The sequence below is a fragment of the Coregonus lavaretus genome (assembly GCF_964263955.1).
Source record: "Coregonus lavaretus genome assembly, chromosome: 22".
In the NCBI taxonomy this organism is placed as follows: domain Eukaryota; kingdom Metazoa; phylum Chordata; class Actinopteri; order Salmoniformes; family Salmonidae; genus Coregonus; species Coregonus lavaretus.
The window spans coordinates 12,589,865-12,661,953 of record NC_140009.1 but is presented as its reverse complement, the minus strand read 5'-3'; the positions used below and the strand labels follow the sequence as shown (position 1 = coordinate 12,661,953).

General features: G+C 46.8%; 1 protein-coding gene across 1 annotated transcript; it reads left to right on the top strand.

Moving 5' to 3' along the window:
* Positions 1 to 52,477: 52,477 nt before the first annotated feature.
* On the top strand, positions 52,478 to 53,884 carry LOC311149515 (amphoterin-induced protein 3; the record flags this gene model as incomplete). Its single annotated transcript, XM_084186700.1, has 1 exon — positions 52,478 to 53,884. One exon carries the CDS (start codon positions 52,478 to 52,480, stop codon positions 53,882 to 53,884), a length of 1,407 nt encoding a protein of 468 aa, XP_084042826.1.
* Between the last annotated feature and the right edge of the window lie 18,205 nt (positions 53,885 to 72,089).

Sequence of the window (72,089 nt, the reverse complement as noted above, 5' to 3'; positions counted from 1 at the left end):
AACTAGCTAGCAATAAGCTGGTAGAGCACGGCGCTTGTAACGCCAAGGTAGTGGGTTCGATCCCCGGGACCACCCATACACAAAAAAAAATGTATGCACGCATGACTGTAAGTCGCTTTGGATAAAAGCGTCTGCTAAATGGCATATTATTATTATTATATTATAATAACTAGCTAGCTAAATGTCCATGAATGTTTCATGTGTGCTTCGACCTGCACCCAAATAATATGGTTGGTTAACAGTTGGTTTTGATATTTTAATCTGTATGTCATGATCACGTCTGGTGTGGATGGGGGATTGCCATGAGGCAGAAAGAAAAATGTGCAGTTTTATAGCTAATATCATGCTATTTTACACATTTAGCCATGAGGCTGAGAGAAAATGTTGCTGTTTTAGAGCTCAAGGACTCTTGAAAGACAGGACAATCAACTTTTTTCCACAAATATTTGTCTCAATATTAACAACATTTGAAATATATATTTTGATGGACCAAAGTACTTTATCAGGTATCACACCATGTAAAGGAACAACCTCCTATTTTCATTTTGTATATATATAAAATGCAACTAACTGGATTTATGTCAACTCTGTCAGACACAATAAAAGGCATTTCATTTTTACAATTATTGTCCAACAGGTGTTTAAAGGCCTTAAATGTTTAATTATAACATTAGATTATTCAAATATGTTATACAAATCTCCAAACCTCTTTTTGTTTTGTTTTATAGCACTATTAAATGCTCCAGGACTAATTTATTTAGCATTTTGGAATGTTTTTCTAGATTTAGAACATAAAACAACAGTTATAAAGCAAATGTTACCCCTTAGGTCTAGCACAGCAAATTCTTCAATTGTTTAAGCATATTTTGCAGAACAGTGATACATTTTAAAAATATATATTGACCAAAAAATCGATCTTAAGGGGGTTAGCCATCAGTGACAGAGTTGACAAGCCAAGAGGGAGGCGTGCGGAGGGAACCCTTGAATGAGGGAGGCGTGCGGAGGGAACCCTTGGATAGAGGGAGGCGTGCGGGCAGCAGGAGCTGTTCTTTCAGCACCACCAGGGAAACGCAACAGCCCACTCAAACTGTTTCTCAACCTTTTCTCATTCTCCTTAATGTAACTGAGGGAGCATCTGAGAAATAGGCTAACCGAGGATTTGGGTGGCATTGTAGAGGCGAGGATTCTCTCGGGTTCTTCTCTTTGAGAGAAAATAGCGTATTAAAAGACAAGTGCAATGAGGCCAACAATAGGCTGTAAAATAAAACAGATAATAAGACACATAATAAAATAGGACTAGCTTACACATGTTGTTTTAAACACATTTTAGTTCAACTAAAACTAAATGTCATCCACATATAGCCATACAGTATGGGGGAATTTCCAGAGGTTAACTCACCTGAAAGAGGCGCAAAATGTTGGCGACCATAATCGATACAGAACTTGCCGAGGCGCCAATGACTCCAACCACTTTTTCGGGCTTGACGAACAACGGCGGTTCTCCATTGGTGCACCTCACATCCGAAGTGTCCTTCTGTATCAAAGCCTGAACGAAGGTTAATGATTGTTCCAGCGCATATGTATCCCTCGAACAAGTGTCTAGCACCCGGGCGCCTAGGGTGATGTTGGGTAAAAGTTGATCGTCGAGGTTGATTTGATCCAGAGCATACAGCATGGCCTCCAGCCGATGGATCCCGTTCTCCTTTTTGATATCTCCACAAGGCACGCCGTCGGCCCCTCTGGTGTGCACGGGGAAGAGGCCACCCAGGGTCAAATGTCCCTCAATCCTGATAGAATGGGGTGCGTAAACTTCCTGCGACAGCGCGAAATCTAACAAAGTTCTTATCAAACAAAACACTCTCCATAGAAAGCGAGGGTTCTGTTTCAGTCCGAGACCGTAACGAGCCATGATGCTCCGACGGCTGAGTTAGTTTTAGGGAAAGGGAGGCTGTAAACCACCGATGTTACCACCCAAATGGCTGTAAAGTTTGTCAATACGAGCCCATTCCTATTACCCAGGAGGAGATTCAACAAACTGGATCTAAAAAATTGAGACGCATTCGGTTCCTACTCAGGCAAACTGCGCCCATCGCTTGACTAACAGGAGTGCTCGCTTAGCTTGTTGAATACAAAATAACACTTTGACAGGGAATCAAATCGTTTAGGGAAACGAGGTAATTGACATCCATTTGTCTGAGAAAACATCAATAAAATATAGTTTACTCATGTCCCACTGCCACAAAAATATGTATAACTGTAGGCTGTCACTGAAAGCAACACCTAGATTAGTCAGTTCACAATAAAAGTAAAAGGGATCCGATCAAAACTGAGAAAAAGCCTAATATATCTTTCACAGAATTAAAATACCGAACAGATCAAACAGCCTTTAAAAATGCTCTTTGATTTTAGATCCAGCAGAACTGGGTGACATCCTTTTCGCAGAGCCAAACTTCACATGAGCGCAGTGACGGATCTGGCGTGTCCGCTACGAACTGCCTGCTGCGTCTCGGTCGACCCGGAGTCCATATCATCACTAAATATGTCCCCGAATGAAACGCCAACCGTTGGAGTGCATTCAGACCCTTCGAACTGGACGAAAATGCAAACAAGCTCTACTTCTTTATCCCTTTCTCCTCCGCAAAAAAAAAAAAAAACAGATAGCCTACACTTAAGACTAATTAATGACTCACAGAAGAACTCACCATGCACGATTAGTTTTCACCCGCTTTCCTTGAGACGTCATTCAAGCTGCTTGAAAACCCCCGAGGTGAATCACTTCTCAAGAAGGATTCCAGGGATTACGATTACTTGTAGAAAATCATATTTTCGAGGTTTGGGCAAGTGTGTCAACTCTTTCACTGTCAGTGCTTCGTCTTTACATTTCTCAGTCAAGGCTAACATTGTAAACCACAGTTTTTATTATATTCCTCTGATTGCGTGTAAGCTCCTTCGTTATTTTTCCTTCTTCACATTATCGTCATCGGCGCGCACTGAGCAAAGGAGCAGCCTTTTGCAGCATCACGCAGTCGTTCCGGGGTCCGTTGAAATCCCAAATATCTTTCTCTTTTTCTCCCTCCCCTCCCCTCTCTCTCCCTTTCTCCCCTCTCCATTCACTCGCTCTCATTACACACACACACGCACACACGCACTCACTCACTCCACCCACCTAATTATACATTTGTTGAAAAAACATCTCAAATGGACACGATCATATTCAGCTCATCTGGGAGATTTTTTAAGTCATTTGACAGTGCTGATTCTGTAGACGTTTCGCGAATAGGCTACAGTACACGAAAGGAAGTCGATCCAACCGCGTGATTAGCCTACAATGTCAACTATTCTAAGAGATAGGCTTATTTTACAATAAGGGGCCTATTTGTACAATTTTACAACAAGAACTCAGATATTTTGATGTATCCAACATTTCTTGCTCAGAGCACACTAAATGTTAGCCTACCAAACATGAAGGCCTACCCCCCTGCAAAGGAAATGTCAGAGAGACAGAGCATTGAACACAGACATTTTGAATGGTGCCAACTGGTCGCCCTGGCAACCCCTTCTCCACAAGACACTTTCTAATTCTTCTTTGCCATCCCCCATGCTGTGACAACGGTGGTGAGGCATAACTACACCCCGGGCTAGATCATCCTCTAGCCTACCACCCAAAAGCTATCAGCACCGAAACAATTTAAACTCTAGGGGCCGGTTTCACGGATATAGATTAAGCCTATACCCTTGGACTAAATTCAGAGTGCGAATTACACCATTACATTCGGGGGGTCTCTATTGGGTGGCACGAAACGTTTTTATAGGCCTAATAGTAAAGATGTCATTTAACGGTAAAAATGAATTACCTTTTATTATCTGACTGTCAAACAAATAACTTCAAAAGGTAGGCTACCTGTGCATGTTCGTCCACTCAAAAATAATTCCAGCATCCAAACAGTGCACTCACTGCATGTGCACTTGCTCATTTGGCGATTGCGTCTTGCTGACAAATGTACCTTTTATGTAGCCTGGAAAGTCGGGACACATGAAATGGGGCTGAAACTGTCTCAGAAAAAACGGCATGGTCACCCTAACACACAATCAATTTACTAGACTAGGCTACAATGTGTATTACCATGAACTTCAAATAGGCCTACCGGTAGCCAGTGATATAGTGTGGAAGCCTAATGTGGTAATAAAATAAATAGGTGGGTAAACTCCGATTGCCGGTCGCGGTGAAAAAGTAATGCTCTCTATACTTTCAATGGATTTTGAGAGGGGAGGCCTATACACCACTGCCGGTAGCCTACCCTCTCAGTAGAGGCAATTTTACACACATGAACACACTCAGGCTTTAGATAAAGCTGCTTATGCCACGTTCAAAACAACTGGGAACTCGGAAATCTCTAACTTCCGACTTCAGTGCGTTCAAGACAACTGGGAACTCGGAAAAAAATGTGCTCCGACTGGAAATATCGTTTTGAATGGTCATCCAACCCGGATTTCCAAGTCGGAAACTCTGGCATCTTTCTTTCCGAACTGAAGATCACTGAAATGATTTGACTTTGTTTATTCCCCGAGTTCCCAGTTGTCTTGAAAGCGCCATTAAGATATCAAGTTTAGCAGTTATATCCTGTCATCACACAAATACCATTTATATAAACAGCCAATTAATTGATAAAGGCATTGTAAACAATAAAATATGCTTGGAGTCTTCACAGATCCTGTGTCATAAAACACTACCTTTCTTTCCTTTCATGAATTACATTTATGGCCGTGGTATTTGTCATTATTAAGCATTTAACAATTGAATTAGAACATTGAACTTAAACCCTGTAGGAATCCTGGATCTTGGAGATCTCAGAAAATGCACTGTAAGTGTAATTATGCCTAGGTAACATTTCATTATGTTTCGCCTTGAAAACTGTTTTCATGGGCACACAAATTCAAAATAATGTAGGCCTATGCAATTGCACAATCGAATGCTTCTAACTGAAAGAGTCAACTTGTTGGATGGATTGGATGCGCACTAGTGTCTAGCTGTAGGCTAGTGGTCTAGTGATATTGTCGACGTCATCAGCTGATCCAGGAAATAAAATAAATATTGATAGAAAATAATAAAACTAAATAAATGGTCTACTTCTTGTGTCCCTGCGTGCACCTGAAAAACAAAGCAATGAGAGCTCTAAACAGCTGACTGACAAAAGCAAACAATGATAAGGTTGTATGGCAAACAAATTGCAAAAATGAGAAAGTACAAAGGAAAATCTATGAGTTTAAGGGAGCTCAGCTGAGGCCGATATTCAGCACTACTGAGTGGACAGCGCCACTCCATAGACTGTATACCATTCATAGACAGGGAGACGGTTTGTGTAGCCATGTAGAAATAAATGGTTTAAACCATTATAGAGGTGGGGGTGTTCGTTTCATTTGGAAGCTTTTATTTTCATATTTACCACTGCATTTGAAAGAAATAGGAGAATGGTTAAATTAGCATGATTTAGTTTAAACAACTAAAGCAGAACTGGACCAACTTTTAGCTTTACCATTCCTTAGAAATCAACCCTATATTTAGGAAGCTTGACACTCAACGGGTATTGAGTTAGTACTGTACTGTAGCATTCTCATCTTAATCTGCCTTCATTCGCAAGTTAGCATCAAGATACCTACTGGAAATAATTGATGTGTTTTTCTGTAATCTCACTAGCAAATGAGGCACTGTGCTCATCAACAATGGTGACACTGGCAATATTATATGCTCTCAAACTACAAATAGAATTTACCCTTTAACTATCAATGCATTATGGCTCTCAGAGTTGCTGAATGTAATGGTTAGGTTCAGAGTTCCATATTCTGTCAATTTTGGCCACATCTCAATTCTGGCAATTAAGAGCTTAAAGGGTAGCATCATGTAGCTGTAATTGAAACATGGCCTATTGACGTTACAGGCATGAAGGGACACATTTCCAATTAATTTATCTCCAATAGAGATTAATTCAAGCCCAACTGTGCCATGTTTAGTATTTATCTCAGTTAGCTGCTTTGGTGGCAGAAGCAGAATTCAATAGAAAAAAATCAGGGTCAACTCTAAACAGCAGAATATACAGTTGAAGTCGGAAGTTTACATACACTTAGGTTGGAGTCATTAAAACTCGTTTTTCAACCCCTCCACAAATGTCTTGTTAACAAACTATAGTTTTGGCAAGTCAGTTAGGACATCTACTTTGTGCATGACACAAGTAAATTTTCCAACAATTGTTTACAGGCAGATTATTTCACTTATAATTCACTGTATCACAATTCCAGTGGCTCAGAAGTTTACATACACTAAGTTGACTGTGCCTTTAAACAGCTTGGAAAATTCCAGAAAATGATGTCATGGCTTTAGAAGCTTCTGATAGGCTAACTGACATCATTTGAGTCAATTGGAGGTGTACCTGTGGATGTATTTCAAGGCCAACCTTCACACTCAGTGCCTCTTTGCCTGACATCATGGGAAAATCAAAAGAAATCAGCCAAGACCTCCAAAAAAAAATGGTAGACCACCACAAGTCTGGTTCATCCTTGGGAGCAATTTCCAAACGCCTGAAGGTACCACCTTCATCTGTACAAACAATAGCACGCAAGTATAAACACCATGGGACCACACAGCCGTCATACCGCACAGGAAGGAGACGCGTTCTGTCTCCTAGAGATGAATGTACTTTGGTGCGCAAAGTGCAAATCAATCCCAGAACAACAGCAAATGACCTTGTGAAGATGCTGGAGGAAACAGGTACAAAAGTATCTATATCCACAGTAACACAAGTCTTATATCGACATAACCTGAAAGGCCGCTCAGCAAGGAAGAAGCCACTGCTCCAAAACCACCATAAAAAAGCCAGACTACGGTTTGCAACTGCACATGGGGACAAAGATCGTACTTTTTGGAGAAATGTCCTCTGGTCTGATGAAACAAAAATAGAACTGTTGGGCCATAATGACCATCGTTATGTTTGGAGAAAAAGGGGATGGCTTGCAAGCCGAAGAACACCATCCCAACCGTGAAGCATGGGGGTGGCAGCATCATGCTGTGGGGGTGCTTTGCTGCAGGAGGTGCACTTCACAAAATAGATGGCATCATGAGGAAGGAAAATTATGTGGATATATTGAAGCAACATCTCAAGACATCAGTCAGGAAGTTAAAGCTTGGTTGCAAATGGGTCTTCCAAATGAACAATGACCCCAAGCATACTTCCAAAGTTGTGGCAAAATGGCTTAAGGACAACAAAGTCAAGGTATTGGAGTGGCCATCACAAAGCCCTGACCTCAATCCTATAGAACATTTGTGGGCAGAACTGAAAAAGCGTGTCCGAGCAAGGAGGCCTACAAACCTGACTCAGTTACACCAGCTCTGTCAGGAGGAATGGGCCAAAATTCACCCAACTTATTGCGGGAAGCTTGTGGAAGGCTACCCGAAACGTTTGACCCAAGTTAAACAATTTAAAGGCAATGCTACCAAATACTAATTGAGTGTATGTAAACTTCTGACCCACTGGGAATGTGATGAAATAAATAAAATATGAAAAATAAATCATTCTCTCTACTATTATTCTGACATTTCACATTCTTAAAATACAGTGGTGATCCTAACTGACCTAAGACAGGTAATTTTATACTAGGATTAAATGTCAGGAATTGTGAAAAACTGAGTTTAAATGTATTTGGCTAAGGTGTATGTAAACTTCCGACTTCAACTGTAGCTGTGGTCCAGGAGTAATCCAACTTTATCTGCCATTACCCAATGGTTTAAATGCATCCTCGTGACTGCTGTTATGGAATAAAATACAAGATCACCCGCAAAATGTTTTACTTTCATATCCAGCACCTGCTCATAGCTATTGGATGTGTCTATGGTATCCTTCCAATAAAGCAAGAGATTGTCTACTGTAGTTGAGAGAGAACGCTATCTGTATTAATCTAAGCAACACCATTCAGCCCAGACCAGAGTTAAGGACAGCCTGCTGGGGAGATCTGAAGCAGGGAAGAGAGGGAGGAGACTAGAGAGAAGAGAGGAGAGAGGCAGATGGTCTCTTCCAGTATGAACACACAGACAGGCAGGGCTGTGAGAAATGCAGCAACAGCAAATGATAACCTGGGAGACTGCAGTCTACGCACAACACTAATTCCACTGCTCGGACCGAGTGGATGGAGTCGGACTCGCACTTTCACTGTCAACGGAAAGGTTACTTTTGAAAAATGGGGCCCGCACAGTGATTTAATTCACTGACTAACCCCAGGAAGAGGGCCCCTTCCCCTGGGAACCCTCTGTGATTTAGACTGAGATTGCACTTCAGTTTGGAGCTTCTCTCCTTCCCTCTCTCTCCCTCTCTCACACACACCAATGCACGCACGCACACACACACACATGCACTCAGGCTTAATTTCTATTTCACCAGGAGTAGGGGGCGAAGCACAAGTTGCCAAGTGATGAGCATTGTATCTGCCATGGGAAAAGGCTATGTATAATGTATACATATTTACACACACACAGACAGCACACACACACGCACACACACATGGGTGTCTCCTGTTCCCCAATGGCTTCCTAAAAGAGGCCTGAGCTGTCAATAACCAACGGTCAGGGTGTTTTGAATTTCAACAACCACTGTTACTTCCAACATTTGCAGTTTTATTGCTAATCTCATGCTATTTTACACATTTTGCCATGAGGCTGAGAGAAAATGTTGTTTTAGAGCTCAGAGATTCTTGAAAGATGGGACAATCTCAACTTTATTTCCCGCAAACATTATCCCATAGGTCTAGCATAGCAACTGCTTTAATTGTTTAAGCATAGAACAGTGATTAAAACATATTTTCAGAATACTGACCAAAAAAAGGGGGTTAGATCTTTCAGCACTCCGACATACTTGACATTAGACAAAAATCTGATGGAGTTGATGTTTTACGGAGTTGACAAAAATAAAAATGTTCTTCTTAATTCAAGTGGTATACACAGTAGCAATTTAGTTTCTCCTCAGTTGCTTTATGACTCTAAAACCTAATTAAATGTAACATATTTGAACCAAAATTCATATTCTATCTTAATGTATCAGCCAGATGGAGTTGACAGTTTATGGTTGTTTATTTAAATCTGTAAACTTTACAGATGATGAGTGGTCTTGTTGCACTACATGTAATGAGGACATGAATAAGGGATCCTTACGGTACAGCTGACTCTGTTCATTCCTGATTCATTGAGGATGTACATTTTAAGCTCAAATAATGCAATAAATTCATTTTTTTTCCAACTATATAAATAAAGTTTCCCTGTCCCAACTTTCAAGAATCCCTGAGCTAATTTCCTGCTATTTGACACATTATGCCATGAGGCTTGCAGACCTGTGTGGCCCTTTGAACAAGCAGGAATCAAAGAACAATAAAAAGTCACCCTTCAGGACAGCAGCCAATACGGTTGGCTTTTTGGCTGACAGTGAGCACAATGGGGTCTGTCTGTCAAATTAATTAACCTGGAAAGCTTCTAATTCTCAGGCACAAATGAAAGGGCCTGGGTTTCCTTCCAGACCTCCCAGAGAAATCAACCCACAGCCAGAGGTAATTGAATGTCTGAGTGATTTGTACGAAGCACACACCATCATGTGTTTCGAGTCATACATATTCAAGCCTGGGTTAGATGTTAATGTTGCCTCAATGTTAGGGCAGTGTTAGATTAACTGACTCCTGAGTGGCGCAGTGGTCTAAGGCACTGCATCGCAGTGCTAACTGTGCCACTAGAGATCCTGGTTCGAATCCAGGCTCTGTCGCAGCCGGCCGCGACCGGGAGACTCATGGGCGGCGCACAATTCGTCCAGGGTAGGGGAGGGAATGGCCGGCAGGGATGTAGCTCAGTTGATAGAGCATGGCGTTTGCAACGCCAAGGTTGTGGGTTCGTTTCCCACGGGGGGCCAGTATAAAAAAAAAATGTATTCACTAACTGTAAGTCGCTCTGGAAAAGAGCGTCTGCTAAATGACTAAAATGTAAATGTAATTAAGGCTGTGAAGGTCACTGGGCCTTGTGGCTAATTATGCACCATCTGTTTTGAGGAACAAAATCGGGTTATTACAGCTTGTCATGCTTTGTTATTGTGTGCTTTATTTCGGTCTACTTACCGATAAGGGATACACACAGGTGGATGACACACACTTGTGGTGTAAAGGGTTAGTTACCTACCCTTACAGAAAAACCACATTATTTCACATGTGGAAAATCCCTGTCACTTTATTCCTAGTTAAATGTACATACTGTATCTACCTCAATTACCTCGTACCCCTGCACATCGACTCAGTACTGGTACCCCATGTATATAGCCAAGTTATCCTTACTCATTGTGTATCTATTATTACTTTTATTATTACGTGTTTTACTTTTCTATTATTTCTCTATTTTCTTTCTCTCTGCATTGTTGGGAAGGGCCCGTAAGTAAGCATTTCACTGTTAGTCTACACCTGTTGTTTACGAAGCACGTGACAAATACAATTTGATTTGATTTTTGATTTTAATCACATGATTTCACATGGTCACAGATCTAGTTGGGCTTTAGCCACTATCTGTACCTTGTTCATTTGTCATATCATACCATATGTACTTTGCATGTACATATGTATGAAAGAGGAGTTATGACAAATCAGCTACTTTGAGTTTGAAACCTGTTGTTTAATATTGCATTTCCGTCACAGTGAGGTGTGTCTGTAAGCACAGTTTGTGAAGACAGATTCCTAGCTCTTCTCATTGTTTACACCTGGAGTATAGCAGGTGCTCTCCAGGAATGATAATTGAGACTCTCTACACTCTCAATTATCCTAGTGATCCATTTGTCATACCTGCTCCTCTCCAATTATGTCTTTGTAGTCTGCTGGCATGTGCCCAGTGCCCAGCCAAAGCCTCACAATGTGACAGAGAGGTACAGGTGTAGGATCTTAATTTGACCAGTTTCTCACAAGTCTGACATTTTTTTATGGAAATTACAAACTTTAGAAGCCTTTTTAAACCTAGAATACACTACAAGTTTGCAGTTCGCTGTACAGGAAATTTCCTGCCACAACAGTGTGATCAAATTAAGATCCTTCATCTGTATTGGATTCAACACTTTAGACCATTGGAAGGTAGGGGTACAACAGTGGCTTAGTGATAAGCGTCTTTACTTCACTTGTCACTACTGTAGGTATCAGAACCTGTTACTTTATGAAGGGTAACTTCCACCAATAGCCACATCCACCAATGTGATGCACCAACCTGGGTGATGGACAGCAGCCATTTTGTGCTTGAACATTACCCACAAATCAGCCATTATGACAGAGAGGTGAGGAGTGGCAGTCTGCAGCCAAGGGTTATTAGATGGCAGTAAGTGTTTGGAGCTGGGTTTGGAACTCAGCCAAGACACTGAGGTTAACACCCCAGATCTGGCAATAAGTGTGATGGGATGTTTAGTGACCACAGACCAGTCAGGAGGACATTGGGTTAATGTCTCAGCAGTCTCATTTGTCGCACCAGTCAAAAGATTTCTCTGTCCATAACAACCCATTTAGGATCAGCACCCTCTCATCCAAGTCCTGTCCATAACGACAAAAAAACAGCTGATTGGTACATTATGTACCTACAGTACAGCATGCCAGTGAAAATACCTAGAAGCAAAAATATCTGCTGTTTACCTTTTATTGTTGCCATGGCAATAACAGTCTCTCCTGATTGGAGAAAAGGAGGGTGATGCGGTAAAGCAGTCAATGGAACGCAGACATTCCGCTGACCAGATTGGCGCATATTCAACAAATCAGATCTAACAAAGTGGAAATTTGTCAAATCTGTCATGATTTATGTAGTGTAACAGGCCTACAATGTGCTTACTTAAGTCTGCTTTGGATGTACAGTATTTGGCTGTTTTTGCTGCATAACATGTAGAAGCTGTCCCTTTTCAGGTTTAGAAGTGACTGCAAAATGCTAACTCCTGTTCTTAGAAGCTGGTTAGCATAGCTAGCATACAGAAATCGTTGATGGTAGTCAAAGTCGTTTTTAACTGTAATGCAGTTGATTGGTAACGATGACATGAACGTGTGTTGGGGTTGACATCCATAGAAGCATTATACTCCGATTTTTACCTCAGCATAGTGTGAAATACAGGTACAAACAACAGCCTAAATGTTGACACATTTTGCTGGGGGGCAAAGAGGAAACTTGGGGTCTTTCCACCACAGCCCTTTCCCCAACGCTTTTCCATGGCAAATCCATTGTTTTGGTCGAGTTCGATTGACCTCTTTACCGCATCTATTGTTGCGATAACGAACAGCAACGTATTATGATTGACAGTGGGAAAACCTGGAGGTTCTGAACTTCCACCCACTCAGTTCTAGAATCTTCTGGGGGTTTTTTTAGTGAGTGATTGGGCCTTTGTTACTATGACTAACCTACATGGCCCAGCGGGCGCAATGATAAGTGGGGGCAGTTGCTGTGTCTGCAGTGATATTCAGCGAGAGGAACGAAGCCACACATTCGATTGCGATAGCAAACGCCCCTGGCATTGTGTCGGTTAATTACCTGAACTTCTAAGTAGCTGTGTTCCTGGGTGTGAGTTATTTAATCAGGAAGCATTTATATAATATTATAATTGAGGACATTTGTTAACGGTCTTTGTCAATTATTCATAATCATCCTTGTGTGTATGTGGGTTTAGAGGTTGTGGCACAACTGTTGTCACCTATACAAAGAAGAAAGTACTAAAGCTCCACTAATTCCCCTGTCTAATCATATGATAGTGTTATTTTAATGGCGCTATTGTAATGTTTTGATGTTGACTTTGGGAACATCAAGGCTTTACAGAGACAGTACAGGAAGTACAGACAATCTCCTCAACAATCCCAGTTAGAACAGGAACATATGTGTTTTACCAACCAGAGGTGAAACACACAGCTTCATGTCTGACTTGTATTAGTGGCAGTGAGCTATGTGACCCAATGAAAACAGTACAGACAAGGACATTCGTCATTCACTACAGTGTCTGGAATGAAACACATGTTCCTCGTCTTTTTATTCTATGCGATGATTGCTATTCTCATTCCACAACGGATAGGTTTGAAGCAGCTTTAAGCCTTTAACAAAAGGCTGGTTTCAAATAAAATTGGCAGTTCTATATCCTCTTATAATTCGTTTTGGGTGAAATCTGCCTCTCTTATACAACTCATGTTTTCCTACAAGCTAGAATTTGTGTGACCATAAATGACTATGTAGAATATGCACATTTTCACATTTTCAGATTGACTGCATTATTCAACATCATGTATTGTAACATTGCTTAATACACATTTACAGTATGTGAGAAAGAGTAAGTGTGCAGAATGCCCACATTTTCTATCTGCCTTCAACATCATTTAGGCCTACATATAAATGTTTCTAATCTAATGCATTTGTAACATTGTTCATTACACACAGCATGCAGAATGTGCGCATTCTCTCCTTTTCTAAATGAACTGTGATGTTTTGTGTGTTGAAGAGCACGTGTTTATCTACCATGGCTCGTTACAGAGGGTGGAATTAAAGACTACGGTTGAGGGCAGACCTACTTATTCCAGCTAAGTGCCCCAGGTGTATTCTTTCCACACAGACCCCCAGCTTCGCTTGGGTTGGCTTCCTGCTGACAAACCATTCATCAAACACATGAATTAATCTCTCACACTCATTCGAAGGAAATTAACTCAGTTACAAATGACCTCAGACATTTTGCATAAGGTGGGAAAATAAATCACAATTTTTACATATGGATGAGTAACGCCCACTAAAATCTGCACTTATGGCGACTGCCTTATATACAGTCGTGGTCAAAAGTTTTGAGAATGACACAAGTATTGGTCTTCATAAAGTTTGCTGCTTCAGTGTTTTTAGATATTTTTGTCAGATGTTACTATGGTATACTGAAGTATAATTACAAGGCTTTTATTGACAATTACATTAAGTTTATGCAAAGAGTCGATATTTGCAATCCGCCCTGGCATGCTGTCAATTAACTACTGGGCCACATCCTGACTGATGGCAGCCCATTTTTGCATAATCAATGCTTGGAGTTGTCAATTTGCAGAATTTGTGAGTTTTTGTTTGTCCACCCGCCTCTTGAGGATCGATCACAAGTTCTCAATGGGATTAAGGTCTGGGGAGTTTCCTGGCCATGGACCCAAAATGTCGATGTTTTGTTCCCCGAGCCACTTAGTTATCACTTTTGCCTTATGGCAAGGTGCACCATCATACTGGAAAAGGCATTGTTCGTCACCAAACTGTTCTTGGATGGTTGGGAGAAGTTGCTCTCGGAGGATGTGTTGGTACCATTCCTTATTCATGGCTGTGTTCTTAGGCACAATTGTGAGTGAGCCCACTCCCTTGGCTGAGAAGCAACCCCAAACATGAATGGTCTCAGGATGCTTTACTGTTGGCATGACACAGGACTGATGGTAGCGCTCACCTTGTCTTCTCCGGACAAGCTTTTTCCGGATGCCCCAAACAATCGGAAATGAGATTCATCAGAGAAAATGACTTTACCCCAGTCCTCAGCAGTCCAATCCCTGTACCTTTTGCAGAATATCAGTCTGTCCCTGATGTTTTTCCTGGAGAGAAGTGGCTTCCTTGCTGCCCTTCTTGACACCAGGCCATCCTCCAAAAGTCTTCGCCTCACTGTGCGTGCAGATGCACTCACACCTGCCTGCTGCCATTCCTGAGCAAGCTCTGCACTGGTGGTGCCCCGATCCAGCAGCTGAATCAACTTTAGGAGACGGTCCTGGCACTTGCTGGACTTTCTTGGTCACCCTGACGCCTTCTTCACAACAATTGAACCTCTCTCCTTGAAGTTCTTGATGATCCGATAAATGGTTGATTTAGATGCAAACTTACTAGCAGCAATATCCTTGCCTGAGAAGCCCTTTTTGTGCAAAGCAATGATGACGGCATGTGTTTCCTTGCAGGTAACCATGGTTAACAGAGGAAGAACAATGATTTCAAGCACCACCCTCCTTTTAAAGCTTCCTGTCATGAGCCCTCTCACTCCACCGGGTTACCACCGTATTTCTTCCACTCTGCTCACCACTCTCTCTCTACTCAGCCTAACTAGCTCCACCTGTCCCTGCTCTGCTCGGCTCTAATTACTCTGCCAGCTGCGCTGCATTACCCACTAACCTCTCCCAGTATTTAAAGTCCTGTCTTTCAGCTCTCCTTTGTCAGATCGTCTGCAAAGCTCACACCCGGAACCTGTTTGCTCGCGCTTCTGGCTCACCCTTGTTTTGTGACCCCGGACCTGCCTGATTCTTGGATACTCTTCTGCCCCAGGAAAACCAGACCTGCTTTCTGCCATTACGACTCCTGACTACTCTTCGATCCCGGTAACTCTGACCAGCCTTCTGCCTTGCTACTACGTATTTTGGATTCCCCTTGAACTGTACTGCTGCCTTGTTTCATTCCGCCCTGTTGTGTCTGTGTCTCCCCCCCCCAGGACTTCTGGACCACCCACCACCGGCTTCATAGGACGCATCGCTGCCACTGGGGGGGGCACAGACCCAGCACATTGGACGGGACCCCTGTTACCCCTGGAGCCTTCATTCACTCCCTACTTCCCTTTTCCCTTAAGTTTAATAAACTTTCTGGTGTGTCGCAATTGTGGTCCTCTGGTCGTCTGTCTGAATCGTGACAGTACGATCTGACCATTATGGACTCAGCGCACACTTTCCCCGACATGGAAACCGATGAGCATGAGCAGCAGTTCCAGCAGCAGCAACAACAACTCGCCATGATCTTTCAACTCCTCACCAACCTTACCCCAGCCAGTCTGCCCACCAGCCCTGCCCCCGAGTTACCTGCCCCGGTCATTGCAGCCGCTGCTCCGGAACCCAAGATTGGAAACCCCGAGCGGTTCAACGGCGATTCAACCCAGGTCCGGCCATTCCTGACTAGCTGCCGACTTCAGTTCTCCTTGCAGCCAAGGACCTTCGCCACGGAGGGGGCTAAAGTTGGGTATGCCATCACTCACCTGACGGGCCGAGCTCGACTCTGGGGAACAGCAGAGTTCGAACGTCAAACCCCCGCATGTGCAACCTTCGACCTGTTTGCTGAGGAGATGCTGAAGGTGTTTGACCTGGATTCACCCACCGCAGAGGCGTCTCGTGAACTGTTCAGTATTCGACAAGGCAGACGTACAGTCGCAGACCATTCCATCGACTTCCGAACCCTGGCTAGACGAAGTTCTTGGAACACACCATCGTTGGTGGACGCGTTTTTCCATAGTTTGGCTGACTATATCAAGGACGAGTTGGTCTCCCATGAACTGCCTTCCACTCTTGATGAAGCCATCGCACTGACTGTCAGGATCGACAGAAGGATACAGACCCGTCGTCGTGAGAGGGGGCGCCAAGGTCCACCTACTACCGGCATTCGGAGAGATCCGACTGGGCTCCTGTCATCTACTGCCACTCACCCAGGTCAGCTTGATCAGTCTGAGCCTATGGAGATTGGGCGAGCCTCTCTCACTCCTGCAGAGCGCCAGCGCCGCTTCACCTCAAACCTCTGCCTCTATTGTGGAGGTGATGGACATCGTGTGGTAACCTGCCCTTTAAAGGGCCGAAGCTCACCGGGCATAGGGGGAGTCCGGTTGAGTTCAATGACCATCCAGTCCTCCGACCGCAAACCCCTGCTGCAAGTTCACCTCCGCCTCTCTGACTCAACTCACACCCTGGCTGCTCTGGTGGATTCTGGCGCCGAAGCCAACATAATGGACATCAAGCTGGCACGCCAACTGGGACTGGAGAACCTCCGTTTGACACCTCCTATTCCTGCCCGGGCACTGGACGGACACTTACTCGGATCGGTCACTCATGTCACGGCCCCGGTCTCGATGGGTCTGTCCGGAAACCATCAAGAAACTATCCAGTTTCACCTGCTCCCCTCTCCAGGCCAACCCCTCATCCTGGGTTACCCATGGCTCCGCCGGCACAACCCTCAGCTCGACTGGGTGACCGGGGTGATCAGGGAGTGGGGAGAGGACTGCCACCGAACCTGCCTGCTTGCTGCCGCACTACCCCCTCGGCCAGTACCTACTAACTCCGCTCCTGACCTCTCCCATGTCCCAGAATGCTACCATGGTCTCAGAGAGGTGTTTAACAAAGCAAGAGCCACATCTCTGCCCCCTCACCGACCGTACGACTGTGCCATCGACCTCCTTCCTGGAACAGCTCCTCCAAGGGGTCGTCTCTATTCGTTGTCTGCTCCTGAAAGAAAGTCCATGGAGGACTACATCAATGGCTCTCTGTCCACAGGATTAATCCGTTCATCTTCATCTCCTGCTGGTGCTGGCTTCTTCTTTGTGGGGAAGAAGGACGGATCTCTTCGCCCCTGCATCGACTACAGGGGACTCAACGACATCACAGTGAAAAACCGTTACCCTCTGCCTCTGCTCACCTCTGCTTTTGAGTTGCTCCAGGGAGCCACTGTTTTTACCAAGTTGGATCTCAGAAACGCTTACCACCTAGTGCGGATCCGGGAGGGAGATGAATGGAAAACCGCATTCAATACACCAACAGGCCACTACGAGTATCTGGTTATGCCTTTTGGCCTCACCAATGCTCCTGCTGTGTTCCAGGCTCTAGTAAATGATGTACTGCGGGACATGTTAAACAAGTTTGTCTTCGTTTACCTGGATGACATCTTAATCTACTCCAGAGACCTGTCTGAACACACCCGCCATGTCCAGCAAGTCCTTCATCGTCTTCTGGAGAATTCCCTCTACGCCAAGGCAGAGAAATGTGAGTTTCACGTCAAGACAGTGGCCTTCCTGGGGTACATAGTGGCAGAGGGAAGTATCCAAATGGATCCTGCCAAAGTATCAGCAGTCACTTCATGGCCAGTTCCGGAGAACCGAAAGAAGCTGCAACAGTTTCTGGGGTTTGCTAACTTCTATAGGAAGTTTATCCGGAACTACAGTACCGTTGCTGCCCCTCTCACTGCTCTAACCAGCACCAAGCAACCCTTCACCTGGACCCCAGCAGCCGACAAGGCCTTCAGTACCCTCAAGGTGAGGTTCACCTCCGCTCCCATCCTCCAGATGCCTGATGTGGACCGGCAATTCATTGTGGAGGTGGACGCCTCGGATGTGGGAGTTGGTGCTGTGATTTCTCAGTGGGCTGCGGAGGATAGGAAGCTCCATCCCTGTGCCTTTTTCTCACGTCGGTTGTCCCCCTCTGAGTGCAATTACGACATAGGGAACCGTGAGCTGCTGGCTGTGAAGCTTGCCTTGGAGGAGTGGCGTCACTGGCTGGAGGGGTCCACCATTCCATTTCTCGTTTGGACCGATCATAAGAACTTGGAGTACATCCGCACGGCCAAACGGTTGAACTCCAGGCAGTCCCGCTGGGCCCTGTTCTTCACCAGGTTTAATTTCACTCTGTCATACCGGCCTGGATCACGCAACACCAAGCCAGACGCCCTCTCCCGTCAATTCCAGAAGGATGACACCCCCTCCAAGGACCCTGTGTCGATTCTGCCAAGTCCCTGCATCGTTGCAGCTCTGACCTGGGCTGTTGAGGAACAGGTGCTGGAGGCTCTCCGTAACCAGCCAGGTCCCAGCACCTGCCCAGCTGACCGCCTTTTTGTCCCCGAAGACCTGAGGTCCCAGGTCGTTCAGTGGGGACATAACTCCCGCCTAGCTTGTCACCCTGGCTCCACCCGCACTTACAACCTGCTCGCCCAGAGGTTCTGGTGGCCCTCTCTGAGGAAGGATGTACGGGAATTCGTCCAAGCCTGCCCCATCTGCAACCAACACAAGTCGTCCTGCCAGCCCCCAGCCGGATTGCTGCAGCCCCTGCCTGTGCCCAGACGTCCCTGGTCTCACATCGCCCTTGACTTTGTCACGGGGCTGCCCCCTTCAAGGGGCATGACCGTCATTCTCACCATCGTTGACCGTTTCAGCAAGATGGCACACTTCATTCCCCTCCCCAAGCTCCCAACCGCCAAGGAGACCGCCCAGGTGGTCCTGGAACACGTCTTCCGGATCCACGGACTGCCAAGGGATGTAGTTTCTGACCGTGGTCCACAATTCTCCTCCGCTTTTTGGAAGGAGTTCTGTCACCTGCTGGGAGCCACAGTCAGTCTGACTTCCGGATTCCATCCCCAATCCAATGGGCAGTCAGAGCGGGCTAATCAGGAGCTCGAGAAGGCACTGCGATGCATGACTTCACGCAACCCCCACTCCTGGTCGCAGCAATTGACATGGGTGGAGTACGCACACAATTCTCTGACCTGCTCTGCCATCGGTATGTCCCCTTTCCAATGTGTTTTTGGATACCAGCCTCCTCTATTTGCCAGCCAGGAAGAGGAGGTTACTTGCCCATCTGCACTTGCTTTTGCCCGTCGATGTCGCCGCACCTGGTCACAAGCCCGAGCCACACTCCTCAGATCCGTTGCCAGCTACACTACCGGGGCCAACCGTCGGAGAATTCCTGCTCCCACCTACCATGTTGGTCAAAGGGTGTGGTTGTCATCGAAGAACCTGCCACTCAGGGTGGAGTCGCAGAAGCTGGCACCTCGGTTCATTGGCCCATTCCCTATCATAAGAGTGATTAGCCCAACTGCTGTCCGGCTCCAACTGCCTAATTCCCTGAGGGTGCACCCCACTTTCCATGTGTCTAAGATTAAGCCCATCCATGAGAGTCCGCTGGTCCCTGCGGCGCCTGGTCCTCCTCCTCCACGGCTCGTCGATGGTGGTCTGGTTTACACCGTCCGCCGCCTGCTTCGGTCCAGACGGAGGGGTAGGGGTCTCCAGTACCTCATTGACTGGGAGGGCTATGGACCTGAGGAAAGGACCTGGGTGCCAGCTAGTCGGATTGTGGATAGGACTCTCATCACCGCTTTCCACCAACGGCATCCTGATCAACCTGCAATCCGTAGGGGCCGCCCCAGAGGGGTCCCTAACCGTCCTGCCCGCTCGGCTTCCTGTCCTGTGCCTGATCCTGTCTCGGGACCTGTCCCATCTCCCGACCACGGCCCTCCGGCTTCCTCCGAGGATGAGGACGTTCACTCGGACCGTTCGGAGGAGTTCTAGCCCTCCTCCGGCTCCCCTCCTCCCGCCCGGCGTGGTGTTGCTCTTGGGACTTCTGGGGCCGTCCCTTGGGGGGGGGGTTCTGTCATGAGCCCTCTCACTCCACCGGGTTACCACCGTATTTCTTCCACTCTGCTCACCACTCTCTCTCTACTCAGCCTAACTAGCTCCACCTGTCCCTGCTCTGCTCGGCTCTAATTACTCTGCCAGCTGCGCTGCATTACCCACTAACCTCTCCCAGTATTTAAAGTCCTGTCTTTCAGCTCTCCTTTGTCAGATCGTCTGCAAAGCTCACACCCGGAACCTGTTTGCTCGCGCTTCTGGCTCACCCTTGTTTTGTGACCCCGGACCTGCCTGATTCTTGGATACTCTTCTGCCCCAGGAAAACCAGACCTGCTTTCTGCCATTACGACTCCTGACTACTCTTCGATCCCGGTAACTCTGACCAGCCTTCTGCCTTGCTACTACGTATTTTGGATTCCCCTTGAACTGTACTGCTGCCTTGTTTCATTCCGCCCTGTTGTGTCTGTGTCTCCCCCCCCCAGGACTTCTGGACCACCCACCACCGGCTTCATAGGACGCATCGCTGCCACTGGGGGGGGCACAGACCCAGCACATTGGACGGGACCCCTGTTACCCCTGGAGCCTTCATTCACTCCCTACTTCCCTTTTCCCTTAAGTTTAATAAACTTTCTGGTGTGTCGCAATTGTGGTCCTCTGGTCGTCTGTCTGAATCGTGACACTTCCAGTCTGTTATTCTAACTCAATCAGCATGACAGAGTGATCTCCAGCCTTGTCCTCGTCAACACTCTCACCTGTGTTAACGAGAGAATCACTGACATGATGTCAGCTGGTCCTTTTGTGGCAGGGCTGAAATGCAGTGGAAATGTTTTTTGGGGATTAAGTTCATTTTCATGGCAAAGAGGGACTTTGCAATTATTTGCAATTCATCTGATCACTCTTCATAACATTCTGGAGTATATGCAAATTGCCATCATAAAAACTGAGGTAGCAGACTTTGTGAAAATTAATATTTGTGTCATTCTCAAAACTTTTGACCACGACTGTACTATACATAGCAGCCTTACTTAGAGCATTGTCGCCTACTCCTGAAGAGGACACTCACATTCCTGGTTATTTCCTACCTGATGCAACTAATCAAAGTTAGTTGAATCAGGTGTGTAAGTGCTGAGTTAAAAATCTGCATTGATGCTTCACCATTAGAGAGACCCCAGGTTGTTCCATGGTTAAACAGAGGGGAACTCTTCAGGCCAGCAGGGGACAGGTCTGGTCTGGTCTGGTCTGAGCCAGAGTTATCCCTAGGGGCTGTCTGTTCAATGAGCTCAATGCTTCAGTGGTCCCCAACTCCCCCTGTCCCCTTGTCTCCCCTCTCCCTCTGAACAATAAATCCCATAGGAGCACAGCGGCTGGAACTGTGTCACACAAGCGTAATATTCCCCCAGCAACTTTCCGGTTCCACTGCCTGCACACACAATGGGTATCTGAGCCATTCCACATGATCATCGCTAATAAGAGGAGAAATATGAGGTGGAGGATGCTACTACGTGTTCATTACCCAAGTCCCTGCGGATTAAAATATGCACGTATTCCTTTCGAGGCGATGTCAGAGAAATGAGGGAGGTCACGGGAAGTTCAGGGTTTCCGATCCCCTGGTGATTTGTCATGAATACTCACACAACCTTATATTATCATGTCTCATTGACTCACACCATAGCACAGACAGGGAAACACAGAGAGATGCATAGAGATGCAGGGAGAAGCAGGAAGACGCACAGTAAGAGTCCTCTGTGTTTCCAATGTTGCCAGAGAAATCTGAGCAAAGGCAACTAACTGATTGTGTACTGTCGAATTTTATGCCTGCTTGACAGAATGTGTGTGTAAGAGAATGAATCTGCTTTGTCTTCACAGGGCACAGTAGAGACTGGGACTTTCAGGGTTGCTCTGGAATTGAATAAAGTCCAGTTCATGTGCTACATATCACGTTTTGGTACATTGTTTGAGACAATCCCTCATATTTCATCAGTGGGCCTGAATGGGACTTTTTTATCCTGCCTATTTCCTCCATCTTTCAGCTCTCTTTAAGCTCCTCCGTGTCGTGTCATAAGTCTTTTTTTCCTGCTTTTAGAATATCTCCCTTTTTTCTTTCAAGGTGAAAATCTAATCTATAAATCAAAGGCAATGGGAGAAAGAGACCTGAGTGAATGACATTTCAATCCGCTCCCAGTTTCCATAGCTTCAGAGAGTGAAATAAACAGGAAATTAAAATGGAATTCATAACCATGCAGACATAATGCAGATTCTTTTCAGAAAATTGCAAGCAGGTGCCCTTCTTACCTCTGATTCCCTCTTTATATTCTATTTGGAATGGATTCTATTCTCTGTTATTAATTTAGCTGGAAAGTGGCAGGAAAAAACTTTTTAAGAAATGGCAGAAATGTGCTTAGAACAGCTTTTCATTCAGTTAAAATTCCTCGAGTCAGAAATGAGGAATACCAATAGTCAACTAAACCAATGAACAATACTGGATTTTAAGTAAAAAAGTAAAAATAAATACAAAGTATTAATCAAAGTAGGCACCAAAACACACAGCTGGAACCAAGAAATGGCCATATATTCTTAAAATATGCTCAAAGAAGATTTGGATATACACTACATGACCAAAAGAATGTGGACATCTGCTCGTCGAACATCTCATTTCAAAATCATGGGCATTAATATGGAGGTGGTCCCCCTTTGCCGCTATAACAGCCTCCACTCTTTTGGGAAGGCGTTCCACTAGATGTTGGAACTTTGATGCAGGGACTTGCTTCCATTCAGCCACAAGAGCATTAGTGAGGTCGGGCACTGATGTTGGGCGATTACGCCTGGCTGGCAGTCTGCGTTCCAATTCATCCCAAAGGTGTTCGATGGGGTTGAGGTCGGGGCTCTGTGCAGGCCAGTCAAGTTCTTCCACACCGATCTCAACAAACCATTTCTGTATGGACCTCGCTTTGTGCACAGGGGCATTGTCATGCTGGAACAGGAAAGGGCCTTCCCCAAACTGTTGCCACAAAGTTGGAAGCACAGAATCATCTAGAATGTCATTGCATGCTGTAGCGTTAAGATTTCCCTTCACTAAGGGGCCTAGCCCGAACCATGAAAACAGCCCCAGACCATTATTCCTCCTCCACCAAACTTTACAGTTGGCACTATGCATTAGGCATCCGCCAAACCCAGATTTGTCCGTCGGACTTCCAGATGGTGAACCGTGGTTCATCACTCCAGAGAACGTGTTTCCACTGCTCCAGAGTCCAATGGCGGCAAGCTTTACACCACTCTAGCCAACACTTGCATTGCACATGGTGATCTTAGGCTTGTGTGCGGCTGCTCGGCCATGGAAACACATTTCATGAAGATCGTGACGAATAGTTATTGTGCTGACGTTGCTTTCAGAGGCAGTTTGGAACTCGGTAGTGAGTGTTGCAACCGAGGACAGACAATTTTTACGAGCTACGCGCTTCAGCACTCGGCGGTCCCGTTCTGTGAGCTTGTGTGGCCTACCACTTCGCGGCTGAGCCGTTGTTGCTCCTAGACGTTTCCACTTCACAATAACAGCCCTTACAGTTGACCGGGACAGCTCTAACAGGGCTGACTTGTTGGTAAGGTGGCATCCTATGACGGTGCCACATTGAAAGTCACTGAGCTCTTCAGTAAGGCCATTCTACTGCCAATGTTTGTCTATAGAGATTGCATGGCTCTGTGCTCGATTTTACAGACCTGTCAGCAACAGGTGTGGCTGAAATAGCCGAACCCACTAATTTGAAAGGGTGTCCACATACTTTTGTATATATAGTGTATCCCGGGCTAACAAAATTATAATCACTCTTAGTCAATGAGAGCATCTCTAGTGCACTTGGTTATAATAAGAACCCCTTCGCTTGCATCTAACCTAATCAAACCGAAGGGGTTGATTCAAGGAGTCTTGATCAAACAGACAATGAACCATTCTATGAACAAAAGAGCAAATATGAATATTATTCTGACTTCATTGATGTTTGACAAACTACAGACCTTGTCTCTCCTCAAGATGCTAATGGTTGAAGAGCCAAGCATCCTCCACTCCACAAATACACACAGTGAAGGCATACTGCACATAGAGTAGTCTATTAATCAATATCCTGCATCCCTTTCCATTCGTAATGTTTAATACATTCACCGCAAATAATATCTTTTAAGGATGGGAATTGCTTCTGAAATGGTATTGAGAGCATTCCGTTTCTGGTCGTAACTTTTCTCCTGAAGAATGTTTAACGAGAGCTTGACATCAAAGGTAAGTCTCTGTGGTAAAGCACAGTGGGTGAAACAATCATTTTCTTTTAAGTGGATGCTTGCAATTGAACCTCAGGCACTACAGTCTATAGATCACACCATCAATTATTAACACAAATCTCTTTGAATGTGCAAAAAGAAATCCCTGTGGGCAAACTAATGCAACAAGCAGGAAACGGGAAGAACAGATAAAATGACCAGTGTGGCCAGAGTTGGGCCCTTTTACATTCAAACATAGAGGCCATCCTCAGACTGCAGGTATCCGTCAGGGATGGGGAGCAGTTTTTGTGGATAAATAATACACTATTCCACTCACATACAGGCGGAAATAAGCTGGAAGACAGCCCTGTAGACATGATTGATAGATACTTTAAAATGTAGCAGGGCACAAACAACAGAGATGAGGCCAATCTAACCTAGTCATTTTCAGAATGCTTTTAGAAGGATGTGTTATGTTGCATCTGAAGTTCAGAAGGTCATTTGAAAGAGCACTAAAAGCAAATATCAGCCCATTAAGACAGCAATTTTCGACAGCAATCATGACTTTACTGCAGGGATAGGTTTCCATAATTACACTCCGTTTTGAGACAAAAAGCAAATAGAAAAGCTTCCTTCAGGGTCACTCATTTTCCACAAATGTTTGTTGATGCAGAATGTTTTGCAGCTATTTTCCAAAGCTTTTTATATAGCCCAGGTAACATAAAGTCAGCAGCAATTCCATCTCTCGGTGTGTGCAATGTATCCTAATGTTATTTCACAACTCATCCTCTTGCATAGCAAGACCCACTGCAGGTTTTGCATTCCTATAATAAGAGTATTTTCAGTAGGTGGAATAACTTTTTGAGAAATGCCATATTCCTTTAAGAAACCTGTGATTTTACAACACCTGACATGCATCAAATTTCATGGTGTATGGGACATATTCATAGTGACAGTGTGAAAACTGCTGAAAGGGAAGGCCATGTTAGCCAAAGTATATTTCTCCTCTATCTATGAATATCACAGATGAAAACATTGCCTGGAGCCAATTATGCATATGCAGCACCGGCACACACAGTCACAATCCATTCCAGTTGTTTTGGTTTATTTACACAACCAACTGGTGATACCCTGGGAGGTTTTCTCCAGAACCTGTTCAGCTCTATTTCCGGTCCGATAGAGGAGGGTGGGGTGGGGGGGGGGGCTGAGATGAACGGTGAAAGCTGTCTTATTAGTGCTAAACTCCAGTGCTTATTATAGGCTGCTAGATTGACAGAAAAAAAAAGAAAAAAAAACTGTCCGTACTGAAGCTGAGGCACAAACAGGCGGGCAGTGATAAATATCTGCTGTCAGTTCCAACATGACTCACTTGTCTGAGTCTCGACGTTGCAAGGGAGACAAAGGGGGTTTGCTATACAGCACACTGACTATGATCAGATTACAGGTAATAGATGTAGTATCCATATATTCTATGCTGCTATACATTGCTGTTAAGTCATGATCAGATTACAGGTAATAGATTTACTCCAATCAAGGTTACCCGCTAGAGAATAACAATGAATAACATAGTTATGGGAAAGTGGAGTATATTGGTAACTCTAATGGTGTGTAAAACACAAACATAATTTTATAAGATAATTACATTTACTACAGATGTGGAACAATGCTAAATCTCATTAAAATATCAAACCTACTTTTATGAGCTATTAAAATACTATTAAAAGCTCTAAAAGTCTAAACCTACTATTCAGTGTATGGGTTGTTTTACCAGTCTCCTTTCATTCGTACCCTTGCACTTCTCTTATAAATGACCATACACTTGCCCAATACATGTGTAAATATTGGTCTATAAATTGTTCCTTCCTGTATTATACTTATGCTCAAATGTCTATTGTATTCTACTGCCATTTACTTTACGTTCGTTCTCTTATCTTGTATTATTTATTATTGTTGTTGCATTGTCGAGAAGGAACCTGCAAGTAAGCATTACGTTGGACAATCTATACCATACATATCCCGTACATCTGACAAATAAAACTTGAAACTACTCCACACGATCATTACTGGCACCATAGGGGACACTCTTCCATGTTAGTAGCAGGTCAACACTAGCTCTGAGGAGAAATGTGTGTCCAGTCTACTGCAAGGCATCTTTCAGTATGGATGATAGGACCACAGTGCAGGTCAGAGAGGGAAAACATGCAGCAAGACCAGCTACACTTCCAAACAATATAAACCATACTGCCTCTGCCTGTACCATGCAGAGAATACAGCTGATATTCAATCAAACCCACATCACAGAAAAGTATTGTTCTTGCACCACACAAAAAAAGATATATCTATATATCAGTGGTGCGATTGATTATGCCTTGTAAGCAGCATTTATCTAGATTTTGACAAGAGCAGGTTTGATTGACTAACCCTGGTAAATGGCAGACACATTTGAGTTTACAGCTAGAGTGGGCAGCCAGGCATCTCCTTAGAATTGTTCCATGTTGTCTGTGTTTTTTTACTCCCAGTACTGCAACATCACCCAAAGCACAAATGCTGCCAAAGAGCTTCTACAAAAACAGGATTTTCTCCTGAAGATTCCCCTGGTTCCCACATCACATTCATAAGTTTACTTTACTCGAATTCCGTCAAGTGGCAGCATGATACTCCTATAATCTCACGCAGCCCTTAAAAATAGCTAATGTGTGAACGCTCCCCATTTGCAATAAGCCACTTTGTTTGTTGAAAACTCGCCAAGTGGCAGAAAAGCAGCTGCTATCTATGCAGTCTCAAGGGGCTAGTTAATTTTAGAAAGAAAATCTCTTGCAATATGCCAAGGGATTAAGACATTAAAATCCCAGCATGGGAAAATGATAAACCAGTACTCATGGGTTGAAAGTAAAAGGCAGTGGCCTCCCGAGTGGCGCAGCGGTCTAAGGCACTGCATCACAGTGCTTGAGGCGTCACTATAGACACGGGTTCGATACCAGGCTGTGTCACAACCGGCTGTGACTGGGAGTCCCATAGGGCAGCGCACAATTGGCCCAGCATCGTCCGGGTTAGCGGAGGGTTTGGCCGGGGGGGGGCTTTACTTGGCTCATCACGCTCTAGCACCTCCTTTTGGCGGGCCGGGCGCCTGCAAGCTGACTTCGGTCTTCAGTTGAACAGTGTTTCGTCCGACACTTGGTGCAGCTGGCTTCCAGGTTAAGCGGGCGGGTGTTAAGGAGCGTGGTTTGGCAGGTCATGTTTCGGAGGATGCATGACTTGACCGTCACCTCTCCCGAGCCCGTTGGGGAGTTGCAGCGATGAGAAAAAAGAGGGTAAAATACAACAAATACAAAAAAAGAGAAAGGCAATGTGTCTCAAAGCTGAAGAGATGCATGTTCCTTATCATGCTAATCAGGGATTGGATCGCTAAACACAAACAACAGTTGTCTAATGGGATATCTGCACTGCCTTCACTGTAGCCCTTCTCTATTTCCTATTAACGCCAGAAAGTATGATCCTGATTACGGTGGTTCATCACTGGCTGTTAGCGGTGTCTCCCAAGGATGTTTCACTGTTTTCCTTATGTCTCCCTAGAGGGAAATATAGCTACACTGGAACCGGGGAGGTACCTGTGTCTACACCTTGATAAATGTCATTTCCATAGGCAGGCAGGGTAAGCAGCCTAATCCTCCTACTCAAACACACAACCCACTGGGCACAGACGACAGTTCAACGTCTAGTTTTGATTTACATTTTGAGTTGTTAACTAACGTGAATTCAATAAAACATTTCACCATGTCATAGGATTTAGGTCAAAGGCTGGATGAAGAAAAGACCAAATCCTCTTACGTTGATTTCTTTTTTTTTTTACATCCAAATCAGTTTTCCATGTTGGTTTAACATCCTCACATTACATTTTTTTGTGAAATGATGTTGATTCAACCATTTGTTTCCCAGTGGGAAGGTGGATCTGTACCTCAAGGCTCAGGCTCTTGAGAGGAGATGTACAGTTGAAGTCGGAAGTTTACATACACTTAGGTTAGAGTCATTAAAACTATTTTTTAACCACTCCACAAATGTCTTGTTAACAAACTATCGTTTTGGCAAGTCGGTTAGGACATCTACTTTGTGCATGACACAAGTAATTTTTCCAACAATTGTTTACAGACAGATTATTTCACTTATAATTCACTGTATCACAATTCCAGTGGGTCAGAAGTTTACATACACTAAGTTGACTGTGCCTTTAAACAGCTTGGAAAATTCTAGAAAATGATGTCATGGCTTTAGATAGGCTTCTGATAGGCTAACTGACATAATTTGAGTCAATTGGAGGTGTACCTGTGGATGTATTTCAAGGCCTACCTTCAAACTCAGTGCCTCTGTCACGCCCTGGCTCTGGGGACTCTTATATGTTGAGCCAGGGTGTTAGTTTCTATGTTTAGTGTTCTATGTTCATGTTCTAGTTCATGTGTTTCTATGTTGGCCGGGGTGGTTCCCAATCAGAGGCAGCTGTGGCTTGTTGTCTCTGATTGGGAACCATACTTAGGCAGCCTGTTTTGCACTTGTCATTTGTGGGATCTTGTTCCGGAGAGGTTTGTGTTTGTTAACCTTAGGACTTCACGTATTGTTTTGTTGTTTTGTAGTGTTTAAAGTACTCATTAAAAGATGTACGCATATCACGCTGCGCCTTGGTCTGCTTCTTACGACGATCGTGACAGAAGATCCCACCATACAAGGACCAAGCAGCGTGTGCAGGAGCAAACGCCGGGTAAGGAGCTGGAGAGGTTGGCGATGGCCCAGGTGGGCCAATGGTGGTCCTGGGAGGACATGTTCGCGGGCAAAGGGCCATGGGCTAAAGTTAAAGCCCTGGCGAGAGAGGAGGTACGGCGCCAACAGTGTCGTCGTCGGACAGGCGAGAGGCAACCCCAATAAAAAAATTTGGGGGGGCACACGGCATGGACGACGGGGCTGCTGGAGGCAGCTACAGGGCGAGATTGTGGACTAGGAGAGAAGGCCACCAGGTTACGGGGGCCATTGGTCATTAGAGGGAAGGAGAGTGTAGAGGCACGGCGAGAGGTACTGGGGTGTGTTACCAGTCCGGTCCGGCCCGTTCCTGATCCCTGCACAAGGCCAGTGGTGTGTGTTCCCAGTACGGTCCGGCCTGTTCCTGTCCCTCGCACCAAGCCTGTGATGCGCGTCGCCAGCCCGGCCCGGCCTGTTCCTGCCCCTCGCACCAAGCCTGTGGTGCACATCGCCAGCTTGGCCCGGCCTCTCCCTGCCCTCGCACCAAGCCTGTGGTGCGCGTCGCCAGCCCGGCCCGGCCTGTTCCTGCCCCTCGCACCAAGCCTGGGGTGCGCGTCACCAGCCTGGCCCGGCCTGTTCCTGCCCCTGGCACCAAGCCTGGGGTGCGCGTCGCCAGCCCGGCCCGGCCTGTTCCTGCCCCTCGCACCAAGCCTGTGGTGCGCATCGCCAGCCCGGCCCGGCCTGTTCCTGCCCCTCGTACCAAGCCTGTGGTGCGCATTGCCAGCCCGGCCCGGCCTGTCCCTGCCCTCGCACCAAACCTGTGGTGCGCATCGCCAGCCCGGCCCGGCCTGTTCCTGCCCCTCGCACCAAGTCTGTGGTGCGCGTCGCCAGCCCGGCCCGGCCTGTTCCTGCCCCTCGCACCAAGCCTGTGTTGCGCGTCGCCAGCCCGGCCCGGCCTGTTCCTGCCCCTCGCACCAAGCCAGTGGTGCGCGTCGCCAGCCCGGCCCGGCCTGTTCCTGCTCCCCGCACCGAGCCTGTGGTGCGCATCGTCAGCCCGGTCCGGCCCGTTCCTGCTCCCCGCACCAAGCCAGTGGTGCGCGTCGTCAGCCCGGTCCGGCCCGTTCCTGCTCCCGCGCACCAAGCCAGAGGTGCGCGTCGTCAGCCCGGTCCGGCCCGTCCCTGCTCCCCTTTGGGGGGGGGGGGGGGGGGGTACTGTCACGCCCTGGCTCTGGGGACTCTTATATGTTGAGCCAGGGTGTTAGTTTCTATGTTTAGTGTTCTATGTTCATGTTCTAGTTCACGTGTTTCTATGTTGGCCGGGGTGGTTCCCAATCAGAGGCAGCTGTGGCTTGTTGTCTCTGATTGGGAACCATACTTAGGCAGCCTGTTTTGCACTTGTCATTTGTGGGATCTTGTTCCGGAGAGGTTTGTGTTTGTTAACCTTAGGACTTCACGTATCGTTTTGTTGTTTTGTAGTGTTTAAAGTACTCATTAAAAGATGTACGCATATCACGCTGCGCCTTGGTCTGCTTCTTACGACGATCGTGACAGCCTCTTTGCTTGACATCATGGGAAAATCAAAAGAAATCAGCCAAGACCTCAGAAGAAAAATTGTAGACCTCCACAAGTCTGGTTCATCCTTGGGAGCAATTTCCAAATGCCTGAAGGTACCACGTTCATCTGTACAAATAATAGTACACAAGTATAAACACCATGGGACCACGCAGCCATCATACCGCTCAGGAAGGAGACGCGTTCTGTCTCCTAGAGATGAACATACTTTGGTGAGAAAAGTGCAAATCAATCACAGAACAACAGCAAAAGACCTTGTGAAGATGCTGGAGGAAACAGGTACAAAAGTATCTATATCCACAGTAAAACGAGTCCTATATTATTTTTATTTTTTTGACACAACCTGCAAGGTCGCTCAGCAAGGAAGAAGCCACTGCTCCAAAACCGCCATAAAAAAGCCAGACTATGGTTTGCAACTGCACATGGGGACAAAGATCATACTTTTTGGAGAAATGTCCTCTGGTCTGATGAAACAAAAATAGAACTGTTTGGCCATAATGACCATCGTTATGTTTGGAGGAAAAAGGGGAAGGCTTGCAAGCCAGAGAACACCATCCCAACCGTGAAGCACGGGGGTGGCAGCATCATGCTGTGGGGGTGCTTTGCTGCAGGAGGGACTGGTGCACTTCACAACATAGATGGCATCATGAGGAAGGAAAATTATGTGGATATGTTGAAGCAACATCTCAAGACATCAGTCAGGAAGTTATAGCTTGGTTGCAAATGGGTCTTCCAAATGGACAATGACCCCAAGCATACTTCCAAAGTTATGGCAAAATGGCTTAAGGACTACAAAGTCAAGATATTGGAGTGGCCATCACAAAGCCCTGACCTCAATCCTATAGAAAATGTGTGGGCTGAACTGAAAAAGCGTGTGCGAGCAAGGAGGTCTACAAACCTGACTCAGTTACACCACCTCTGTCAGGATGAATTGGCCAAAATTCACCCAACTTATTGTGGGAAGCTTGTGGAAGGCTACCCGAAACGTTTGATCCAAGTTAAACAATTTAAAGGCAATGCTACCAAATACTAATTGAGTGTATGTAAACTTCTGACCCACTGGGAATGTGATTAAATAAATAAAAGCTGAAATAAATCATTCTCTCTACTATTATTCTGACATTTCACATTCTTAAAATAAAGTGGTGATCCTAACTGACCTAAGACAGGGAATATTTACTAGGATTAAATGTCAGGAATTGTGAAAAACTGAGTTTAAATGTATTTGCCTAAGGTGGATGTAAACTTCCGACTTCAACTGTAGTCCTGTCCTAGCCATGCTCCCTTTAACTGATGTGAAATCCCTCTACGTTCACTTTGCCAAAGAGAACAGGGCTTAACGCCACCATGCATTTTGCAGGTCTGTCGCATTCTGTCGTTCCACCCGGGTATTTGTAGAGAGACAGTAGTCTGTTATGATGGGGAGAGAGCAGACAGACAGACTCTGTACATGAATCAGGCATTCTATCCTTCCTGGTCTGTCCGTTTTTTTATGGTGCTGTGGGACTTCAGTGGGATTGTATAAGTTGGGATTCAAATCAAATATGATTAAATAACAACAGGAAAAATAAAAGAACACAGAAAAATATATAGCTGACGGACTACAGTGGCATTTTGGCCTGCATGGTAGTCTGTGAGCTCAGTCGACAGCCAGTTCCAGGTGAATAACAATCGAGGCTGTTTGAGGGATCATGTTCAAAACCCCTGCAGGATTGGAGTACAGTATGCTTGGCCAACCACCTCTGCCTTGAGCAGGGGCCAGTCTTCAAAACACCCAGCCAGGGATAGAGGCTACACATGCCAGGGTTCCCCCCGCTGGTTCCTCAGTTGTATACAAACCGGAACAAACACCGGAGATAAAAAATGGGACTAAAACACCTTAAGCCAACCTGACAACAAGAAACATTCCAATGTCAGTGGGATTTGTGTCATATTGGAAGTTGAGGAAGAGGAAGAGAAGCCGCTTTTAAAAGACCCCTTAAGGCCCTTGCATTGTGGAGACAAACTGTTCCCCCTCCGCACTCTGTGACTCCACTTTCTGGAAGATAGGGACATTTATATTGGCTGAAAAAGTGACATTTGCTGGTTTTGAGAGCTGCTTAAGGGGATGCTTCCTAGGTGGGCACCGCTGATAAAACAACAGCCAGGAGTGTAGGGAGGGGAAAAACAGTATGAAAAGGAAGATGGCAGAAATCAGAGTGAGGGCAGGATTTTCCCTGACGTTTTTATTTCCACTTATGCAAAGTTACACCAGCATCACCACCAGGAATGTAAGTTTGAACAGCAGTAACCCATACATGACTTAGGTTACATTTCTTACTTCCTTCCTCCTATAGGCCTACAGTAAGCCATGGGTGCTGTTTGTCTGGCTGTCTCCCCTGTTATGGGCTTATAAGAAGCTTACTCTGTTTATGAGGTATCTAATGCATTCCAGAGACATTATCAGAGCTGCTGTATGGGCAGGGAGCACCAGCATTCACACCACATTCTCCTGCGTCAGCTCCACTAAAGAACACCATGTCCCCTGACATGATGAGAGAGACAGCAAGATAAAAGGATGAGAGAGAGAGAGAGAGAGAGAGAGAGAGAGAGAGAGAGAGAGAGAGAGAGAGAGAGAGAGAAGAGAGAGAGAGAGAGAGAGAGAAAGAGAGAGAGAGAGAGAGAGAGAGAGAGAGAGAGAGAGAGAGAGAGAGCGCAAGCGCAAGGTAGTCTGGAGGCTGTTTTCAAGGCATAGCCGATGCACTTTTAAATTGTGCCTGGTTTCCTAAGTGGTCGAAGTGAATGGTCGGGTGAGTTTACCGACAGACTTCAACTTCGTGACCGTCACAGAGAATTATGCTCAGAGATACGCTGCTGCTGCACTGTGAGAGCACACTACTCTTATATAACATGGATATGCCATTATTGCTTACTTATTTACATTTACATTTTAGTCATTTAGCAGACGCTCTTATCCAGAGCGACTTACAGTTAGTGAGTGCATACATTTTCATACTGGCCCCCCGTGGGAACTGATCTATGCCTTCAGCCCAGTATACAGGGCGCAGCAGCACAACTGTTCCAGTACATCAACCCATGGGCGTATTTAGTGATTTGGAGGCCCCAGGCAGAGGCCAGTCTGAGGCCCCCCCTCCCATACATTTCTATGGGATTTATAATAAAGACATGTAATTTAACTGTAAAAATGTATTATATGCCATGAATACAACCAGTCATAATGTTTTCATCTGATTCTCAAACAAATCACTTCAAGAAGTAGGTTACCTTCGTACGTTCATCCAAAAATTATCCCAGCATATGAATAGTACACCCACTAACTTTCCTTAAATTCGCAAGTGGCTGAAACTATCTCACCGGAGAAAGCATCCGATCGAGCGTGACATCGCCCCTCTGTCTTATTATATGTAGCCCATGTATCTGACGCTGTATGACATGCCATACTCTTTTTGGCCAGACAGCATCAGATACATGGGCTACACATGAATGTCCTCTGCCTCTACATCGATGGCAGTATTATCAGCAGCACTGGTCTTTTTACTAAAGAAATGCATATTGTCTAAAGAGGCTAAGGGCAAGGGCTGGGTTTCTAGTAAGGTAACATATGGAATCGTTTTAAAGATGGTCATAACAAGGATCATGTAGGTATAAAAAATATATATACACTGAACAAAAATATAAATGCAACATGTAAAGTGTTGTTCCCACGTTTCATAACAAAAAAACAAAAAATACTTCAGAAGCTTATTTCTATCAAATTTTGTGCACAAATTTGTTTACATCTCTGTAAGTGAGCATTACTCCTTTGCCAAGATAATCCATCCACCTGACAGGTGTGGCATATCAAGAAGCTGATTAAACAGCATGATCATTACACAGGTGCACCTTGTGCTGGGGACAATAAAAGGCCACTTTAAAATGTGCAGTTTTGTCACACAACACAATGCCACAGATGTCTCAAGTGTTGAGGGAGCTTGCAATTGGCATGCTGACTGCAGGAATGTCCACCAGAGCTGTTGCCAGAGAATTCAATGTTCATTTCTCGACCACAAGCTGCCTCACAACCTCAGACCACGTGTAACCATGCCAGCCCAGGACCTCCACATCCGGCTTCTTCACCTGCAGGATCGTCTGAGGGGGGGTGGGTGCTGAGGAATATTTTTTCTACATGTTTTATTTTTTTTATACCCAGCTCATGAGGCCCCTTGATGATGTGAGGCCTAAGGCAATTGTCTCTTTTGCCTAATGGTAAGTCCGCCAGTGCATCAACTCTAAAAATGTGACACTGAAGAGCAGGTATGATGAAATATGCTGTGAAGTCATGTGAAGGTCTGGGATACAGGCAGGAAAACAGACACTAAACACCATCACACCACATACCATTAAGAAATAGTTAAAAGGGAGTATTGGGCTGAGATATGACAGCATTGGCCAGAAGCAGGGTAAAACAGATTGATGGTCCATTGTCCCTGCCCTGGTGGCTGGGGGGGACTGGTGGGGTGGGGCGATTGCCTGTGTAATGGTGGATCTGGGATTCCGGAGAGGAGAGCTACATGGAGACAGATGGGGCCTTGTCTGCAGTGACCTTGCTGAGCTGTTTTCTCCGTCAATAAAGGTGCCAGGGCCGTTAACATGGGGGATACTTCAAAGACACCGTTTACATGAGTGACAGTCACATAATTAAGGCAGAGAAAAATGTCACCCAAATAGAGGCAACAAGGTAAACAGAGGTGGTGGGTGTGTGTGTGTGCGAGTGTGAAAGAGAGAAAGACATGCCCTCCTTTGACACACACACACACAAGTGCTACAAAGAGCTGCAGCCGTTTAATTTCACAGTGAAATGTCCTCGCCTTTCCCCGACTTCACAGCAACCGTTGACACATGTTAATGTCTGCACCAAAATTATACCTGACTCACTTGCTCACTGTTCCGCAGCCTATGCATAGCACATAAAATGTTTCTCAACGTCTTAGCTGTGTTTATTTCACACATTATTTATCCAACCACACTTTTCTTCATGAAATAAATAGTGGCTCTGTGTGTTTCAGAGATTTGTAAAAACCAGCATAAATCCAGTGACCTCAGGAGCGGACGGCAACACAGGAGTCATCCCAGGAAATATGGTCCAGGAAGCAATCTGGCAGGTCACTGCTGTTACTCACTGCCAGCCAGCTGGAGAGAGATAAAGAAATAATCAAACAGAGGGGCGAGGGCCAACTTCAGCTGGACTACACTGACAGATAGGCTCCCACTCCTTTTCTACGGCACTCCTCTCTTATTCACCCCGTAATCCCACAACTCTCACTGATGACATTTGCTTTCTTAAAAAAGGCTTTAGTGATGAATGATTGTGAGGATTTGGGTGAAACAGGGGTGGGGAGTACTCTTTGTTATTGTTATAAATTAAGGATTCTAGCTTTAATTAATGATTGGCAAGTTCTAGCATGGTGGTATTAGTTGTATTCCCCATAGTCTATAGTCTTCTCTTTTCTCCCTTCATCCCCTTTTTCTTATCTCTCATTAGCCTGGTCCGGTGATGAGGGTTAGGCCTTGCAGCTGGAAACTCATCTATTTAAAAAGTGGGGTTTCATTTTGGATAGACATTTTAATAATGAAGAACAGCGTAAATCCCCCAAGTGCCCTTGTGCCGTGGCAACACTCACACACAACAGCGTGTGGATTGGCAGCTGGTAATCATTGTGTAAACACTCAAAAAACAAAGTTAATCTAAGCCTGGGGCCACTCCCCGGGCCGGCCAGCCTCTTCGATTTACTGGGCTTTGTGATTTGTTCTGGGATATGAGAAATAAGGAGAAACTCCTTGTGGCCTTGTAGCCCGATTTGATTGTAGAAACATGTTGGACCTTGTAAAAGGATGGGAAATGAGGCGAGGGAGGGCTTTGTCCGTATTTACAAATTGATGGCTGCAATCTTATTGAAAATCTGATAATGCAATTTGGTGAGCGTAATGGCAGTCCTCTGCAGGCTACAATCACTCTCACTCACTGATTTATTTCGCTACTCGGTTATTCTTTCTCTTTCTCCCTCAGCATGACACAGAAAGCAGTGTAAAATAGTCTCTGTTTTGGAACCTGCACCCCAACATCACTTTTCTGTCCTCTGCCTTTTTGTTTCAATTAGACCTACGGTCTGAGAGCAGGTTGGATGTTCATTGAGAATCAATGCTGGTGATCTATTGAAGAAGAACTTGGAAGAAGAAATGTAGGTGTCACGTTCGTCGTGTAAAGGATTGGACCAAGGTGCAGTGTGGTATGCTTACATGTTTAATGTTAATAATAAACACTTGACAAAATAACAAAGCAACTGAACGTGAAGTTCTAAAGGCTATACATCAAACAAGCCAAACAAAAACAAGATCCCACAACTAAAGGTAGGCAAAATGGCTACCTAAGTATGATCCTCAATCAGAGACAACGATCGACAGCTGCCTCTGATTGGGAACCACACCTGGCCAACATAGATATAGATAACATAGATCTATACATAGATATTCACACCCTGACCAAACCAACTAGAGATCTCTATGTCAGGGCGTGAGAGTACCCCCCCCCCCCCAAAGGTGCGGACTCCGGCCGCAAAATTGACTCCTTAGGGGAGGGTCCGGGTGGGCATTTAGCCTCGGTGGCGGCTCCGGCTCCGGGCGCGACGTCACCCTTACTGTCCTCTCCTTTTCTGGCTCCCCGTTGCACACCTGGTCTGGTCTGGACCCCGGCGCGATGCTTCCCCTCTCAGTCCTCCTACGATGCACCAAGCCCTGTCTGGACCCTGGTGTGGGAGGCACCGACCCTGGAGAGGGGCTGACATCTGGGCCTGGACCGGCAATCCTCCCGTGATGCACCAAGCCCTATCTGGACCCTGGTGTGGGAGGCCCCGACCCTGGAGAGGGGTTGACGTCTGGTTCTGGCTCTGCAGTCCTCCCGCGATGCACCAAGTCCTGTCTGGACCCTGGTGTGGGAGAGTAGACGACCGGACCCGGACTGGGCACCGGTGGAGCAGACTGCTCTGGCACTGGAGTGGAGCCGCTGACTGGAGCTGAACTGGACCCCGGTGGAGCGGACTGCTCTGGCTCTGGACTGGAGCAGCTGACCGGGGCTGGACTAGGCACCGGAGGAGCGGACTGCTCTGGCATTGGACTGGAGCAGCTAACCGGAGCTGGACTGGGCACCGGTGGAGCGGACTGCTCTGGCACTGGAGTAGAGCAGCTGTCCGGAGCTGGACTGGGCACCGGTGGAGCGGACTGCTCTGGCACTGGAGTGGAGCAGCTAACCGGAGCTGGACTAGGCACCGGTGGAGCGGACTGCTCTGGCAACGGGCCGTGCCGGATTGGAGACACGCACCACTGGTTTGGTGCGAGGAGCAGGCACGGGCCATGCCGGACTGGAGACACGCACCACTGGTTTGGTGCAAGGAGCAGGCACGGGCCGTGCCGGACTGGAGACACGCACCACTGGTTTGGTGCGGGGAGCAGGCACGGGCCGTGCCGGACTGGAGACACGTACCACTGGTTTGGTGCGAGGAGCAGGCACGGGCCGTGCCGGACTGGAGACACGCACCACTGGTTTGGTGCGAGGAGCAGGCATGGGCCGTGCCAGACTGGAGACATGCACCACTGGTTTGGTGCGAGGAGCAGGCACAGGCCATACTGGACTGGAAACACGCACCACGGGTCTGTGAAGGCGCCCTGGCGGCACAGTGCGCAACGCCGGCGCATAGCCTGGTGCCTGCACGGTCACACGCTCCTCAAAGCGAGTGCGGGGAGTTTGCTCTGCTCTGCAACCTGGCTTCGCCAGCCTCTGCTCTAAGTACTGAGCTCTCTGCTGCTGAAGGGTTAACTCCTCTCTCAGCTTCTCCTGTTGCCTGGCCAACTCCTCTCTCAGTGCATCCACTGACTCCTTCTCCCTGTGAGCCTCCTGTAGCGCCTCCCTCTGAAGGGAGCTCTCCTGCTAACAGTCCCCGCAATGTGGTGGTCTCCTCTCTCAGAGAGCTGAGCTGCAGGTCTTGGAGGGCCTCTATCATAGCGGCCCCCTCCTCCTCCACAGTCAGCCTTTTCACGGCCTCCTGCTGCTTCGTCGACCACCCTGTGTGCCCCCCCAAAAAAAACGTTATCGGGGTTGCCTCTCGGGCTTCATTCGTCGTCGGCACCTTCGGTGTCGCCGTTGATCCTCTCCTGCTTGGGCTTCTTCCTCCTTCCAGGGTTTTTTACCAGCCAATATCTCCTCCCATGTCCAAAATGTCTTCCCCACCTGTGTCCAGGGTGTCTTCTCCTCCTGGCCACGCTGCTTGGTCCGTTGGTGGTGGGATCTTCTGTCACGTTCGTCGTGTAAAGTATTGGACCAAGGTGCAGCGTGGTATATGTACATGTTTAATGTTAATAATAAACACTTGACAAAATAACAAAGCAACTGAACGTGAAGTTCTAAAGGCTATACATCAAACAAGCCAAACAAACAGAAAAAAGATCCCACAACTAAAGGTAGGCAAAATGGCTACCTAAGTATGATCCCCAATCAGAGACAACGATCGACAGCTGCCTCTGATTGGGAACCACACCCGGCCAACATAGATGTAGATAACATAGATCTACACATAGATATTCACACCCTGACCAAACCAACTAGAGATCTCTATGTCAGGGCGTGACAGTAGGGGCACAGCCCTTTCAAAGCTCTTATAAAATGGGAGGTTTGTAAGTCTATTCAGAGTAAGTAGTATATTTTGGAAGATGCACTTGGGCAACAGGGAGTTAGAATCGATGGCCCTTTACTGACAGAGCTGGATGGGTTCTTCATACATCGTCACATAATTTCTCTGTTTTGTGGTTGACTTTTTGGAGACCAGTTTCTTTGTCATTGTAGCTAAATGAGTGGGTCCTCTCAGATAAGAAATGGCAGACAGACACTGCATCAACCCTAGAATCTCCATTGGTCGCTAGCTGCATTGGCATTTTCATTGTACCTAACTCATTTGCAATAATTAACTGAGCTAAGTTTTTTATTGTAATTAATAATGATAGGAGATAGCATTATTGAGCTCCACATTAAATTGCACTCGTCAAATTGACTTTCCTGGATGCACCAACGCTGACTACTAAGCAGGACTGTGGAAAGGTTAACGTTATCGTGATATAATTTAGCCTGAGAACAATAATGGACTATGCCTAATAAGAGAGCCAGGGACTGAGTGACTTAATGAGCATTAGGAGAATGATGCCTCTCTTCTAACTGGAGCTAATCTATCTAATTGTCACAATGCTGAGATCCATTTCATACAGGGCTCCCACGCAAGAGAACCGACTCACTTTCAGTTTTGTCAAAACCGAGTAGCTCTTGCGTAAGCTAATAATAAAGCCTAGGTACTATATATTGCAGTACAGTTTTCTATAAGTTCTCTTCAATTCAAAGTGGTATTTATGCAGCGTGAGCTGGTATTTTACTCTTCACCTTTTCACTTTCCTGTGCTTTCATTCAGAATCCCTTAGTGAAGGCAGGGACAAGGTGTCTCCTCTCCAGTACAGTCAAAATTCCTTTGAAACAGTGGGTAAAGTTGGGAGCGGTTCCAGGCGACCATCTCTCCATTGTGCCATCTTCAGCACTCGATATCGCCCTGATTGAAGCCAGTCCGTCTCATTGATTGAAAAGGAGGGAAAAAACTTGAACCTTTCTGCTCCTCAGTTTCCACTCCTCCATTTATAGGGGAAAAAAGCTTCCCCTGACAATGTCCAGACAATTTAGGTGGCATAGGACTCTCCTGTTGCCCTCTCTGGCTCTGGCTGCTCTGGCTATGCTCTGTTACCTCATCCAATCAGCTGGGAAAGTATTTGTGCTTGTAGCGCAGCAGAGAGGCGGCCAGGAGTTAAATTGAGTTACCTGTTCAGAGACGGTTTCATTTTCTGAGGATGGCCCCGGAGATCCTTGATGGAACTGCTAACCACTCATCCCTTCTGATGTCCCCCAGTGTCTGTCTCAGAGAGAGAGAGAGAAGAGGAGAGAAGAGGAGAGCGAGACACTGCACAGCAGAGAGAAAGGCTCACGGAGCAGCACAACACAGCACAAGTGGCAGAGCTGGCGCAGTCCAGTAGCAGACTGCTATAATGGAACTAATCATTATAAACTCTGTGCCTGTCCGTCTCTCTAATACTCTGCCGGAAAACCCACACAGATGCAGGAACACTTCCTCTAACACTCTGTAATACTCTGGTATAAACACACCCCATCATATCCCTCTCCCACCTCTCCCACCTCTCCCTCCCATTTCTCTCTCAGCATATACTGTAGAGCATATACTGTAGATGTAGATGACAATAATAATTAATTTTATGACCTTGATTATATGATATCATGGTTGGCCCAATCGATCAGGGTGTTATGACATTTCTCAGATCCATTGATCTCCCATAATGATAGAGATGAAGTACAGGATATATACAGCAGTCAGGCCTGCCCATCTTTATTAATAACTACCAGACAGGAGATGAAAGAGGAGGATGAGAAGGAAGAGAGGAGAGAAAAGTAGAGGAGATGAGATGATAGGAGAGGAGGGTCGTTCCATGTCATTTCAGCAAGCCATGACACCCACCATATCAAATTCTTCTGAAATGTTTTCTGTAGTTAGAAACAGGTAGGATTGGCATCTCTCACTCTCTCTCAGATAATATTCAATAAATATAGTACCCAACATCTGATTTGGACCAAATGTCTTCCTACCAATGAGTAATACATGAGGAATATAAATAAATAAAAAATAAAAAGCCACCTATGGACCCCCCACACCAATCCCTCCCCAACAACCAGTATACAGTATAAGTTCTGTTTGACAAGTAGTATGAAGCTGCAGCTTGGAGTATTTCTTCTTCATACTATGTCATGTTTGACAAGTAGTATGAAGCTGCAGCTTGGAGTATTTCTTCTCCATACTATGTAATGTTTGACAAGTAGTATGAAGCTGCAGCTTGGAGTATGTATTCTCCATACTATGTAATGTATTCCCTGTGAATCTGGTGATGTTTTTTTTCTCCCCTTTTCAGATAAATTAGTAATTGAAGTCACTTGCATTATTTACCATAAAGTAGTATGAAAGTACCATGTTTTAACCACTAGATGTATGTCGCTGTTCCTGCAATACTGCACACATCCATTTTGCTGGTCTCTTGTGCTTATTAAATAGATCACAACATTTCCTTTGCAACATTGGTTAGAAAACCAATAGATTTGCCTCATAATGAAAATAAATGGTGTGGTCATCCTGACAATTGAAGCCTGTCCTCCATGAAAGCAATTCAGTTTGTCATTATTTTACGCGTAATATGTGTCCAGGAAACTGACCCTTTGTGTGTGGTTTATTCTCTTAAAAAAAGGGATTAGTTACTGTTAGACCATTCCTGGTGAACAAGCAAATCATTAGTCTACATCAGTTCCAATGTTTTCAATGTTAAGGTCTCTAATGGTATTTAATGGTAAAAGTCCCAAACACACACTGTATAGTGTTTTGCAATTGTAATGGGTTGGGATTAATGGTAAAATGTCACTAATCACAATACATATATAACTATTTTTATTAGGGTTGTCTTGTCACACCATTTTAGTCCCGAGCCCATTAATCCATCAAAGTACTACGGCTTGTAGGAAAAGTATTCATATGAGAATCACACCATAGGGATAGCCCTCTCAGAGCGGCCACTTGGACTATTCAAGATGAGTTGGATTGAAGCATTAGGTTGCTAAGAGAAGGACAAACTGAATTGCATTCATGGAGGACTGGCTTGAATAGTGAGGATGATCATTTTCATCATGAGCCAAATCTATTGGTTTTCTACCTACAGTTGCAAAGGAAATGTTGTGATCTATATAATAAACACAATGGATTAAAAATAACAATAATAACAATAATAATAATGTAGTGGTATAGCAGGAACAGCGGCATCTAGTGTTCAAAAACGAGTACTTTCCACACTACTTTATGGCAAATAATGCAAGCGACTTCAATTACTAATTTCTCTGAACAGACGGGGTGGGGAATACATTACATAGTATGAAGAAGAAATACTCCAAGCCGCAGTTCAATACTACTTTCAAACATAGTGAACTGATACTGTATACTGGTTTGTTGGATTGGCATTGGGTGTGAGTGGTCCATGGGTGGCTTTTGACAATGTTTTGGGATTCCTCATATCTTATTCATTGGTAGGAAGAAGTTTGGTCCAAATTGGATGTTGAGTACTATATATATTTTTTAATATTATCTGAATCCTGTCAATTAAAATGGCCAATTTGGGTGCAATCAATTAGCTTAATTTCTCAGAGATCAAATTTTATTTCAACAAAATAATGTTTCAGGTATGCTAATCATATCTGTTAGTAAATACAGAAACGATTTCAGAACAATATTGATAAGGTGGGTGTCAAAACCCTCTTTCTTGTGCTTTTTGAGGTGGAACAACCCAGGAGAGGAGTAGGAGATGAGGGAGCACCCCGCCCATCATCACATCATGTAATTTACTCTGTTCTGGCCCATAATGTTTTATAGCACAATCACGGATAGCAGAGTAGTCAGTGATCTCATTTCACAACTCATATCCCTCAGTAATGGAACACAAAGAGATAAATGCAGCTATTACCAAAGTCCAGCCACCTACAGCCACAACGCTTAATAACTTACCATGTGAAGAGGGGGAAAGCAGCAAGCTGTTGTATTAATCCCTTTGAGTTCTAATTGTAATCCTTATGGACAGCGAGGGGCTATGTAACATGAGAGCATTAAAAACAACAAGTAGCCTATAGCCTTTTGTTCTGCACAAAATTAGATGTTTATTGACTTGAAATCACAGACCCAGACCTACATTAAAGGAGAAATTTAGAACAGGAAACATGTACGTGCTTGACAGGGAAGATGTGCTGGGCGGTATCTGATCCCAAAGAGACTCATCTCTTTTCTCCAATATTTCAAAAGGAATTAGATTTGCAGTATTTTGTATGCTTTATTGTACTTTGTATCCTCAAATGTTTCATTCACTTACTGTAGCAATGTATCTAATATTTATATTTTCTGAGAGAAATGTATATGCATTGTATTGTCGACTAGATGTTTTGGTCTTTTTTTATATTCACTATCCACTAGATGGCAGGCTTGAACCTTTTCATCCAAGCCTTTCCCCGTACTGTGACTGCCAGGTGGGGTAACTTGAGTGCAAAGTCTCATATGCAACCTCTTTCTCTATGTAACCTATACAATCGGGTTGCTATCGCTGACATCTTCAAATAGGAGAGTAGATGTTTCTTTACATTATTCAAGGGGTGTATGGATCTGGGTAACAACCATTTTTTACCTTCCCATCAAATGAAACAGTATTGTAGAACATACTAGAAAACTTGTCCCTGCTGTGTGAAAAATACAGACTGCAAAATGACACCAAAATAAATACACTCCAAACTCCATTATACCACCATGTTGTTATTCATCCTCACCGCTGACTTGTTCATATTTGAGAATTTGGCAGTTGGCCAGGCTAACAGAAAGCAGCTCAAATGGAGGGTAATTAAGTGGGTACATATTCAGAGGTTCAAGGGTTAATAATTGGCAGGGAGAGAACAGGAGTCTATACAAACATTTCAGGATGCACAAACCCAACATGTGTTTACATGGATCAATACAATAGTCAAAACAGACAGATGGACCTACTGTAGCCTCCCTCTTTCTCCTTGACCCTAATTCTCTGTCGCTCAGTTTGCCCATGCATTAGAATTACATCTACTTGCATCCATAGAGATGCATGCTGGTGACCTCCAGGAATACAATAGAAAACAGAACAGAAAGACCCATGGTTCAAATCACAAGACAGCAGCTCAGCCACTGTTCTATTGCCAGGATAACTGCAGAGGTGATCGGACATTCGCAGCTGTTCATCTGACTAAAACTAAGAACGACTTCTATAATAGGACATTGCCTTTGTTCACCTCTGACGTTTAGTCTGCTTTCCCAGAATGAGCCAATCTGTGCATCCACAGAGATAGTAGGGCACAATAAGAGCAGACATTTCCCTGTGCAGCGCGCTGTAGCTGTCCCTGTGCAGGCAGCAGATGGTGTGCAACAAATCACTTACTGCTGGGAGCAGGAAGCATCGGGTCAGGGTTTATGCTTTGAGGTCCACTCTGAAACTGCCTGATTTGATAGCACTAGTTTGCATATATGCTCAGTCTAATCTAAATGTATGCAGGGGAGGAGGTAGGATTTGCAAAGCAGGTTGATAGACAGGACTCACAGTCAATCATCCAGTGTAGAGGACAAGGATCTGTCAAGGTCGAGGTAAGGAGTAGACCAAGGCGCAGCGTGATGAACAAACATGACTTTAATTAGTTAAAGCGTCAAAATACAAAACAAAACACGACTCGTGACGTCCACGGTATCAATGACCGAACACGGAACAAAAACCCACAACCACAAAGGGAAAACATACAGTTAAATATGGCTCCCAATCAGAGACAACCAGCCAACAGCTGACACTCGTTGCCTCTGATTGGGAGTCACTCAGGCAAACATAGAATACAACAAACTAGAATGAACACCAACATAGAAATACACACATAGAAATGAACACACCCTGGCTCAACATAATGAGTCCCAGAGCCAGGGTGTGACAGTACCCCCCCCTAAAGGCGCGGACTGCGACCGCGCCTCAACTAAACAAACCAGGGGAGGGCTGGGCAGGCATACCTCCTCGGCGGCGGTTCTGGCTCCGGCCTTGACCACCACCCTCCAATACACCCCCCATAGTGCCCCTGGTCCAGTCTGGCCCCGCCGGCTGGAGCAGGACTGGACTTAACAGGAGCGATCCTTACCAGGCTGTCGACTCGCACCCCTGGCTTGGTGCGTGGAGGAGGGACGGGCCTTACCAGGCTGACGACGCGCACCCCTGGCTTTGTGCGTGGAGGAGGAACGGGCCTTACCAGGCTGACGACTCGCACCCCTGGCTTGGTGCGTGGAAGAGGGACGGGCCTTACCAGGCTGATGACTCGCACCCCTGGCTTGGTGCGTGGAAGAGGGACGGGCCTTACCAGGCTGACTTCTCGCACCCCTGGCTTAGTGCGAGTGGCAGGAACAGGCCGGACCGGGCTGGCGACGTGCACCGTAGGTTTGGTGCGAGTGGCAGGAACAGGCCGGGTCGGGCTGGCGACGCGCACCGTAGACTTGGTGCGGGTGGCAGGAACAGGCCGGACCGGGCTGGCGACGCGCACCGTAGGTTTGGTGCGAGTGGCAGGAACAGGCCGGGTCGGGCTGGCGACGCACACCGTAGGCTTGGTGCGTGGAGCAGGGACAGGCCGGGCTGGGCTGTCGACGCACACCGTAGGCTTGGTGCGTGGAGCAGGGACAGGCCGAACCGGGCTGTGGAGACGGATAGGAGGCCTGGAGTGAAGAGCGGCCACCACCCGTCCTGGCTGAATGCCTACCCTCACACACTGTGTGAGGCATCCGCACAGGACGTACAGGGCGGTGTACCCCTGGCCTGGTGGCCTTCTGGATCCGCCCCCTTTTCTCCTCCGTCAGCCCCGTCGTCCATGCCGTGTGCCCCCCCCTAAAAATGTTCTGGGGTTGCCTCACGACCGTCCGACGACGACCCTGATCACGCCGTAGCTCCTCTCTACGGCGCGCCTCCACCGTCTCTTCTCCCGGCGCTTCCTCCCATGTCCAGCCCAAGAGCTGCCCCTGGACACGCTGCTTGGTCATTGGCGGGTGGGTTTTTCTGTCAAGGTCGAGGTAAGGAGTAGACCAAGGCGCAGCGTGATGAACAAACATGACTTTAATTAGTTAAAGCGTCAAAATACAAAACAAAACACGACTCGTGACGTCCACGGTATCAATGACCGAACACGGAACAAAAACCCACAACCACAAAGGGAAAACATACAGTTAAATATGGCTCCCAATCAGAGACAACCAGCCAACAGCTGACACTCGTTGCCTCTGATTGGGAGTCACTCAGGCAAACATAGAATACAACAAACTAGAATGAACACCAACATAGAAATACACACATAGAAATGAACACACCCTGGCTCAACATAATGAGTCCCAGAGCCAGGGTGTGACAGGATCATGATACCATGGACATGGTTGTAGAGGTTGTTACTGTGCAGTATATGCTGTTACTAGAGAGTTATGGGCTTACAGGCTTCTTATCCTGTGGTTACACATGCAGCCCAATTCTGATCTTTTTTTTCACTAATTGGTCTTTTGACCAATCAGATCAGTTATGAAAAAGATCTGATGTGAAAAGACCACATGTGATTGGTCAAAAGACCAATTACTGGAAAAAGCATCAGAATTGTTTTTCTCTTAGGAGTGAATGATCAAGCAACACATTGAAGAAGATCCACACACAGGACCCATTGTGTAGGCCAATAGGCAATTGGGTTCTAAACTCAGCAAAAAAAGAAACGTCCTCTCACTGTCAACTGCGTTTATTTTCAGCAAACTTAACATGTGTAAATATTTGTATGAACATAACAAGATGTGACTAACAGAAATTGAATAATGTGTCCCTGAACAAAGGGGGGGTCAAAATCAAAAGTAACAGTCAGTATCTGGTGTGGCCACCAGCTGCATTAAGTACTGCAGTGCATCTCGTCCTCATGGACTGCACCAGATGTGCCAGTTCTTGCTGTGAGATGTTACCACACTCTTCCACCAAGGCACCTGCAAGTTCCCAGACATTTCTGGGGGGAATGGCCCTAGCCCTCACCCTCCGATCCAACAGGTCCCAGACGTGCTCAATGGGATTGAGATCCGGGCTCTTCGCTGGCCATGGCAGAACACTGACATTCCTGTCTTGCAGGAAATCACGCACAGAACGAGCAGTATGGCTGGTGGCATTGTCATGCTGGAGGGTCATGTCAGGATGAGCCTGCAGAAAGGGTACCACATGAGGGAGGAGGATGTCTTCCCTGTAACGCACAGCATTGAGATTGCCTGCAATGACAACAAGCTCAGTCCGATGATGCTGTGACACACTGCCCCAGACCATGACGGACCCTCCACCTCCAAATCGATCCCGCTCCAGAGTACAGGCCTCAGTGTAACGCTCATTCCTTCGACGATAAACGCAAATCCGACCATCACCCCTGGTGAGACAAATCTGCGACTCATCAGTGAAGAGCACCTTTTGCCAGTCCTGTCTGGTCCAGCGACGGTGGGTTTGTGCACATAGGCGACGTTGTTGCCGGTGATGTCTGGTGAGGACCTGCCTTACAACAGGCCTACAATCCCTCAGTCCAGCCTCTCTCAGCCTATTGAGGACAGTCTGAGCACTGATGGAGGGATTGTGCGTTCCTGGTGTAACTCAGCAGTTGTTGTTGCCATCCTGTACCTGTCCCGCAGGTGTGATGTTCAGATGTACTGATCCTGTGCAGGTGTTGTTACACGTGGTCTGCCACTGCGAGGACGATCAGCTGTCCGTCCTGTCTCCCTGTAGCGTTGTCTTAGGCGTCTAACAGCACGGACATTGCAATTTATTGCCCTGGCCACATCCGCAGTCCTCATGCCTCCTTGCAGCATGCCTAAGGCACGTTCACACAGGGACCCTGGGCATCTTTCTTTTGGTGTTTTTCAGAGTCCGTAGAAATGCCTCTTTAGTGTCCTAAGTTTTCATAACTGTGACCTTAATTGCCTACCGTCTGTAAGCTGTTAGTGTCTTAATGAACGTTCCACAGGTGCATGTTCATTAATTGTTAATGGTTAATTGAACAAGCATGGGAAACAGTGTTTAAACCCTTTACAATTAAGATCTGTGAAGTTTTTTGAATGTTTAAGAATGATCTTTGAAAGACAGGGTCCTGAAAAAGGGACGTTTCTTTTTTTGCTGAGTTTGATGTATTGTATTGTAATAGGTCACTGGAGCTGAATGGGGTTACCCATCACTTAGTATTCTCTAAATCAGGAATAGATTTCCCTTTTATGACAACTACATTTTTTATAATATATAATTCAATATGCATTAAATCACAAGAACCTAAAATGTCCAATGCATGGACAGAGGCTACAGGCTAAAATAACATTACACCCAACAGGGCATGAAGCATGATCATGATCCCTCTGTTATAGCTGTCAAAATATCAAACACAACTGTCATATAGTGAGAGATTCATTCGACCTGACTGAGAAGCACGTCTACACAGAGCAGACATCACTTGAAAGAACCAGCTCTCAAACAGAGTTCTATAGCTCATCCACAGGGATGAACACATTGGCACACTATCATTTATGGGATTAAGGCCCCCATCTATATTGTGGGAGCAGTTAATTTAAGAATATTTACATTATAAAATGTACTTTTACATCGTCAATATACTTTTGTCTTAAACAGCTATATCTCTATACAGCCATCATATTAGATAAACTAGATCACTATTTGGATAAGATTGGACAAATCACATTCAAAATAACACCTTCAAGGTCTTTTGGAATACTTTTAAGCACATGTAATGTATGCAAGTACTGCATGTGTGATTTGCGGGTGGGTGTATCTCATGTGTCTCTGCCAAGCTGACTGACAACGACAACCTTGGGGCAAGATTGTGTGTAATTCTCTCATCTATCCATGGCAGTGATATGCCCAATGCATAAACATGGAGTATAATAAAAGTATCTTTAACCCACTATTGAAACCAAAACACCTACACAAACGGTTGTCCTGGAGCAACACAAATACCAAAGGATTACATTTCACTCCCCCAAAAATTAATAATCAAACAAATCTCACGGATTGTAAATCGGATTCCTGATGTCCTACAGCTACAGGTGTGGAGCCAATCCCCATCCTCATCTGCTCCCTTCTGTTCACCTTTTGTCAGTAAGCCTCACCCAAATGCATCATTACACCCGTGGCTGGCTCAGGTTGGCACTCTGTGGATGTGTGAGTGAGTGGGAGTCAGGATGGGCCCACTGGCGATGAGGTATAGTGCGGAGGTGGTCGCTGGGAGGTAAACCTAATGCACTGTGACAGAAATCAGAGCTGTCAGGACCACCGTGACCAAAAGGCATAGACTGCATCTATCCAGCCAAATCCACAGAGACATACAGAGAGAGAGAGAGACAGAGAGACAGAGAGACAAAGAGAGAGAGAGAGAGAGAGAGAGAGAGAGAGAGAGAGAGAGAGAGAGAGAGAGAGAGAGAGAGAGAGAGAGAGACAGACAGACAGACAGACAGACAGACAGACAGACAGACAGACAGACAGAGAGACAGAGAGACAGAGAGAGAGAGACAGAGAGAGAGACAGAGAGAGAGAGACAGAGAGAGAGACAGAGAGAGAGACAGAGAGAGATACAGAGAGAGATACAGAGAGACAGAGAAAGAGGTGGAGGGAAGGGAAGAAAGCAGAGAGTGAGAAAGAGGCAAGAGAGAGCCAAACTCAGAGAGAGGGGAGAGAGCTAGAGAGAGGGGAGGGGATCAAAGACATCCACAGAGGATGGGAATGATGGGGAGAGAGAGGAGAGAAGGAGGAGGTATAGATGAGTAAGAGACAGAAACCCACAGTGCAGAGGAGAGGTGGGTGGAGAGGAATAGACATCTTCCTGCCAAGTCCACACAGAGAAAAGGATGGGTCTCTGTAGCTCAATTGGTAGAGCATGGCGCTTGTAACGCCAGGGTAGTGGGATCGATCCCCGGGACCACCCATACGTAAAAATGTATGCACACATGACTGTAAGTCGCTTTGGATAAAAGCGTCTGCTAAATGGCGTATTATTATTATTATTATGTGGAGAGAGAAGCATTAATGACTACAACCCCACAAAAAAAAAATTAAGAAAGAAAGAAAGAGAGAGAGAGAGACAAAGAGACAGAGAGAGCAAGAGCGAGAGAGAGAGAGCGAGAGCGAGAGCGAGAGCGAGAGCAAGACAAGACAGACATCGGGGGTTTACATACATGTACTGTATATCCCTCTCTTAATCCTCTGGGATTCAGTCAATTTATCAATTCTAACAGTTATCAAGTAGAACACTGTCAACAAGTCAATGGCCACTGTATTGAATATTTCATGTTTTAAACGCCCAATCCCCCATCGTCTGTTAATGGCAGAAAGGGAGTCACAGGAGTTATGTTGAAAGTGGGAAGGGGACAGAGGGAGCGAGAGACACACAGACACAGTGAGCACAGCCTGGCCATAGAGACCGGTGATCACAGGCAAACCTGTCTGCCCAGAGAGGACAGGCTGTGCTAACTCTGTCCCCAGGGAGAGGTAGGGACAGAGCTGCATTTCCTATTACACTGTAACAAATACTCAGACCTAAGATAATCTTTCTTTCCCAAAATTATAATTCATTGCAAAGAATTTGAAGCTATAAAATATCAAGAAAATAAAAAATGTGCAGCCAAATATGCGGCCTCCTGCCATAATCTGAGGGATGACCAGTGAAAAGTTCAATGTAACAATAGTATTTGCCATTTTGTTTTGTTTTGGCTTTCATGCCATGTGGCATAAAACTAGCATACTATTACTTTAATTCATTATTATTCTCATTGTAGTTGCTGTTAATGTTAAAGTCATTATCACTACTACTATTATTGTTACCTTATTACTGTTAGTCCAACAATTGTTGTTATATGTGTACTTTGACAATGCAAGTGATTTAATTTGCCATGTCAATAAAGTCTATTGAATTGAATTGAGAGAAACATAGCAGTAGTGCGTAAGGAGGGAAAGCATCATTATTTAAAGATGACAGTGAGGGAGACAGGGCAGTGCTTTAAATGACAGTCAGTAGGAGGAGGGGATTGTCGGAGATGAAGTGAGCTGTGTGGTGTTTGTAACACACTGCATAGCACTGCAGGTTTTTTTTTATAAAGCACCGCTCACATTTGGCGGACGGATAAAGCCCTCAGAGCAACTTTAACAGAGAGACTGAGTGAGTGATAGAGGAGAGGAGAGTGGCATCTCTGCTCAGGATTCTGGCAGAGGAGAGGGATCAGAAGCTCTCACTTCGGAATGGACAGTTGGATACCTGTGGATTGCTTAACGTGAAGTACTACTTTTGGGAAAAGGACAAGTCCTGAAGTTAGACAGAACAGTTGGATACTCGTGTGAAGGATTGCTTCTAATTAAATAGTACTTTGGGGAAAGAGACAAAACAAACAGTCAGGATTCCGTGCTGTTTGAGCAGTTAGTTTTAGCGGGTCTTGGAGGTGTGGTAGAGTGAATCTGATGGTCTGAATAACTTCATGTTTTTTTAAAATCTGATTCATGACACTTATTAAATCAGTGGCAGCGATGGTGTTTTAATTGCTTTTTGGTGAGGATGATAAACCTTTGATTCACTGGTACAGAGAGGGAATGTACTCATCAGGTAAAATGAACTGCTATTCCCTTTATCAACCCTTGGTTTTTCGACTCTAGTACTACTACTCGACTACATAGTCAGAACATTCGAGAAAAACATGCATCAGGATATCTCAAAGAGTTGTTACTGCTGTGACTATGTTTGTTTCTTCCTAAACAAAATGTGTCAGTTACACTTTACAATAAGAAATATTCATGTGATAAGATAATCGTAATTTTTTTTACATTCCGTATCCCTGGGTAACAAAATGGAGTGCATGCATGATAAAACTATAGATGAAAGGCTTTTCATGGTTTATACTCTCTGTTCCATTCCTAGCCTTGTAAAAGTATTCTGACCATTGTCAATGACCAGTGACTATTACAATGTCTTTCTACTGAATTCATTCAACCAGGGAGCCCCATTTACATAACAAATATTTTTCCTCCCTAGGGGACCGGGCCAGAGCAGAATGACTTCTCTCTTCGCTCCAGACACTGTAGTGCTGCTATGTCTCCTCCTCCACTCCATCGAGGGAACCTGCCCCTCCATCTGTCTCTGCACCTCAGACACACTGAGCTGTGGTTCACAGGGCCTCACCAGACTGCCCCTCCTTCTGCCCCCCACCACCGCTACCCTGGACCTCAGCTACAACCGGCTGGGCTGGCTGGGCCCCGGCAGCTTCTCCAACCTGCCCAAACTGGACACCCTCCACCTGGCAAACAATCAGCTCACGACCCTGGGCCATGGGGTCTTCCACAATGCCTCCAGCCTCCGCCACCTGGACCTGTCCTCCAACAGGCTGCGGGTGCTGGAGCAGCACTTCCTGCAGGGTCTGTGGAGGCTGGAGGAACTGCTGCTCTACAACAACCGTATCACCCGCGTAGAGGGCGGGACGCTGAGCGGTCTGAGCAGCCTCAGGAAGGCCTACTTCAGCCTGAACCAAATCACAGAATTCCCTTTCTTTTCCATACAGGACCACAGTCATCCGTTTCTCACCATGCTGGACCTGTCCTCCAACCGTCTGACCACGCTACCCTGGGAGGATGTGAAGGCTCTGCCGGGGTCAGTGCAGAAGGGGTTGTACCTCCATAACAACTCTCTGGTGTGTGAGTGTTCCATGTACAGTGTGTTCTGGCGCTGGGAGCAGAGGGGCTTCGACTCTGTCAGGGACTTCACAGACGAGCACACCTGTCTGATTTACGGCGAGCCGCGTGCCTCAGTCCGATTCCTCCGACACTCCCTCTACTTCCAAAACTGCACGGTGGGGAAGGTGGTCTCTCTGCCTGTGGCTGTTTTCCTCTCCAACCTCATGGTGAACGAGGGGGAGAGGGTCCGTCTGGACTGCCAAACCTCCCTCCGAGGTAAAGAGCTGTCATACACGTGGGTCTCGCCCAATCAGGAGTACCTGACCCAGACGAGCTTCAACGACACCCTCATCAACGTGTTCCCTAACGGGACCTTGGAGATCCCAGCAGCCAAGGTAAACGACTCGGGAGTCTACGTGTGTACGGCCCTGGACTACAAACACATGCTGAACGCAACCAGGGAGGTGAATGTCACCGTGGTCCACGCCATGCCTGACACCTTCAACACGGGCTACACCACCTTGCTGGGTTGTGTGGTCACCCTTGTAATCATCCTAATGTACCTCTACCTAACGCCCTGCCGCTGTGGGTGCTGTAAGCAGCCCCTGCCCCCGGCCATCCCCATCCCAGCCTACGACCCAGACACCCTGGCCTCCATCTTCTCCCCCTCACTGAGCCACAGGGACCCAACCAAGGCCAGCATCAACAAGCACGTGGTGTTCATGGAGCCTCTGATGGCCACGGAGCAACCAACGCTGCAGTGGGAGTGGGACACCAGTGGACTCACCTAGTTAATTTATCTGAGAGCCTGTCGCTGAAAAATAGCACTTTAAACAATTGAGCCCCTGACTTAAAATAGACATGTAACAGGTGGTCTAAATGGAACACTATAATGACATCCTTGTTCCTCTTTCTCTGGTGGAAGGCTTCATCTAACCGGACTATACTCAGAAATTATCACTAAGCCCTGGAGAGAGTGTGAAAGAGAGACCCTCACAGGTCTGTATAAGGGCTCTAACTAATGTTCCTCCTCTTTCCTCTCCTCTTTGTCTCATTGAAGACCAGGTGTTGAGTTTGGCAGGATTAGACCGTATATTTCTGCCCATGCTATTGTGGAGGGTTAGAGCAAAGTTAATTGAATTCAGCCATTGAATGGCATGAACTCTGGCGCTGGAGAGACTTATCTGCTTTCCTTAAAATCATGAACTCCAAAAGCATTGTCCTCCCTTTTCCCTGAAGTGTAGAAATATTGCATTGGTGTAAGCATGGGAAGATTGTAGACAGATTTCCTATTACATTAGTTAATTCCTTTTAAATCCATAAATGGATGGGAGTGTATGAGCGGACACATTCGGGTGAAAGGGCTGGAACAGAATTGGGGAACACTGAAGAAGAGTCCTATTGGGACATTTTGGACTTGGCTGACATCCACGAAAGCTGTTAGAGCAATAGAGAGCTTTTGCAATATAATTTTTTTTTTCATGGGATTAAAGTTAAGCGTGAGTATATCCGGTCACTGGCGTACCACACGCCCCCATAGAATTAGGAATTACTATACTAGAATGCACATGAAGCTTCTTATGATGGGATAAATGTCAGCCATTTTGGTCAGGGAGTTGGTCAACCATGGTTTACCAGTGCTGTGATAAGATATTGTATAAAATAATTTGCCTCTACTGCCAATCATTCCAATTAGACTGGTTTGGATTTCTCCCTGACCAATATGGCTGCCATTTTCACCCCATTCTGGAACTTGAAGGGTTTATAGACATATAATCTGTAAAAATGTCAATTCTCTCAGCCTCATTGCAAAATGTGTAGGATAGCATGCAATTAGCTATAAAACTACACATTTTCCTTTCTTCTCCATGACAATATGTGTAGAATTGCAGGAAATGAGCTTAAAAAAGCAACATTTTCTCTCAGCGTCATGGCAAAATGTGAAGAATAGCATGAGATTGGCTATAAAACTGCACAATAAAAGCTAGCAGTTTCCCAGTGCATCAGGTAGATGTAGCCTATCGATGTAAAGCAAATGTTTCTATATCTAGGAAAGCGAAATAAATATTACAACTAGAAGAGAGTTGGAGGAAATGTATTATATTTTGTTATATAGTTAACATTAATTCTGTAAAGTTAATGCATCCACTTTGATATTAACCATTTAGGTACTCTATACAAACTCCTGATCCCAAATTTGAAATGAAAGTGTGTACTTGCCATTGTTGGGACTGAGTATGTAAAAATAAATAAAAATACCAAAAAAACGGACATAATGCATTAAAATATTAAAGACAAAGTTCAGCAAGAATATGAAGACTGTAGGAAAAGAGGCTAGTCACACTTTGAAAGATTGGACTGCATGTTATGGATCATTTAGGACCCCTTTAGGTATCAAAAATATGATTTGATAAAATATTTAATTTGGCCTTTATTACTATAGCCTAGAGAAACGCATTGAATAACACATTCATGTATAGCAAAAAAAGACAGTCAAACAAGGTTTTGACATTAGTCAATGATTCGGATGCTACAAACAGAATTTGGCACATCGACGGTACCGACTTCGATGTTGGCCGGTGTGGTTCCCAATCAGAGGCAGCTGTAGCTCGTTGTCTCTGATTGGGGATCATACTTAGGCAGCCTATTGGCACTAGTGGGTTGTGGGATCTTGTTCCTTGTAAGGTATGTTGTGTGTGCTACCTTGCACTTCACGTTTCGTTTCGTTTATTGTTTTGTCGAGTGTTTATTACGTTAATAAACATGTACGTATATCACGCTGCGCCTTGGTCTGACCCGTCATTCAACGAACGTGACAGAAGATCCCACCAAACCAGGACCAAGCAGCGTGCCCAGGCGGAGCAAATGGCCATGTCACAGGTGGCCGATTTGTGGTCATGGGAAGAGATATTTGCGGGGAGAGGACCATGGGCTAAGGTAGATGCCCAGGCAGGAGAGGAGCAACGGCAACACGGAGGAGGCCGGTCGAGGAGGAAGCCCGAGAAGCAGCCCCAAGAAAAAAAAAATTGGGGGGCACACGGGGTGGTTGGCGGAGCCTAGGGTTAGAGCAGAGCCAACTCCCCGTACTCACGCGAGGAAGCGTATGACTGGGCAAGCTCCGTGTTATGCAGAGCTACGTACTGTGTCGCCAGTGCGCCGGCACAGTCCTGTACGTTCTGTGCTTGCACCACGCACGTGCCGTGCGAAGATGGGCATCCAGCCAGGATGGCTTGTGCCAGCTCTCCGCTCCAGACCTCCAGTCCGCCTTCACAGTCTGGTCCGGCACGTTCCTGCTCCTCGCACCAAGCCAGTGGTGCGCGTCGCCAGCCTGGCCAGGCCTGTTCCTGCGCCTCGCACCAAGCCAGTGGTGCGCGTCGCCAGCCCGGCCCGGCCTGTTCCTGCTCCTCGCACCAAGCCAGTGGTGCGCGTCGCCAGCCCGGCCTGTTCCTGATCCTCGCACCAAGCCAGTGGTGTGCGTCGCCAGCCCGGCCCGGCCTGTTCCTGCTCCTCGCACCAAGCCAGTGGTGCGCGTCGCCAACCCGGCCCGGCCTGTTCCGGCTCCTCGCACCAAGCCAGTGGTGCGCGTCGCCAGCCCGGCCCGGCCCGGCCTATTCCTGCTCCTCGCACCAAGCCAGTGGTGCGCGTCGCCAGCCCGGCCTGGCCTGTTCCGGCTCCTCGCACCAAGTCAGTGGTGCGCGTCGCCAGCCCGGCCCGGCCTGTTCCTGCTCCTCGCACCAAGCCAGTGTTGCGCGTCGCCAGCCCGGCCCGGCCTGTACCTGCTCCTCGCACCAAGCCGGTGGTGCGCGTCGCCAGCCCGGCCTGGCCTGTTCCGGCTCCTCGCACCAAGTCAGTGGTGCGCGTCGCCAGCCCGGCCCGGCCTGTTCCTGCTCATCGCACCAAACCAGTGGTGCGCGTCGCCAGTCCGGCCCGGCCCGTTCCTGTTCCTCGCACCAAGCCAGTGGTGCGTGTTCCTAGTCCGGTCCGGCCCGTGCCTGCTCCTTGCACCAGACCAGTGGTGCGTTTGTCCAGTCCGGCACGGCCCGTGCCCGTTCCACCGGTGCCTGGTCCGGCACCGGTCAGCTGCTCCACTCCGGAGCCAGAGCAGTCCGCTCCACCGGTGCCTGATCCAGTGCCGGTCAGCTGTTCCACTCCGGAGCCAGAGCAGTCCGCTCCACCGGTGCCTAATCCAGCTCCGGTCAGCTGCTCCACTCCGGAGCCAGAGCAGTCCGCTCCACCGGTGACTGATCCAGCTCCGGTCAGCTGCGCCACTCCGGAGCCGGAGCAGTCCGCTCCACCGGGTTCAAGTCCAGCTCCGGTCAGCGGCTCCACTCCGGAGCCAGAGTAGTCCGCTCCACCGGTGCCTGATCCAGCTCCGGTCAGCGGCTCCACTCCGGAGCCAGAGCAGTCCGCTCCACCGGTGCCCAGTCCAGCTCCGGTCAGCGGCTCCAGTCCAGACCATGACGTCAGCCCCTCTCCAGGTTCGGGGTCTCCCACACCAGGGTCCAGACAGGGCCTGGCGTATCGTGGGAGGAAGGAGAGGGAAAGCAGCGCGCCGAGGTCCAGACCAGACCAGGGGCGCAACAGGGAGGCGGAGAGTGAGAGGTCGTCACGCCCCGAGCCAGATCCGCCTCCGAGGTGGAATGCCCACCCGGCCCCTACCCTGTTATGTTTATGTGGCGCGGTCGGAGTCCGCACCTTTGGGGGGGGTACTGTCACGCCCTGACTCAGGGGATGCTTAAATGTTGAGTCAGGGTGTGTATATTGTTTGTTGTGTGTTTTCTATGTTTCGATCTATTATGTGTAGATCTATGTTGGCCAGTGTGGTTCCCAATCAGAGGCAGCTGTAGCTCGTTGTCTCTGATTGGGGATCATACTTAGGCAGCCTATTGGCACTAGTGGGTTGTGGGATCTTGTTCCTTGTAAGGTATGTTGTGTGTGCTACCTTGGACTTCACGTTTCGTTTCATTTATTGTTAAGTCGAGTGTTTATTACGTTAATAAACATGTACGTATATCACGCTGCGCCTTGGTCTGACCCGTCATTCAACGAACGTGACAACAACAAGCCCTTAAAACACACCACCAACTGGAATAGCCCACAAAGGCTGCATCTCTTTGATCCATCAGCGCTGAACACTTGCAACATTTTGGTACTAACGCCACACAACTGGGAGTTGAAGTGATAAATGCTACGATGGCGCGCTGCCACTTTCTCCAAGCAAATCTGAAGCGAAATGTGCTGGTTTGTTTTTGCCTTGTTTTGTTGTTTTAATCTAGCATGCTTCAAATGGCAGGCTCACATGCTGCAGTATCAGAAATGGGTAAAACTAAAAATGGAGGCAGACACACACAGACATGCATGTAGAGCTGTGATAGGATAATTCAGCACAGCAAAAGCCGCTGCCTGTGAGAACATTAGGTCAATGGCAAAGAGTTCAGAGATGACATATGGGTGGATAGAGATTAAGGGATTTTCATAACCTGGCCAGACAAGGAGTGATTTCAAGGAAAAATAAATACATCTCTTCGTCTAAGCCTCCACAAAGAAGTCCTCTAACTAACCAATGTCTTCAGATGTTGTTTAATCTGGATGCAAACTTTAGGAAGGAAGGAAGGTGCTGAGGATTGGATTGAGATTGCATACGATTAAATGTAAGACTTTCTATAATGTCAAGGAGATGTCACAAGTAGCCATACATCGCAATCTGACATACTGTATCTCAAAGGAAAGTCAGTCAGAGAACATGTCTTTGATTAATGTTACATCTTTAATTAAATGATCATTGTGCGGTCTGAATCTGAGAGGGTGACGATCAGTCTCTGCTAATTATAATCATCATCATCTTGAACCCCATCATCATCACAATAAATGCTTAGTGTAGAAATAGAGAGCACCTGATTTCATGACATCATGCAGACATGCCCACTTAGAATGAATACAAAGCATCACCACTCCAATCTCAAGGGATTTTTTTCTAAACATCACCCTCACAAACTATTTACAAACTACAGAAGCTGCATTTAGACAGCTCGTTTAGGCAGCCGAATTCTGATCTTTTTTTTCACTAATTGGTCTTTTGACCAATCAGATCAGCTCTGAAAAAGATCTGATGTATTGGTCAAAAGACCAATTAGTGGAAAAAATATCAGAATTGGGTGTTGGTTAATACATGATGTCAGCACCTTTTCAAAGATGGCCCTGGACTGGGGGACCAGCATCACTGGTGACAATAAATAAATATCAAATAAATAAATAATACATACATACACATATATATATATATATATATATATATATATATATATATATACACATATATACACACACACACACATCCATACATATACATATACATATACACATATATATATACACACACACACACGCAGGTCATTCTCCCTGTAAGCATTACCTAATCTCCCTGCCACTCCCCCAACCCACTAGCAATAACACTGTATTTAGTCTCTGTTATTCATGACCAGTTGTTTTGTCAGGGAGGACAGGGCTATTGCATGAGAGATGACATGAACTAGGGTCAGGTTTTACGGAGATTACCACGGGGATAGACCCAGGGTTCTTTGTCAATTGTTCCTTTGCTAAATCCCACTAATCTTACATTTTTTCCCCGCGCTCCATTTAAAGGAAACACATAGCTGGGTTGAGAGTGCTGTTATTCTGCTGTTCTGATGTTTGAGAGTGGCGGTTAAGGCATCCGCATGGCTGCAATGTGAACAAGTACAGTGGGGAAAAAAAGTATTTAGTCAGCCAACAATTGTGCAAGTTCTCCCACTTAAAAAGATGAGAGAGGCCTGTAATTTTCATCATAGGTACACGTCAACTATGACAGACAAATTGAGAAAAAAGAATTCAGAAAATCATATTGTAGGATTTTTTATGAATTTATTTGCAAATTATGGTGGAAAATAAGTATTTGGTCAATAACAAAAGTTTCTCAATACTTTGTTATATACCCCTTGTTGGCAATGACACAGGTCAAACGTTTTCTGTAAGTCTTCACAAGGTTTTCACACACTGTTGCTGGTATTTTGGCCCATTCCTCCATGCAGATCTCCTCTAGAGCAGTGATGTTTTGGGGCTGTCGCTGGGCAACACGGACTTTCAACTCCCTCCAAAGATTTTCTATGGGGTTGAGATCTGGAGACTGGCTAGGCCACTCCAGGACCTTGAAATGCTTCTTACGAAGCCACTCCTTCGTTGCCCGGGAGGTGTGTTTGGGATCATTGTCATGCTAAAAGACCCAGCCACGTTTCATCTTCAAATCCCTTGCTGATGGAAGGAGGTTTTCACTCAAAATCTCACGATACATGGCCCCATTCATTCTTTCCTTTACACGGATCAGTCGTCCTGGTCCCTTTGCAGAAAAACAGCCCCAAAGCATGAAGTTTCCACCCCCATGCTTCACAGTAGGTATGGTGTTCTTTGGATGCAACTCAGCATTCTTTGTCCTCCAAACACGATGAGTTGAGTTTTTACCAAAAGGTTATATTTTGGTTTCATCTGACCATATGACATTCTCCCAATCCTCTTCTGGATCATCCAAATGCACTCTAGCAAACTTCAGACGGGCCTGGACATGTACTGGCTTAAGCAGGGGGACACGTCTGGCAATGCAGGATTTGAGTCCCTGGCGGAGTAGTGTATTACTGATGGTAGGCTTTGTTACTTTGGTCCCAGCTCTCTGCAGGTCATTCACTAGGTCCCCCCGTGTGGTTCTGGGATTTTTGCTCACCGTTCTTGTGATCATTTTGACCCCACGGGGTGAGATCTTGCGTGGAGCCCCAGATCGAGGGAGATTATCAGTGGTCTTGTATGTCTTCCATTTCCTAATAATTGCTCCCACAGTTGATTTCTTCAAACCAAGCTGCTTACCTATTGCAGATTCAGTCTTCCCAGCCTGGTGCAGGTCTACAATTTTGTTTCTGGTGTCCTTTGACAGCTCTTTGGTCTTGACCATAGTGGAGTTTGGAGTGTGACTGTTTGAGGTTGTGGACAGGTGTCTTTTATACTGATAACAAGTTCAAACAGGTGCCATTAATACAGGTAACGAGTGGAGGACAGAGGAGCCTCTTAAAGAAGAAGTTACAGGTCTGTGAGAGCCAGAAATCTTGCTTGTTTGTAGGTGACCAAATACTTATTTTCCACCAAAATTTGCAAATAAATTCATAAAAAATCCTACAATGTGATTTTCTGGATTTTTTTTTCTCAATTTGTCTGTCATAGTTGACGTGTACCTATGATGAAAATGACAGGCCTCTCTCATATTTTTAAGTGGGAGAACTTGCACAATTGGTGGCTGACTAAATACTTTTTTTCCCCACTGTACATGCGGGGTGTTGAGTGGTGGTTTTATGATTAATCATGGGAAAATGGGTAGACATCACCTAACGGATCTAACATGCATCTTTGCATATTACATCAAAAGTGCTCTCTGGAAAATATGAAACTACTACAGGGTATTCAAGTCGCCTGTCTCCTATGAGAAAGTTAGAGGCACAAATATCATACCCCCAAGACCTCTCACCATTACCAATAACAGGGGAGGTTAGCATTTATTTTTGGGGGGTATGATATTTATGCCTCCAACTTTCTCACTCACATAATTCACAATGAATTCATAATCATGGTAGCATCCACATTAACGTAGAAGTGTTCCGAAACATATTCTATTCTTATTTATAATAAAAGTGACTCCAGAATGACACAATACATTATTTACCATTCATTTCTATTGGGCACAACATAATCTGAAACAACCTAAACAAACTGCAAATGCATCCAACAAGTTTGTAGAGTCACAAGCTTGATGTAGTCATTGCTTGCTAGGAATATGGGACCAAATACTAAACTTTTGACAAAATGTAATACACTAAAAGTGAATTTGTACTTATGACACCTTCAAAATGGGGGGACTAGATACATAAAGTGCTTTCATTTCTAAAACGGTAAAACATATGTATGGAAATACCCTCAAATACACTGCTCAAAAAAATAAAGGGAACACTTAAACAACACAATGTAACTCCAAGTCAATCACACTTCTGTGAAATCAAACTGTCCACTTAGGAAGCAACACTGATTGACAATACATTTCACATGCTGTTGTGCAAATGGAATAGACAACAGGTGGAAATTATAGGCAATTAGCAAGACACCCCCAATAAAGGACTGGTTTTGCAGGTGGTGACCACAGACCACTTCTCAGTTCCTATGCTTCCTGGCTGATGTTTTGGTCACTTTTGAATGCTGGCGGTGCTTTCACTCTAGTGGTAGCATGAGACGGAGTCTACAACCCACACAAGTGGCTCAGGTAGTGCAGCTCATCCAGGATGGCACATCAATGCGAGCTGTGGCAAGAAGGTTTGCTGTGTCTGTCAGCGTAGTGTCCAGAGCATGGAGGCGCTACCAGGAGACAGGCCAGTACATCAGGAGACGTGGAGGAGGCCGTAGGAGGGCAACAACCCAGCAGCAGGACTGCTACCTCCGCCTTTGTGCAAGGAGGAGCAGGAGGAGCACTGCCAGAGCCCTGCAAAATGACCTCCAGTAGGCCACAAATGTGCATGTGTCTGCTCAAACGGTCAGAAACAGACTCCATGAGGGTGGTATGAGGGCCCGACGTCCACAGGTGGGGGTTGTGCCTACAGCCCAACACCGTGCAGGACGTTTGGCATTTGTCAGAGAACACCAAGATTGGCAAATTCGCCACTGGCACCCTGTGCTCTTCACAGATGAAAGCAGGTTCACACTGAGCACATGTGACAGACGTGACAGAGTCTGGAGACGCCGTGGAGAACGTTCTGCTGCCTGCAACATCCTCCAGCATGACCGGTTTGGCGGTGGGTCAGTCATGGTGTGGGGTGGCATTTCTTTGGGGGGCCGCACAGCCCTCCATGTGCTCGCCAGAGGTAGCCTGACTGCCATTAGGTACCGAAATGCGATCCTCAGACCCCTTGTGAGACCATATGCTGGTGCGGTTGGCCCTGGGTTCCTCCTAATGCAAGACAATGCTAGAACTCATGTGGCTGGAGTGTGTCAGCAGTTCCTGCAAGAGGAAGGCATTGATGCTATGGACTGGCCCGCCCGTTCCCCAGACCTGAATCCAATTGAGCACATCTGGGACATCATGTCTCGCTCCATCCACCAACGCCACGTTGCACCACAGACTGTCCAGGAGTTGGCGGATGCTTTAGTCCAGGTCTGGGAGGAGATCCCTCAGGAGACCATCCGCCACCTCATCAGGAGCATGCCCAGGCGTTGTAGGGAGGTCATACAGGCACGTGGAGGCCACACACACTACTGAGCCTCATTTTGACTTGTTTTAAGGACATTACATCAAAGTTGGATCAGCCTATAGTGTGGTTTTCCACTTTAATTTTGAGGGTGACTCCAAATCCAGACCTCCATGGGTTGATAAATTTGATTTCCATTGATAATTTGTGTGATTTTGTTGTCAGCACATTCAACTATGTAAAGAAAAAAGTATTTAATAAGATTATTTCATTCATTCAGATCTAGGATGTGTTATTTTAGTGTTCCCTTTATTTTTTTGAGCAGTGTACAAAGGTGACATTCTGTGCTGTCACCTCATGAAACATTTAATCTCTAATCCAAAATGCTGGAGTATAGAACCAATTGAAAAGTTTTAGCTTCACTGTCCCAATAACTACGTAGGTGAGTGTATGTACAAGAACACAATACACATCCAAATGCAACCCAATCTAACCACATTTAAACAAGCCGCAACCACACTGCAATACAGGAGAGTGATGATGTCAAGGCGTGCTGTAGGTGCAGTGGCGGAATCAAACGCAGGACGCAGACGGATAATCCAACAGACTTGTATTAAGCCGAAACACGGCAAACGGACAACACTTGCCCGAAGGCGAAATACGCACGAAGGCGAAAAAGAAACAAAACAGCGCACAAACAGGTGCGTAAACTCCAGCGCAGTGGAGAGAAGCTCAACCGAGCGAAAACACGTCTGACACAATCAATAATACACAACACCTGACAAACACAACGGGAACTAAATAGGACACTAATGACACTAAATGAAAACAGGTGTGACAACACTCAGACAAAAGCAAACGAACATGAAACATACAACGGTGGCAGCTAGTATTCCGGAGACAACGAACGCCGAAGCCTGCCCGAACAAGGGAGAGAGGCAGCCTCGGCCGAAACCGTGACAGTACCCCCCCCTTGACGCGCGGCTCCAGACGTGCGCTGACTCCGGCCTCTGGGACGACCCGGAGGACGCGGAGCCGGGCGCGTCGGGTGCCCACGATGGAATTCCGTCAGGAGAGACGGGTCCAAAATGTCTCTCCTCGGCACCCAGCACCGCTCCTCCGGACCGTACCCCTCCCACTCCACTAGATACTGGAGACCCCCCATCCGACGTCTCGAATCCAAGATGGACCTCACGGAGTACGCCGGTGCCCCCTCGATGTCCAATGGGGGCGGAGGAGTCTCCCTGATCTCACTGTCTTGGAGTGGGCCAGCTACCACCGGCCTGAGAAGGGACACATGGAACGAGGGGTTAATACTTTTATATTCAACAGGTAGCTGTAATTTATAACACACCTCGTTCAACCTTCCCAGGACTTTAAATGGCCCTACAAACCGCCGACCCAGTTTCCGACAGGGCAGGCGGAGGGGCAGGTTCCTGGTAGAGAGCCAGACTCGATCACCAGGTGCGTACACCGGTCCCTCACTGCGGTGGAGATCAGCGCTCGCCTTATGACGTCGGAGGGCCCGCTGCAGGTGGACGTGTGCAGCGTTCCATGTCTCCTCCGAGCGCCTCGCCCACTCATCCACCGCAGGAGCCTCGATCTGGCTCTGCTGCCAGGGTGCCAGAACCGGCTGGTAACCTAACACACATTGGAAAGGGGTTAGGTTAGTGGAGGAATGGCGTAGGGAATTCTGGGCCATTTCGGCCCAGGGAACGTACCTTGCCCACTCCTCCGGCCGGTCCTGGCAGTATGTTCTAAGAAACCTGCCCACATCCTGGTTTACACGTTCCACCTGCCCATTACTCTCCGGGTGGTAACCCGAGGTGAGGCTCACCGAGACCCCCAACCGCTCCATAAAGGCCCTCCAGACTCTGGAGGTAAATTGGGGACCCCGATCAGACACAATATCCTCGGGTACCCCGTAGTGCCGGAACACGTGGGTGAATAGGGCTTCGGCAGTTTGCAGGGCGGTAGGAAGGCCCGGCATGGGGAGCAAACGACAGGCCTTAGAAAACCGGTCCACAACGACCAGTATAGTGGTATTCCCCTGTGAAGGAGGAAGGTCAGTAAGGAAATCCACCGAGAGGTGGGACCATGGTCGTTGTGGCACGGGCAGGGGTAGTAACTTACCCCTAGGCAGATGTCTAGGCGCCTTACACTGGGCGCACACCGAGCAGGAGGAAACATAAACCCTCACATCCCTTGCCAACGTGGGCCACCAGTACTTGGCACTAAGACAGTGCACTGTCCGGCCGATACCCGGATGTCCAGAGGAGGGTGACGTGTGAGCCCAATAGATCAATCGATCCCGAACCTCGAGCGGAACGTACTTCCGACCCTCCGGGCACTGTGGAGGACTAGGGTCGGTGCGTAACGCCCGCTCGAGTTCAGCATCGACCTCCCACACTACCGGTGCCACCAGACACGACTCCGGCAGTATGGGAGTGGGCTCCACGGACCTCTCCTCCGTGTCATACCGCCGAGACAGCGCATCTGCCTTACCATTCTGTGACCCAGGGATGTACGTGATCTTAAAAGTAAACCTGGTCAAGAACATATTCCATCTTGCCTGGCGAGGGTTCAACCTCCTCGCTGCCCGGATGTACTCCAGGTTACGGTGCTCCGTCAAAATGAGGAAAGGGTGTTGAGCCCCCTCAAGCCAGTGCCTCCACACCTTTAGGGCCTGTACCATGGCTAACAGCTCCCTGTCCCCTACGTCATAGTTCCGCTCCGCCGGACTGAGCTTCTTAGAATAAAAGGCACAGGGGCGGAGTTTAGGTGGCGCGCCAGACCGTTGTGAAAGCACGGCTCCTAGACCGGCCTCTGACGCGTCCACCTCTACCTGGAACGGCAAAGAGGGATCCGGATGCGCCAGCACCGGGGCCGAGGTAAACAGGTCCTTCAGCCTCCCAAACGCCCTGTCCGCCTCGGCTGACCACTGCAGACGCACCGGACCCCCCTTCAAAAGAGACGTGATGGGAGCTGCCACCTGTCCAAAACCCCGGATAAACCTCCGGTAGTAATTCGCAAACCCCAAAAACTGCTGCACCTCCTTCACAGTGGTTGGTGTTTGCCAATTACGCACGGCCGACACCCGGTCTACCTCCATCTTCACCCCTGACGCAGACAACTGATACCCCAAAAAGGAGACCGACTCCTGGAAAAACAGACACTTCTCTGCCTTCACATACAGGTCGTGCTCCACCAGCCTCCGCAACACTCTACGCACCAGGGCCACATGCTCAACACGGGTAGGCGAGTACACGAGAATGTCATCAATGTACACAACCACCCCCTGCCCCTGCATGTCCCTGAAGATCTCATCCACGAATGATTGGAAAACTGACGGAGCGTTCATCAACCCGTATGGCATGACCAGATACTCGTAATGGCCCGAGGTGGTACTAAAGGCTGTCTTCCATTCATCGCCCTCCCTGATGCGCACCAAGTTGTACGCGCTCCTGAGATCTAATTTAGTGAAGAAACGCGCCCCATGCAACGACTCAGTCATGGTCGCAATCAGCGGGAGTGGATAACTGTACTTCACCGTAATCTGATTGAGACCACGGTAATCGATGCACGGGCGCAAACCACCATCCTCTTTCTTCACAAAAAAGAAACTCGAGGACGCAGGGGAAGTGGAAGGCCGTATGTATCCTTGTCTCAGAGATTCTTCTATGTAAGTCTCCATAGCTTTCTTCTCCTCTTGAGACAGAGGATACACATGGCTCCGTGGGAGCGCAGCTCCTGCCTGGAGGTCTATCGCACAATCTCCCTGCCTATGGGGCGGCAACTGCGTCGCCCTCGCCTTACTAAACGCAATAGCCAAATCCCCATACTCAGGGGGAACGTGCAATGCGGGCACCTGGTTTGGACTCTCCACCGAGGTAGCCCCTACGGAAACGCCCAAACATCTACCCACACACTGAGCAGACCACTCCATCAGAGCCCTCTCCTGCCACGAAATGGATGGGTTATGGGTACTCAACCAGGGCATGCCCAGCACCACCGGATACGCAGGAGAGTCAATCAGAAATAGCTGAATCATCTCCTGATGACCCCCCTGCGCACACATCCTAAGTGGCGCCGTGACCTCCCTGATCAAGCCCGTACCCAACGGACGGCTATCTAGGGCATGAACGGGGAAAGGAACATCAACAGGAAGAAGGGGAATCCCTAACGCTAAACAAAACTTTTTATCAATAAAATTCCCAGCCGCGCCTGAATCTACCAGCGCCTTATGCTGGGAATGAGGTGCTACCTGTGGAAAACGCACAGGCATACAAAAATGTGCAACAGAGAGCTCTGGGTGAGTGGGGCGCCTACTCACCTGGAGGGAATCCCCAGTGCGGGACCTGTCGTCCTCTCCCCTAGGAGGCCATCCCCAGCACCTAGCCGCGGTGTGTCCTCCCCGACCACAGTTGGTGCAAGGGATGGACCCCCTAGTAAGCCGACCCCTCCTCTCTCTAGCGCCAGCGCCCCCGAGCTCCATGGGGCACGGCTCGGAAGCGCTGGAGGGTGAAATGGACGGACCCCCCTCGGAACGCCCGCGGGTAGCTAGCAGGTTATCCAGCCTGATGGACATGTCGACCAACTGGTCGAACGTGAGGCTGGTGTCCCTACAGGCCAGCTCCCGACGGACGTCCTCTCGTAGACTACACCTGTAGTGATCGACGAGGGCCCGATCATTCCACCCTGCATCTGCCGCTAGAGTACGGAATTCGAGGGCGAACTCCTGAGCACTCCTCCTCCCCTGCCGGAGGAAGACCAGACGCTCCCCCGCCGCTTTCCCCTCCGGGGGATGGTCAAACACCGCCTTGAAGCGGCGGGAGAACTCGTTGTACGTTATGGTGTCCGCGTCGATCCTCCTCCACTCCGCGTTGGCCCATTCCAACGCCTTCCCGGACAGGCAGGAGATCAGGGCGGACACGCTCTCATGTCCCGAGGGCGCCGGATGCACGGTGGCCAGGTACAGCTCCACCTGGAGAAGGAAACCCTGGCACCCGGCCGCGGTCCCCTCGTAAGCCCTCGGGAGCGAGAGTCGGACTCCTCGGGGTTCTGGTGCGGGAATAGGCTGACTGGCCGATGGTGCTGGCACGGAGGGTGGCGGTGGAGGCGTCCCCCAGCCTCGGATGGTGGTGATCACCTCCTGCAGTGCGGTCCCCATCTGCAGGATCTGGTCCCCTTGCTCCCGGACCCTGTCCTCCAGAGTCGCCTGGGCTGCTGCGGCTCCTGCTGATTCCATTGTGGTGTATTATTCTGTCAAGGCGTGCTGTAGGTGCAGTGGCGGAATCAAACGCAGGACGCAGACGGATAATCCAACAGACTTGTATTAAGCCGAAACACGGCAAACGGACAACACTTGCCCGAAGGCGAAATACGCACGAAGGCGAAAAAGAAACAAAACAGCGCACAAACAGGTGCGTAAACTCCAGCGCAGTGGAGAGACGCTCAACCGAGCGAAAACACGTCTGACACAATCAATAATACACAACACCTGACAAACACAACGGGAACTAAATAGGACACTAATGACACTAAATGAAAACAGGTGTGACAACACTCAGACAAAAGCAAACGAACATGAAACATACAACGGTGGCAGCTAGTATTCCGGAGACAACGAACGCCGAAGCCTGCCCGAACAAGGGAGAGAGGCAGCCTCGGCCGAAACCGTGACAGATGATAAGCACAGAAAAATACCTATCAATTAATTACATTTGCTTACCATCTATTTGACCGTTTACGGCTAAAAACATTATGCAGGCTTAAGTCTAACTTAGTTTCCACTAACCCACATAGGCAGACTGCCAGATGCAGAGTTTTAGAAAGAGAATGGGAGAGTAGGTGGGTTTTGAACTAAGTGGAACTGGGCTTGATTTGTGCATTCCAGACTGAATGGAGATATTGCTGTAACAAATTACCAGGATGTATTGGGAAGCCCATTGAATGGGTGTAAAGATGCCCTCCCCCAAAGTAAAACACTCCATTCTGCTTCAATTAGTGCATTCGGTCCTATTTCCGTCCTATTTGTTTTGCAGGGATTTGAATTGGATCCAAAGGACTCAAAATTATTTGAATCAGGAATCCAATTACAGTGGATGTGGGGGGTTAATTCTGAAAAGCACAAGTGAAATTACATTCAGTACTGAGTGAACAGTTGTCCCCTCTCAGTCTCATAATGATTATATTACTGAACTGTCAAAACAGCCATCAGGCTAGAGAGGGACGGCGGCATGCAGCATCAGAAGGCGCAATCACATCCCAGACAGACATGACACCCACAGGCAGAGTGATGACAGGATGTCACGTAAACACAGCCCTAATGTCAACTCTAACCACACCCTAACTCTCAATCCACATTCATTTCTGTTTGATATCAGCCAATGTGTGATTGAAAAGCAATAGTCATGCTCCATGTCAAGCATGTTGATGCTTGTATTGTCATCTCAAGTTAAGAGATTTTTGCAAATGGTCTCAGATATTGAGCCTCATAACATATGAAGCAAAACAATACTACATTTCTCTCTGGGAAACAATAAAGAAGCTGGGTCAAGACTTCTAGATGAGTCATATGGAGCAAACAATGTCAAGTTTAACGTGAAATTATGCTGATTTATGGAGCAGGAAGGCCCACATCAGCATATATTGTGCAAACTGAAAACATAGTCTGGTCTATAGAGCATATAGGAAACATTGCTGCAACCTTAGTGTTACCTTAGAGGGCATAATGTGTTCCAACCTCATTTGTCAGACATCCTGGTGCAGCCATTGATAAATTCCTCTCTCAAGTACACTACCGGTCAAAAGTTTTAGAACACCTACTCATTCAAGGGTTTCTCTTTATTTTTACTATTTTCTACATTGTAGAATAATAGTGAAGAGATCATAACTATGAGATAACACATATGGAGTCATGTAGCAACCAAAAAAAGTGTTAAACAAATATATTTTATATTTGAGATTCTTCAAATAGCCACCCTTCGCCTTGATGACAGCTTTGCACCCTCTTGGCATTCTCTCAACCAGCTTCACCTGGAATGCTTTTCCAACAGTCTTGAAGGAGTTCCCACATATGCTGAGCACTTGTTGGCTGCTTTCCATCACTCTCCTTCTTGGTAAAATAGCCCTTACACAGCCTGGAGGTGTGTTGGGTCATTGTCCTGTTGAAAAACAAATGATAGTCCCACTAAGCCCAAACCAGATGGGATGGCGTATCGTTGCAGAATGCTGTGGTAGCCATGCTGGTTAAGTGTGCCTTGAATTCTAAATAAATCACAGACAGTGTCACCAGCAAAGCACCCCCACACCATAACACCACCTCCTCCATGCTTTATGGTGGGAAATACACATGCAGAGATCATCCGTTCACCCACACCGCATCTCACAAAGACACGGCGGTTGGAACCAAAATTCTCCAATTTGGACAACGTGTTTCTCGGCCCAAGCAAGTCTCTTATTATTATTATTCAATCAATCAACTGTATTTATAAATCCCTTTTTACATCAGCAGATGTCACTAAGTGCTATACAGAAAACCAAGCCTAAAACCCTAAACAGCAAGCAATGCAGATGTAGAAGCACGGTGGCTAGGAAAAACTTCCTAGAAAAGGCAGAAACCTAGGAAGAAACCTAGAGAGGAACCAGGCTCTGAGGGGTGACCAGTCCCCTTCTGGCTGTGCCAGGTGGAAATTATAACAGTACATGGCCATTAAGGCCAGATTTTTCTCCAAGATGTTCAAACATTCATAGATGACCAGCAGGGTCAAATAATAATCACAGTGGTTGTAGAGGTTGCAACAGGTCAATACATCAGGAGTAAATGTCACTTGGCTTTTCATAACCGGGCATTTAGAGGTTGAAATAGCAGGTGCAGTAGAGCGAGAGAGTTGAAAACAGCAGGTTTGGGACAAGGTAGCATGTCCAGTGAACAGGTCAGGGATCCATAGCCGCAGGCAGAAGAGTTGAAACTGGAGTAGAAGGACGACCAGGTGGACTGGGGACAGCAAGGAGTCATCAGGTCAGGTAGTCCTGAGGCATGGTCCTAGGGCTCAGGTCCTCTGGGAGGGGAGGGAGAGAGAGAGAATTAGAGGGAGCATACTTAAATTCACACAGGACAACAGATAAGACAGGAGAATAACACCAGATATAACAGACTGACCGTAGCCCCATGGCACATAGACTATTGCAGCATAGATACTGGAGGCTGAGACGGGACGGGGGGGGGGGGGGGGGTATAACCCCACCAGGTAGGATATAACCCCACCCACTTTGCCAAAGCACAGCCCCCACACCAGAGGGTTATCAACACACCACCAACCTACTACCCTGAGACAAGGCTGATTATAGCCCACGAAGATCTCCACCACTGCACGAGCCCGAGGGGGCGACAAACCGGACAGGAAGATCACGTCAGTGACTCAACCCACTCAAGTGACGCACCCCTCCTAGGGACGGCATGGAAAGCACCAGTAAGCCAGTTACTCAGCCCCTGTAATAGGGTCAGAGGCAGAGAATCCCAATGGAGAGACAGGAACCGGCCAGGCAGAGACCGCAAGGGCGGTTTGTCGCTCCAGTGCCTTCCGTTCACCTTCGCACCCCTGGGCCAGACTACACTCAATCATAGGACGTACTGAAGAGATGAGTCTTCAGTAAAGACTTAAAGGTCGAGACCGAGTCTGTCTTTCACATGGATAGGCAGACCATTTCATAAAAATTGAGCTCTATAGGAGAAAGCCCTGCCTCC